This window comes from Choloepus didactylus, chromosome 4, assembly GCF_015220235.1.
Source record: "Choloepus didactylus isolate mChoDid1 chromosome 4, mChoDid1.pri, whole genome shotgun sequence".
Lineage (NCBI taxonomy): Eukaryota > Metazoa > Chordata > Mammalia > Pilosa > Megalonychidae > Choloepus > Choloepus didactylus.
In genome coordinates this window covers 115,909,988-115,974,326 of record NC_051310.1, presented here as the reverse complement: position 1 = coordinate 115,974,326, position 64,339 = coordinate 115,909,988, and the positions used below count along the sequence as shown (strand labels likewise).

General features: G+C 46.2%; 1 protein-coding gene across 1 annotated transcript; it reads right to left on the bottom strand.

Annotated features, from left to right (window-relative positions):
• Positions 1–5,963: 5,963 nt before the first annotated feature.
• CA12 (carbonic anhydrase 12) lies at positions 5,964–62,930 on the bottom strand. Its single transcript, XM_037833760.1, has 11 exons — positions 62,408–62,930; positions 57,178–57,198; positions 25,347–25,526; positions 23,825–23,967; positions 21,077–21,172; positions 20,172–20,235; positions 19,794–19,951; positions 18,302–18,428; positions 9,397–9,429; positions 8,431–8,518; positions 5,964–7,635 (listed from the first exon to the last, which is right to left on the bottom strand). The coding sequence occupies exons 1-11, from the start codon at positions 62,850–62,852 to the stop codon at positions 7,566–7,568; spliced, it is 1,425 nt and encodes a 474-aa protein (XP_037689688.1). The 5' UTR covers positions 62,853–62,930; the 3' UTR covers positions 5,964–7,565.
• Between the last annotated feature and the right edge of the window lie 1,409 nt (positions 62,931–64,339).

The window sequence follows — 64,339 nt, the reverse complement described above, 5'->3', positions numbered from 1 at the left end:
TAAGTATATGATTTGATGAGTTTTGACAACTGTGTACAACTGTGTGACTACCTCTCCAATCAAGATGTAGAACATTTCCATTCCCCCAGATGATTCCCTCATGCTCCTTTCTGGTCCAGCTCACCGACACCCCAAAAAGGGCAACCCCTGTTTTTGACTTCTAACATCATGGATTACATTTGCTTGTTCTTCAACATCATATAAATGGAATAATACAAAATGTACCCTTCTCTGTAGGGGCTTCTTTCACCTAACAATTTTCTGCAATTCACTCATGTTTTTGTGGATATCAGTAATTTGCAACTTTCTGTTGCTGAATAGTATTCCATTTTATAGATAAACCACAGTTTGTTTAGCCATTCTTTTATTGATGGACACATAGCACTCTGTAAATACCATTCTTCTGTATACTATGGTTAGTGGTTTCTGTGTCTGCCAACACCCCCCCCCCCGCCATGAGACTATGAGCTCCTCAAATGGGGGGCTCTGAATCATCATTGTATCCCCAGCACTTATGTGTGCTTAGCATACAGTAGTTGTTCACTAAATCTTTGTTTTTGAATGAAGATGTATTAGAAAGTCAGTTGGAAATTACTTTGAAGACAGAAAGGAAAGTAATCCAGATTTCACTTAGTAAAGAGGGTACTTCTTAAGCAGTGATTGTTAATGGATGCGTGGTTCTCCATCAAAAGGATATATTGTATTCAGGAAGACTTTTCAAATGGTTATGTATCGGGAGATTCAGAAAGGAAAGATGAGATGTGTGATATCTGTTGTAAGATATCTAGGTAGCCTGAGAAACTAGTTTCAGCAGATGAACTACAGGTTACGTTACCCACTTTACCAGAAAGCCTTTGCTTTTCCGGAGAAGGCCAGCTGACTCTGTCATTACTGACCCAGAGTTGCTTTAGAGGTCTGAGTCTGCCCTTGAACCCATAAACCCTAAGTTTGTTGTCTTCATTGCAAGTAATTAAAAGTTAATATTTGAAACAAGTGCACTCAAGTGGAAGTAATGGCTTTGACTTACAATGTCGAGAGGTCATACGGCCATGTGAATAGAGCTCATGCACCTTTCTGAGCTCCCACCTGCAGAGTGGCCCAATTTCTGTTTCTAGATGGGCCAAGAGGAGACTAACTCTGAATGGGCATGCCTGGACGGGACAGGCTGTGTGTGTGTGTTTCATCCTCTCCAGTTCAACCTCAGTGAAGGAGAAACCCGAATGAACGTGTCTGTGGGAATTTGGTTTGCTGAATTCAGAGATGCGAGTAACATACCAGGAGCTGAGCTGACCTATTTGCCCACTTGCAGTTGGCAATCATTGATTGGATTTTTCCTGAGCAGAGGCCAGGGTTTCATGTTACCAAACAGATTGGGGCAGGAGGTTGTCTTTCTGGAATGACTTTCCAGAAATCATTGGGACAAATCCCTTTAGTGCCTTTAGTCTATGGGGTTTTATGAGGTTGCCAAATGATTGGGATAATTCTGTTACAATTCTGTAGATTGTAATTGTATTACAAGAAGGTGTTTCCCTGTCACTGGAGCTGTGGAAGGTGGACCTAGTGCTATCACCAAAGATCCCAGGGCTGCAGGAGCTTCATGAACTTGGCTTACCCATAGCTAAGAACCCTCTTTCCCTTTTATAAGATAGGGGCAGTAATCCATCTTTTCCTGGGTTGTTGCGATAATGGAGTGAAGGTGCAATGAAATCATCTAGCATATACAAGGGCATATACGTGCACTCCTAATGATACGCTGATCCGGTTGCAGTAACTTTTTATGATGAATAAATTCAGTACAACAAAGTACTTTGGCCTTTCTCTACACCCAGTCATTTTATAGGGACCCTCCTCTGCGCGTTGTCTGGGCCCCACACCTTCTCCCGCCATCCTGCAGCAGTTGAATCCGAGCTGGAGGACCCTGTGCCCGGTCCCGGCTGTCTCCAGTTCGGATGGCGCAGGCAGCCCTCGTGGCCCGCGTGGGTGGTAACTCCGCTTCCCGCCACGAGGCCCCAGAGGTCAGGTTTCCTCTTTTAAGCCGTCTCAGGACTTCTTCCGACTTATTGAAGGAAGAAGAGGCGTTTTTAACGTGAGGCGGCGGAGGCGGAGCTAACAATTCTAGCTTCTGGGGTTTCAGATGTGGTGAGTTTGTCAGAACTTTGCCCCCTCCACGCTCGCGCTATCCGGAAAGAGAAACATCTTGCTCGGTGCCGGCACATCAAGACTCCGAGAAAGTCAGAAGGGGTGTGTGGGAGTTGGGCGAGGGGTGTGAGCACCTGGCAAGGCTCCTGCAGCGAGGTCCCTCTGCAGTTAACCAAGCGGCCGCGTGCTGCAGCCCGCGCTCCAGTCGCTGCTGAGCACTAAGGGCTCAGGGGCGTAGCCGGGCCCGGGGCGGGGAGGGCTGAGAAGCACCTGCAGGAGGGAGGGTAGGAGGTGGGAGCCAGGAACTCTGGTCTGCGGGTCTGCTCGCCTTTCTGATTTTCCCTCAGCCCTCTTTTCTCCCTCCTTCCATAGCTCCCTCCCTGGTCTCCCCCATCTCCTACCCCTATCGCCTCAAGGCTTTCTCCCAGGGTTTATTTTTGAATGAAAGTCTCTGGTTGTAATTCTCAGAAAGGGCATGTCAAAAGAGAAGATTAGTATTACACATCTGCCAGTACAGTATAGTAGCCACTGGCTGCCTGTGGTGACTGAGGACTTGAAATGTGGCTCGTGAGACTAAGAAACTCTATTTTATTTTACTAGAATTCAGTTTAAATGCTGATGCTTGATTCAGTTATTGGAAAACTTCCAAGTATGTTTGGAACAACTTGGGTATGTGAATCTACATTTTCAATGGTAAATTTCATGAAATCTAAACACATTAAGTGTTCTGGATGAAAATTTAGCATCTGAATGGAAACTTGCTGTAAGTGTAAAATACACACTGGCATTTTGAAGATTTATTTGAAAAAAAAATATCTTTTTTAAAATATTGATTACATGTTGAAATTACAGCATTTTGGGTCTGTGGGTTATACAATTTATGATTAAATTTAATGTCACTGGTTTCCACTTTTTCCAGCGTGGCTACTGGAAATTTAATATTATGTATATGGCATGTGTTATATTCAACTATATTTCTATTGGACTGTGCAGCTCTACATTGTTGAGATTATTGGATTTAGATGGTGAGGCAATGGCCAAGCCAAAGGATGACTTGAGTCTCCTCTGCCAAAGCTCTCTCCACCACACTTCCCTGTTTATCAACTCAAATGAATCTTGAGTTCAGAAAATTGTGAGAAAGCCTGTGGAAAGGGGAGATGACTTCTGTGTGCTCCAGGAAGTGTCCTCCCCCCCAGTCCCTAACCAGTACTCACTCCCCACCTGTCTTCATCACTGCAGGTGGCTCAGATACCTGGGAGGATGCCAAAGGAGGGAAAAAACAACAATGAGGAATCCTTGTGTTCCAATTAAACAGATAGTCAGAACCTAGGGGGTTTTGTAATGCTTCTCTTCCAAAGCTGGGCCAGCCACCATATTACCTACTGAAACAAAATTACCCTTGAACAATTCACCTATCTCTTCTGGGGGGAAAAAAAGTGAAAATTGGAAGTTTTTCTAAATAACTCCAATAATGACAGTGCCTATTTGTAGCCTTTACAGGGCTGCCTCTTGTTTAGCAATTAGAAAGTGAAATCTGGATTAAGACAAAAGATTATGTGGAAAGGAGAGTCTAAACTTGCATGTAATGGTGCCTAAGAGTCTCCCCCTGAGTACCTCTTTGTTGCTCAGATGTGGCCCTCTCTCCCTCTAACTGAGCCATCTTGACAGGTGAACTCGCTGCCCTCCCCGCTACGTGGGACCCGACTCCCAGGGGTGTAAATCTCCCTGGCAATGCAGAATATGACACCCGGGGATGAATGTGGACCTGGCATCGTGGGACTGAGAGTATCTTCTTGACCAAAAGGGGGATGCAAAATGGGACGAAATAGTTTCAGTGGCTGAGAGATTCCAAATGGAGTCGAGAGGTCACTCTGGTGGACATTCTTATGCACTATATAGATAACACCTCTTAGGTTTTAATGTATTGGAATAGCTAGAAGTAAATACCTGAAACTACCAAACTCCAACCCAGCAGTCTGGACTCCTGAAGACGATTATGTAATAATGTAGATTACAAGGGATGACAGTGTGATTGTGAAGACCTTGTGGATCACACCCTTTATCTAGTGTATGGATGAGTAGAAAAATGGGGGTAAAAACTAAAGGACAAATGGGGTGGGATGGGGGGATGATTTGGGTGTTCTTCTTTCACTTTTATGTTTTATTCTTCTGGTTCTTTCTGATGTAAGGAAAATGTTCAGAGATAGATTGTGGTGATGAACGCATAACTATGTTATCATACTGTGGACAGTGGATTGTATACCATGGATGATTGTATGGTGTGTGAATGTATTTCAATAAAACTGAATTTAATAAAAAAAAATATATATATATATTCTCTACAAAAAAAAAAAAAGATTATGTGGAGAGTGGTAGCAGATTTTGGTAAAAAAAGAAGGCATAATGTAACAGGCAACATATGGAGACTGTCCACCTACTAGGTGCAATACTCTTAGGAGTAGAGAGAGACATAAGACCTGCTCCTGTTTTCACATCACTTTCATTTAGAATGCCTCCCTCTTTCCCCTCCAGCTATTCAAAGCTATTCTTCAAGCCTTTCTCTGGTTATTTTAGACTTCGTAGCTCTACTAATAACAAGCTGTGTGGCCCCTGGCTGCGCACATCATAGGCCTCCATCTTCAGTAAAGAGATTGAGTACATCAATTTATTTTCCTTTGGAGCCAGATCCTGAGACCTTGATGCAAATAATATTAGCTGTTGGTTGAACTTCCTCTGCTCTGATTAGTTACCCATTACCATAGTTTCAAAGTGTTTTGCCAATAGGAAGGCTTTAACCTCATCTCCCAAAACCATTATGATGTGAAAAACATTTTATTTAGAATTTCTCATATTTACAGCATATGTCTTCATTACAATCATTCTTACAATGAATACAGAAGTGCTGTGTGAACTGTCATCACAGTGGTCTACGGTCCGAGGCACAGGGACAGAGTGGGGTGCTGACTGCAGCTCCTCATGAGGGTGGCTGGAGGCCTTCAGAGAGTTTAGTGAATGGAAGAGGAATTTGGGGTGTGAGCTTGAAATTAATAAAATTAATGCAGTGAAATCCTAGAAAGTCTGTTAAAAAAAAAAAACAGCTATAGGTTTTTACCATTTTTACCAGATGTTACTAAAGAAACAGAACAAAGAGACACAGTGTCCCCCATTAGTGAGAGGCAGTGGAAAGACTAAAGATGCCAGGACCTTCCCTGTGTCCCTCACCTCAGCCTGTGCCTTGTTTCTGTCTCTCCCCTGCCCTGTGCCTGAGCCCCCCTAGGCAGGCTGCATGCCAGCCCAGATAAGGAATGAGTGAGAAGTAATGGAGCTTCAGCACCGTGGCGCTGACTTCCTTAGTGGTGACTGGAATCAGTGGATGAATGAAAATCTGAAGAAAGGTTTCCTAAGTCTAAAGCCAGATCTTCAGGAGTCCTAAAAGGATTAGCAAAGATGTTGACAGTGTTGACAGTGTTGATTCTTGGACATGCTTTCTGCTTTCTTGGGTTTGTTTTTTCTCAGCCATGAGGGCTGTGAGCTTGTGCTGTGCCGGCTGAGGGGGAAGAAGAGGGAAGGAGAAATGCCTGGTTTTCACCGTCTGGTAAATCCCCTTCTTTTGGAACAACCTTTGTGCCAGGTACAATGATCTCTCTGTTCTCTCACAAAGTGCATGCATAAAATGTGTAGTGATCTTTTCAAAAGACATTCTCTCCACTCTAGAGTGGTTTATATTGTTTCTGAATGGCATTTTTGGGCCAAGGCCAAGAAACCATTACCTAATTTATGTTGCTCTATCATGAGGGTCGCTGCTGCCACTCGATGCATCAGGGTACTAAAGGCAGGGCTGGGAAGCCCCACCGAGCTCCAAGACTGTCCAAAGTCTCATTCACACACACGTCTGAACCCTCCATTAGATGACTTGCAATGCTGCCTAGCACATCAGGCTACAGTGGTCTTGGCATCACTATGAAGAGTTGTGACAGTGCACAGGAGAGGAAATTCTCAGCATCCATATATCAGACTTGGAGGGAGAAGTAGATGGAAAAAGATGTTATAAAGAAACCTGTGCTTCAAGAGGACATTCCATGCTGTCAAAATGAGATTATGAATCAGATAGTTCTCTTGAACTGCAAGGTGCTAGCAAATAGGGCTTGGTGGTAGAACTAACTGAACTCCATACAGCTATCACTTCTATTGGAGGAAAATGAAGGAGTTAAGTCTTCCCAGAAATTGTCTCTGTGAACAGGGGGGCAGAACATGAAGCATCTCTGTATTCCATTATGATTGGTCCTTAAATACCACAATGGTGTCAGTCCCTGCACAGATAACTTCCTGCTTTTATAGCTTGAACATGTATTTAGCTGAACCATGGATTTTCATCCTCAAAGTCAGAGAAGAAAAGTCCCAACTCCAGGTTAACAGTAGAGACATTGCAGAGGTGGCTGGAAGCGAAATTTGGGCAAAAGAGACAAAGCTTGATAATCATTTTGCTTTTGCCCATCTCCTCCAGATTCAGAGCAGTTTGTGTCATCTCAGAACTCACTTCTACTTAGGAGAGAAAGCAGCAACACATTTTAGGAGAAAAGCATAGTCATTTATAAAATCTGTAGAGTATAAAATGTAACTGCTCCACTGACAGGAGGTTGGGTCTGGGCTTAATAATCTGTCCTTCTCCCATTTATGGTGTGGCCAACTACTTAAATAAAATTACCTATTCCAAAGTGAGACTCTCCCAGTCCATACCTGTATTCTCATGCCCCTGTCTTTCCCATCCCCGCCAAGAAATGAAACTTGAAACAGCCTTTCTCTAGGGTCCATTCAATGCCTCTGACCCAAAGGACAGAACTTTGAAAACGCCCCTGATATACTACAAAGTATGTCTCTTGTTTTCTTTTTGCCTCTGACAACTTGATCCTTCTTTATATCAACTCTTTCTACAACTTGTGAGGTCAGACTAAACATTTTGTCAGAGCAGAAGGAAATCAAAGGAGGACAGCCCTCCCCTGAGAAAAGAAACTGAGTTTTAAAAGCAAAACCTAAGCACATTCTGGTCTCCAAAGGTTGGAAAATAAGCAGAATTTCCAGGACACTTGAAACTGCACTTGAGTGAATCCCTGGATGAATGTGTTTCTCCACCAATAACAGCAGGTGGCTCGGTTTGAGATCCCAGAATCCAGACCACTTAATGATCTCACACAGATGTAGCAAACAGCTCAGAATTCCTGCTTCCTGACCCCAGAACTCTTCCTAGCCACTGATCACACTGAGGATGACCGTGGCACCAGGCTGTCAGTGTGCCCAGTTAGAGGCCCCCAGAGAATCTGGGGCATTTGCATGTTGAGCGCCAGAGAACACCCTCAGGTGTTTCAAGTATCCAAGAGCCAAAGTATGTAGTGTCCAAAGCAAGGTCTTTCCTTGGAGTGCCAGGGACATCAGGCGTGGGCCTCAGTCTCCTTCTTGATGGCTGGTTTGTAAATGACTCCCTTGTTGTCACCTTTTTTGCTAATGGAACAAGAACACACAAGTCTTATTAGTCCAAGATGAGAAACAGCCATAGAGCAGCCTGACTTAGCTACAGAATGAGACAATTTTAGAAGCTAGATTCCTCTCCTTAGAACCTTTCCCCAATTCTGCTGGTCTTGGGAGGAAATCCCCCCAAATAAAGGATTCACCATAATAGACCCTGTTCATTTCTTCTTTTTTTTTTTCATATCTGATGATTCTAGACATCCAGTTTGAAGAAGACCTCATCACCCCACCCTTCAAACCTTTGATTCCATGACAGCATTCTTGGCAACTTTTTTTTTTCATGCCAGGAATAATAAATTAAACTTTAGGATAAGCCAAATGTAACAATAAAAACATGGGCATAGGGCATTGATAGCTAATGTGAGTGGGAGGTCAGGTTTTTCTTCACTTTCCTTTTTTGGATTCATAGATGAAAAACCAGACTAGAAACCAGAGTAAGAAGATGTTGTTACTGCTTGTGTTTAGGAAAATGAGACTCCCCCCACCCTGCCACCCAAATCAAGAGACTTGTCCAAGATCATACACTAATTGGCAGTGCAGCAGGGCTGATATGCATACTTCAATTCTTAACACAATGACCCTCAAACAACCAGTCCATCATGCAAAGGTAGCCTGGGGCACCAGTGTTTTGGGAATAGCACTTCCAGGATAAATGTTAGTGCAGGTGACAGGGGTACTTGTTGCAGTCTGGAAGGTCGCCTTTCCAGACAGACCAACCCTAATGACATATAAGCCACCCATTCCCATTCTGAATCAAAGCCAGCTCACCTCTTCTTTCTTCTAAAAAGCCAGAAGGACACTGCCAGGACAATGCAGATGCCAAGACCACCAGCCAGGGCCACCGAGAGGATGATGCCTGGTGAAGAGGCAGTGGATACGTACATTACCTTCCACCTTTCCCTTATCAGATGAGATATCCTACAGCACACAGGTGTGAAGTCAGGTGACAGCTGCATCATCAACCACAGAGAGGTGTTATTTACCAATCTCCATTCTCATATTCTGGTTTTGGGCTTAGCTGGACACAGCTGGAGTTCTTAAAGGGACCATTTGCAAATTGCAGTGGTTCTCCAGCAGGGGTTCTCAAACTTGCATGAGGATCTGCTGAAGAGCTTGTTTAAAATGTAGATTTTTTTTTTTACCCCAACCCTCAAAGACTTTGATTCAGTCTGTTTGAAATGAGGCCCAGGAATCTGCATTTTTGCCAAACACCTCCAGCTGATGCTGATGCAAGTAGTCCATGAACCACACTTTGAGAAACCCTGAGCTAGAACATAAGAATTTACTCTGTTTTTGTTTGCTGGACTTAAGGCCCATTAGGATGTCTCCTTATCAGCTTTGCCCCCAAGTTCCATTGCAAAGTCCTAAGCAGTCCCAAACAACCAGCAGTCCATTGCCAAGGTCACACAGCTGGACACCCAACCTCCACATGGGGCTCAGGCATGTTTTTAGGCAGTGGTCTCCCACTGCGGTCAAAACAGTCTGGGAGAGGCTCTGTGAAGATACACATGCTGTAGAGTGATTAGGTTTTTCATTAGGGGAGCATTTGATTGGCAGTTCATCTTTGAATCAGAGAGTGACTTGGGGTAAGACCCACAGCAAGGAAGGGGCCAGGAGCCAGAGTGACAGCACAGAGAAGCAGAGGGGATGGGCTGGAAAGATCAGAGGCCCAGATCACACGGAGAATCACAGCAATTGCCCAGCTGCAGCATGCATGGCTGGCCGGCCACATACCCAGACTCAGTCCTGTGTAGGTGAAGTCTTGCACTTAAAGGGAGGAGGAAAAGACTGGAAATTAACCCAGAGTTGAACTGTGCTGAATTTGACCATTGTGTTGTGTGGAGCTCTGCCTTTGGTTGGAGGGATGGGGGATATGCATAACTTCCGGTGTGTTCCCCCTTGGCTCAGGAGTAGAGAGAATTGCCTACCTAGGAAATTCATATAGTGTTCTCTCCTGATGCTCCTTTAACACAGCAGTCTCTTTGCTAGGGCAAGTCTTCAGTTTTTAACAAAATATGGCCAAAGAGGGAAGGTGAGGAAGGGTAGGAACTGGAGTCTACTTGAGTAGGCTGTTATCTATGCTGAATCCTGCCCCTCTTCTCAGTAAGGAACTTGCCAGGTCCTGGCTGGGTGGGGCTGGCAGAGCTCAGCTGGAATTGACCACAGAGTTCTCCCTCATCCCCATCCCTCCCATGTCTGGTCTTATTTTTGGCCTTACTGGACAAACTAGAGAAATTCCTCCACCATACCAGCCCCCCTTCTCTGCTATGTGGAGCCAGACCATTGAGGGTTATGGCTTCTCTCAGCAAGCTCCTGTTGGGGATGAAGGGTGTGTGTGAGTAGTGCCCAGCCACTTAAGGAGAAACCCCACAGTTGGCCAACTAAGCACCTCTTGGGGGAGGGTCATGACAACCAAGACCCTGGGAGAGCCCCGGCCAAGTATGAGATGCCAGCAGAAGGCCAGGGACCCCACCCTTGGGGTGCCTGAGGCTGCAGGGTGAGGCTTTGGTTACTCCTTCTCCCGTCCTGTGGCTATGGCTGGAGTCTGGTGGATTCTCCAGGAGCCATCAACCCTGTGTCCTTTCCCTACTCGCCTCTTCTGCAATCTCCTGTTGAGCCTACAAAGCCTCCTGTCCAAGGCTGGTCCCTGGGAGTCCCTGGTCTGGCTTTGCCAGGTGACCCCCCGGCTGTTGTGAGAATGAGCAGAGTGGGTGTGGAGAAGAGCTGTCCACTAAGGCCAGGGTAGTCTGTTCTTGCTCTCACCTGCCACCAGCAGTAGCTCTTAGACTCCCAGTGGCAGAGAGAGTGGTATCCCCGGCCAGATCCACTGCCCAGACCTCTCCACATAACCTGAGCACAAGGACCAGCCTGTGGCTTGGGGAGACCCTCAGGACATGAGCTCAGACTTGGGAGAGCTTCAAGCTTTGAACAGCACATGCTCTGCTCCCTTCACTACCTGTGGCCTCTGCACAGTATCATTTGGTATTTGGGTTTGTTTTTATTTTTTAAGGGATCCAGAGGCTTTGGTCCTCAGGACCTTTAAAAAGCAAAACAAAAACAAAAAGCTAAAAACTAGTCATGGTTTTTCTTTTCCAAGTCTTTTGATAAAATACACTTTTGTTCTTTGTTCCTAAAGCACTAGATGTTTGTGGGTGCCAATCAAACCAGTTCTTGCCACATGAGACTATTACTAGTAAGCCTAAGCACTTGGACAGTTTCTAAAGTCGGCCCTTTCATAGTCACCTCAAACATCCTGAGAGCTGAGGGTGCAGGGTGAGGCTTTGCTTGCTCTCCTTCTCCCATCCTGTGGCCCCAAACAGCTGAGCAGCCCCAACCCATGAGTGCCCTTCATGCTGTGGTTTTAGGACACTGAGCAAAGTCTGTGGAAAGTGAGGCCCTCAGCAAAGGGACTCTTTTTCAAGGGAATATGACCCATATCTGGAGAATCTGGCTTTCCTTGTTTGCTCAGTGTATTTAGTTATAATAGGCCCTATAAATAAAAGCATAATTTAATCTATTGCTCTAGTCTGGGCTCCTTCCTCCTAGATGTCCACTTGTCAAGGTCTGTTACCTCTCCTTGGAGGTAATGAAATGAGACCAGCTAGCTAGGAAGACAAGGAAAGCCTCAGAGACGGGGACAGATGCTTTTGAGCCAAGACTTTGATGCAACAAAACAAAGTAGCATCGATTGAGCAAGCAAAAAACATAGCCATTTAGGGAGAGGAATGCTGAGGAAGGTATTGCCTAGTAATTCTAAACCTCATGAAGCCCAGGGCAAGAAGATGTTGGACTGTTGTCCTTTCCAAATGGGACAGCACCAACCTTCAAAGAAGCATGTGTTCTCTGCAGAGATGGACTAAGCCTGCAGGACTTAGGTCCCGCTGCAAACAGATGTCAGACCATTCCCTAACCAAGGGGAGAGGAAGAGGGAAAGGCCTGGTCACCACAACGCAGGGAGAACTGTCCAGGGCGATTGGAGAACTATGGTCCCGGAAAGCCGAAGCCTGTATCAAAGCAGTCTTGGCTGTGGTACCATGTAGAAAGCAGACATCAGACATGCTGCAGGAAAAGGCAGAGCCAGAGAAGTTTATTTTCAGATTAAAAAAGGAGATGGTTTATTTCTGAATGGGGAGTAGGACAGGCAGTCCCCACTGAAGAACAATGGGACAGATAGGAGAAAATCAGACAGGCTGGTCCAGAGATCACCCGTGAGAGCCACTGGATGAAAACTCAATGGAAGGGGCCCCTGAGCAAGCTGATAAGAGGGTGCACACCGTGCAGACATGGGAGGACTGCCTGCTCTCCATAAAGCCCTCAGGGTGCAGGTCAGGGCGAGCAGAGACAGGGCAAAACAACACCCAGAGGGAAATCACACAGATATAGGAGAACTCAATTGTTGCAACCCTCCTTCAGGGAAGTACAAGCACCTGGAGGTGGTTGGTGAGCCTCTTGCCACCAACAGGGCATTGCTACCCGTTCCGGGCTGGCTCCAAGGCTGCAGGAACTGTCTTCCACCAGTATCTTGCTGGACCAAGGGATGCTGGTTAACTGCTTTTGAGCCTTCTGAAACCTCAAGTGTAAACACAGACAAGTCCAACAGGAGGAAAAAGCACCTCGTTTACACAGCTTGCGGTTCCTGGAACAACAGTCTAGTATTTTCAGGTCTATTTGCTGTTCTGTTTGAATGCAGAATACAATCCTTTTCCTTTCAAGGCCTTATTTTTAAGTATGGAAGTTTTGTAGGTGGCATGTTATACAGTGATAACATATTGTGTGTATATATATATATATATATATATGTGTGTGTGTGTGTGTATATATATATATATATATATATATATATATATATATATATATATATATCCAGTCTTATAAAGGAGGCTGGGAAAGTTTAGCTTTACCAGAGGTTTGATAGTTTAAATATATGAAATCTACTTTAGGATGGGAAAAATTCCTATAATTAAGGGAAAAACCCTCCTATTATTATGTTTAATAAAAAGTCTTAGAGTCAAGTAACCGAGATGCTAATTCTCTCTTTGGACAATGCTTTGGTAGGAAAAAGAAGGAAGACGCCCTCGGCCACCACAGAGCAGACTGTCCTTGGAGAACATATTTAACTGGGGGGTTTCCCCTTATCAATACTGTGTAACCTAACAAAGAGATCATTTGTATTAAGAAATCTGCCAGAGAGGTACAACCACATTCCATGAGGGAACTGGTTTTATACAACCATCCTAGGGACTGAGGGTTCACCTGCCAGATTGCAGGAATGTGGCCCACACAAAAAGCCACGCTGCTCCGAGGGCCTCAGCCCAGGTGCAGGGGGCTGGGTTGCAGTGCTTCGTGCTCCAGGCTCCCTCCAGCAGCCAAGGCCGTCTGTGCTGAAGGAATGAGAGTTGTGGGGACCGAGGCCTCTTATCCCCATCAGACCAGAGCTACAGAAGGCTTCATGGCACCCCCAGGCAGCCCTCCCAGACCTTCAAAACTTGACAGTTAAGTTCTGATCTTTAATTTTTCTTGAACAAATGGATTGATTTTTAACACTCTAGGCCTATTGATAACACAGCAAAACAAAAACTTAATAAAACTAAAATTTGACTTTATGGCCAGGCTGATGTTCAAACTGTCCTGCAAAGAAGATACTGAGGAGGAGAGGAAGGGGGGAGACGGATCTGTTACATTCTTTCAACACATCTGTAGTGAGCACTAGGCACAATGCCAGGCATAAAAAAATCCCTGTCATTGTGTGTATAATATGTACATATTTTATAATGCATGGTTATAAATAATGACTGTAGTGAGACAAATTACAGAACAGAGATGAGCAAGTTGTTCTGGTGGCAGTGAAAGGGGGTATATATAAGTCACCTTCAGGGGAATGGGGAAGACTTCAGATTGATGATTAGAGTTGGGTCTTGAAAGAATTTTCCAGGTAGAGGAAGTAGAGGGTCATCTCAGACAAAGGGAGCGGTGGTACAAAAGCGTGGAGCCTTGAAGGCACCTGCCATGGTAAGGAGAGGCCCTGTGCTTTGGAGGGGCTAGGGCCTAGAGGGTGAGCAAGATGGGAAGAGGATTCTGGAAAGATCAGCTGGAGCCAAACCACAAAGGGTAGTTCCAGCTTTCTGCCTGGCCACTTTCTTGGCCATCTTTCCTGTAGACAGTCTGCTGTGTGCCAGAGGCTCGTTTTAGTAGCAGGACAACCGTTGACAGTGGGGTTTTCCATCCCCTATAGAGCCTAACTTGCAGAGTGCTGAGGAAACCTGCGGTAGGTTGAGTTGACTTGGGTGAAGGGACCAGGACTTTGCTTCCTGGCACATTTGATGATCCCTCCTGACTCTTCAGCCCTGTGAATCCAGGTCAAGGGATTTGAATGTGGGAATGCCGCTGGTCACTCAGTTGGGCACTTTGGAAAAAATTGATGATGCTCTTCCATCTACTAGCCTTTATTTATAAATAAATAGGAACTTTTAGAAACACAATGTCAGTAACCACAAACATACATCCCAGTCTCAAAAATATCAAATAATTAGCCATCTTAGCTTTGTAAGATTTTTCTTTTCTTGCTTTCTTTTTAAGGTTTGAGAAAATTACCGAGTCACTCAGGGTCAAGCAGACTTTGTCAGGCTGCTCCATAGATTTGCAGTGGCGAGAACTCTACTCCTCTACCTTCTAGTTGCTCTAAGTGTACCTCAGCCAGTTCTGGGCTCTGTGGAGGGTGATACACTCAGAACAAGCTCACTAAAGACAGGATTACAGAAACTTTTGGCATCCTCTTGTCCTTCTTTGTTTCTCTTGCCCTGACATGTTGAAAATAGGGCCAGATAATTAATTTTATTGTTTAGGTTTGATGGGCTCTTGCTTTGTCCCTCATCACCATCTGGACCCAGCGTTGGTGTCACTGGCGACGAAGAGGTCAACTCAGAGAAACCAGGAATTGGGTCAAAGCCCTGAGCCTCGGCCCCTGCTGCCTGCACATCTGCCTCTGCCACCTTTCTCCTTTCCTCACACAGGGCATCTGCCTTCCTGTAAAATCTGAACTGGTCCCGGGATGTGTCTCCTCTCTCCAGGATTCCACCTTGAGGACATTGAGTCGTGTTTCCCCTCTTCAAGTCTTCCAGTTGTGCCACTGGGAAGAGGAACTTTTTAAGAACTGTAAAAAGTGCTTGGCATGACTTTCACCTTTCCAGAAAGAGTGGGTATTTTAACCAAAGGCAAAAAGAAACATAACATAAAAGATGGAAAAACCTGGCCCAGAAGGGAGGAGAAGAATGTTGAGGGGATTCTGAAGACGGTTGCTGCTACAGAGGCATCTGGACCATTGATAAGAGATTTGTGTATTTCTCTTAAGGGCAAAGAGTTCTCTCTCTTCCCATTTCTTTTAGTCTTGGATCCACCCAGTTATATAAAAATAGCATATACTGAAATTCTAAAGGAAGATGGGGGACAAGGTTTCCCTTGGGTTTGGTTGTTCTACCTTAGTAACTGCAGCCTTACCGATTGTTTCATGTAACCATCACCAGACTGAAAATTTCATGCTATCATAGACTAAAGACCAGGGCACATGATATAAAAGTCTAGAACCCTATGATGTAAGTGAAATAATTCAGTTCTGACCCTAGAAAAATCATTATACAGCACCTCGGGCAGTGGTTCTCAGTGGGGGGTGATTTTGCCCCTACTCCAGGAGATGTCTGACAATGTCTGGAGATATTTTTGGCTGTCATAACTGGGGGACTGTTACTGGCATTTAGTGGGCAGAGGTCAAGGATGCTGCTAAACATCCACCAATGCACAGGACAGCCCCCCACAACAAAGAATTATCCAGCCCTAGGGGTAAGTTATAGCTAGACTGTAAACCTCTTGAGGACAAAAACCAGGTCCCATATTGCTTTTGTAAGTCCCAGCACCTAGCACAGTCTCAGCACCTAGCAGGCTCAAGTTAAATGATTCTGTCTCAATTGGTCCACTTTGGTTAAACCTCTTACCCTCCTCCCAAAGTTCATGCACTTTCTCTCCTGCAGGAGTTCCTTAACATTACTTTCCTCCCAGTGAGGTTTTCTGATTCTAGTTTTTGTTAACCTCCAGAGAAAACCTTGAGTAAATCACATTCTAATTACAAACATGACTCAGTGGAAGAGTCTACCAAATAACTGAGTCCAATTTACATTGACAAACAGGTTTACACCATAAACCTGAAACTCCAAGCTGAGTGTGAGAGGGCCCCCATGAAGGAAGAGCCTCTGGGAGGATGAGGTTTGGGGTCTCACTCTCTTGGGGCTGCCTCCTCATTGCTCCTTGGGAAACTGCCCCTTTTGCTCCCTGCATCTTTGGGAAGTGAAAGGGATGGGAGAATTTTGGCCAAGTTTCTATAATCAGCCTCCAATGAACAGGTTTGCCATGGACTGCCACAGAGTCTCACTCCAGGAGAGAACTGGGCCCATCCTGGGTTCTGGGAAGGAGCAGTGCTGGGCAAGCTATGTAGGAGAGGCAGTGGCAAAGCTGCATTTGGACTCTGATCTTGATTCCCAAGCTAGTATTCTGTCTGCAGGCTTCTGCTAAGGTGCCCCCCAAGCTCACCCAGCCAGACTGGGATGTTCTAACAAAGCGCTTTTCTCCAAGCCTGACCACCTTGCCCACTCTACAAGCAGCAACTCAGACCTAAGCCGGTTTAAGAAGATAGCAAATTATTCCCAGTGCATTCCCAATGCAACAAATTCCGTTGTTACAAGTGGGGGTTATTTTTGGATGTCAGACTCAAGTTCAAGTTCCTGTACAGCTTCTTCTGATCCTCTGTAACTGCCCCCAAACACTGTCCCTGAAACGTCAAGTCAGGTTTGGCAATCTTTAGTGTCCACTTAGAGTGATAACATGTTCAGCACTGAAAAAACATTAGGTCACTTCAACCAACCCCCTCAGGTACAGCTGAGGAAACAAAGGCCAAAGAAGGGACATGATTTGTCCTGTCACACATGTAGGAGAAAACAAAGCTGGGGCTTGAACCTGTGTCTCCTGACTATAGGGAGGATATTTATGACATAGCCTTGTATAGACTTTCTCAGAAAACAGAGCTGATAATAATCCTGAATCTCAAGCCGAATGCTGCCTCATCTATGTACAAAGTCCCTTATCTCTAGGTGAGCTTTTAGGAGTTTTTATTAAAGGTTGAAGTATTTCCTTTTAACCTTTGAATTCTATGTACTCCACCCTGAAGAATGAGAAAAGAAAAAGCTATACTTAGAATAGATTACAAAGGGATAATTCCATGCCTTTGGGGCATTTCCTAGAAAAGAAGTTGGTAGTCATCATCATATACAGTCTCAGTTTTTGTTCACAGATTCAGTTTTCAGATAGAGAAACGAGGAAAAGAGGGAACGTATCTTAACTAATGTGTCTGGAGAGAAGCAAATAGACATTCTTGGGCAGTTCTTGATTAAGTAACTGGAAGGGAAGGACATAATTCTGACCATATGTTTGGGTCAATTCAGAAGGCCATGTTTCTAAAGACTTTTGGCAAGGACCTTGAAACACAATCTTCATATGCTCAAGTAGGCTTAGCAGGTGATAGTTATAATCTTACAAATAAGAAAGGAACAACAACGGCAACAAAAGTTGCACCTGATGAGAAGAGGCAGCCTGTTTCTCTGACAAGTGAGTCAACAGAGCCATCTTTAAATATGCACATCTGGCATGTTTCAGTCCACAAGTGATGAAAAGGGATAAAGTAGAACGTCCACGGGAACTGTCCTGCTTCTGGCCACCCAAGATTCCCAAGTTGGGGATGGCTAAAGAATGTACACTGAGAAAGTGAACTCTTGAGGTGTGAAGAAGAGTGTGGGCCTCAAGAATGTGCTATTACCCCTTCCCCTGATCCCGTTTCTAGCAGTATTGGTGTGAGCACTGAGCAATAAAAATGTTAAAATTTCCTTCTGGGGAGCTTATTGCTACAGATTTAAAAGGAAAAATCAAACCCTCATAACATGAGAAATAAACCAAACTATTGAGCTTCATTCAAGTTAGACAGATGTGTTTCCTTTTGTTTAATCCCCAAGGAGATTAGACACAAAGGCAGTGAATGAGGGTGCTTTCTTGCCCGAAGGGCCCTGCTCCATTAGTAACAGTCACTGCTTGTGACCAGGGACTTGGGTTATACTCCACTGTCTCCATCTAACAAAGGAGCATCCGTCGGATGTTGGGTGCTGGCCAGTGAATCACCTGGCAAGGCGTAAGAGGTGGGTAGCTGGAGAAGCAGCCCTTTGAATGCCAGAAAAACCTAGGATGAGAAGTTAGAAGTTTGATCTCATGAAAAGGATTCTATCACGTGTGATAGTAGAAAGGGTAATTCTCCAGAGCAAAGAGGTTCCCAAGAACATCCTCTCTTACCGTCTGTGGGAGACTCTCAGGCTTTATACTCCTGGAAGCCTTGGTTTGGGTTTCCCTGCAAAGGCTCGGGGAAGTGAGTGCAGTGAACGGAGACCCAAATAAGTGCACACAAAATAACCCCTGGGTCCCTTGGCAGCTGAAGTGCTCTTAACCAACTTCCTAGGAGCATCCGTGGTGAAGACAGAGGACAGAGCACCCGACTTCATACAAACTGGACGTCTTGGCACCATGCTCCACCACAAACACTGCCTCTCCTCACCTTGTTGGAAGGAGACGTACACCAGCCTTTCATCAAACTTCTGGACCTGCCGGAAGTTGTTGACCAGTTCTCTCGGGGAAGGGTCACCCACGCGTGTGCAGTACAGGTCTGTCTCCAAAGCTCGCAGCTGAGGGGAAGAGCAGAAACACACCCGGCAGGCAGTGACGCTCCCTTGCCTGCCTGCCTGCCTGTCTTCCTTCCTGGGGAAGAGAACTGCCATCTCCACAACCGGCAAAAGATTCCAGACCCCTGTGAAACTTGGGGGTAGGGGGCACATTAGAAAGCAGTGGGGAAGCCAGAGAACTGCTCCTCACCCCTCCCCTCCATGGGCATCTGGGTGCTGGGTTTTCCCACCTCCAGGACAAGGTCAGCACTGTAAGCTCCTGATTTTACCTGCCCTGGCACGGAGGGAAACCTGGGGTGGCCGAGGGGCCCCTTCAGCTCCTCAGCCTCACTCAGAAACTGCATGTCTCTCATGAGCCTGAATTGGCACTCGACTCTAAATCAGAGGGGCCCGTGGGCCGGTTTGTTCTGATGGCCACATGCAAAGGAATGAATGAAGGGAGGCAAGAGTTTCACAGGTCATTTGACTGTTAGTTCTGTGTAACTTTCATACACCTACATAGATTATATAATGTTTCCACTGCAGTTTCTGGGTTAGGATGTTGCTGCTTTCCCACACATTTCATTTCTTGATTCATCACATCCTTATTCCTTTCTGCCTACCTGCTGCCATTTATCTCGGTTACTCAGATCAGAAACTCATAGTAAAAAGGAAGGAGCAGCAGTGAGGGCTGTGCTGGGCTCACGCAGTGGGAAGGAGGCAGGAGACCATGAGCCAGCGTGCAGCGCAGCCCTGGGCCCATCTCCTTTGTGAAGTTGAGGTGTAGAGTAGTGGGATGAGCAGTGACTTGGGACTCGGAAGACCTGCCTTTAGGTTTCAGCTTTGTCACTAACCAGAGAGTTATTCTGCAAATTTCTGAAAATCTCCAACCCTCATTTTCATCCTCTATAAAATGAGGGGGTTAGAGAGGATTGATAAGGATTTTGTCCTCAGTTTTGCAGTAGACTGAGCTTGAGGGCAGGGACCCTGATCCATTCAGTCCTGTTATCCCAGCTTCCCCATTTGCTAAATGATTTAGCCTAATCCTATCAATAAGTCTGCCCATGTATAGGAACCATGCTTTCTTCTCACTGGGAAGGGAATATCATCCAACTACTGAGGGAAGTACTAGGAAATACAACTTCCAAAAAAAAAAAAAAAAAAAGGAAGACGTGTGGAGACAAGCACTCATTTTCCTAGCTTGACTTGATGGCTTCACGTCTGGAGCTCACGCTCTAATTTCTGCAAGCAGGCTGCAGTGCTCCCAGGCAACTGCAATATTTGCAGAGATTTTGAATTTCTGCCAGGGAAACTCTTAAGTGAGGAAATGAAGTCAATGGGTTATAGCTGGGACTGAGGTACAGTGTGGACTCTTAGTGCGACAGTTACCTGATCCGGGGAAATTTGTACAGGTTTCCGGAAAACCGTCCAGAGCACAGTGGGGTGGCAAGGAGGTGTGGTCAGGGACCCTTTGTAGCGGTAGTACTCCTCAGGCTTCTCAGGAAGCAGCTCTTCAATGTTGAAACCCGGAATGTGCACTTCCTGGCCTGGAGAGACATATGCAGGGAGGGGTCTTGACGGCAGAGCTGCAGCTGAACATACTGGCTGAGCCTAGAAACGTGGACTAGCCCCTTTTTGGACCTTCCAACCCAACATCCTGGTCACAACACCACTCACCAACCTGCTACCAACCTGGAGAACACAGACACATGGGGTGGCTACGTGCTTCTCCAACAGAGACTATATAAGCATCCAAGGACCACTCACCTTTGTATTTTACCTCTTGAAGGTGACTGAAGATCTTGTCATATGATGAACTGAAGGAGCCCATCTGCAACAGAGATCAGAAGGGTTGAACCGCCAGGCTGGGAAGGAAGTCTGCAGGCTGAGTCTGGATTTATCATGCTAATGAATGGCTCAGCTGGGGATATGTGGACATTGCTGTCCTCCCTGGAAGATGCACTTTACTGGGACAAACATGAGGGGCCACTGGGCTGTCAGGGAGTTAGCATAATGGTCCTGCCCCTTATATCTCAGGTTGTCCTGTTTTTGGCTCAAGGAACTGGGCTTCAGTATACACAGGGATATAGTATGCACATTTGATTATCTAGCTGTGAGCCTAAAGGCCACAGTTCATATGTTTGTTCCACCCAGAACTTAAGGGAACTCGGAGTTCATGAAAGCCAAGTAGGTAAAGCAGGTTGGGAGATGAGATACATACTGGGTATTAGGAAAAATAAAATGCAAGCAAATTGAGACATTTCCACTTTCTGGGTACAGGGTTAAAGAAAGAATTTATTCCAAAGTCCATATATAGGTTGGAGCTTGGATCCCAGCAGCTGTATCAGAGGTTCAGGCACCTGGTGAGGGCAGCAGTGAATGACTGGGGGATTCCAGGTCTTATGCATTGGAGCTACGAACTGGGGCTCATTTTTCCAGTGTCACAAAGGATATGCCCATTTTGGCTGCCCAGCCCCAGAAAGTGCTGCCCTCAGACAGAGAGAGAAGGAAATACAGTGGGGGAATACTCCCTGCTCTGGAGGCAAGATAGCAGACACGGAAGATTCTTATCAGAGCCATGCACATCCAACAGACGTGCATGGAATGAGATGCTGAATCTGATCACGTCCCTGCTTCAAATTGCACATAAAAACCTCTGAACTGTCTCTTACCTCAATAAGAACAGCTAGGACAGCGAGGCCGTCGGACTTGTTACTGGCAGTGCTGGCATCAGTGTACAGGTCTGAGTTATAATGGACAATGTGCAGCTGCAGTGGGAGAGAAGCCACCCATCAGGGGATGAGTGACTCATGGGCGGTTTTCACTTCTGTGGGAATCAAATTCAAATGGGAGGACAAATCCCCCCTTCCCCCAGGCTAGATTAGGCCTCTTAGCCCTCCCCTCCTGGCAGCCCATTTTCTCTTCTCTTTCTGTCCTCTCTGAACTGCAAATGCCACCAGGTCAGACTGTGTCTGTCTTATTCACTTGTATCCCCAGTGGCTGATACGGGGCTCAGAACACACAGGTACACAATAGGTATTGAATGAATGAATGAACGAACAAATAGATGGATGGGTGGGTGTTTTTTATTTTAGCTATGAGAAAAGTTAGGTACTTGGGAGGATTTCTCCATTCTGATTTTTCCTAGTTATTCTGGAGGATGGGGAAAAATTGTGTGCTGTGTCCAGCTCAGCCTTGTTGTCTCTCCACTTGATCCGGACACTCTGGGGTCTGCCATAGGAAACCTCCAGCTTGTAACTTAATCATATTAATTGTATCCAGCCTGCAGGACATACATTTTCCCTCAGGTGGAGGAACTCACATCATGGCTTTTGTAAAGGTTTTATCATCCATATTCTAAGAAGCCACCAAACAAGAATGTTACTACAGGAATAGAGACTTTTATTTTTACAAACTAAAAGCCTGAACTCTTCACTTTTTAGAAATTACTTGACATTATTAAAGTGAGGAAAAGCAGTTTTGGGGAAATCCTGGGTTTAATAAATATAGGTAAAAATTATGACCAGTGTTCTGAAATATTCTGGCAATGTTTAACCTGATTTTTAATTCTAAAAGGGGGTGTGTCACCTCAGTTCCAAAAATCTTTATTAATAGATAAATCGATACACACACACACACAATAAATGCATTTTTGTTGATTCTTTGCCTCTTGGGACTATGATAAATATTGAGATTTATCTCTCTTTCCTTTCTCTTCATTCATCTCTTTTTCCATCTTACATAGTTGTAAAAAGAATTAAAATGTATTTTATTGAATACAGTTTAATGTTCCCCATTTTGAACTTTTCAAGTGGCCTTTTCTAATTTTTAAAAATTATATCAAATTATTTCTTCTTTAAGTGGCCCTCTATTTCAGCTTTCTAGCCTGTCACATTGCCCCACATCATCTTTATCTGGCATTGCTTTGAGAGGCTGAGCAGAATTCTATTTGGCTAAAACCCCAAGCATCTAAGTCCTTGTTTCTTTTTATACCTGATCTTTGATCTTGTGGTCTGTGTTAGCATTTTTCTTAGTAAGCTCAGATTAAATCAAGAAGAAATGAAGACCAATATAGGCATAAGAGAATTCACTACTGAGGGGATTCAGAAAGAGTCTTCTTATATAGACTAAATCCAGAAGAACCACTGCTCTTTCAAGGATCTTCTAAAAGCTATTTTAGGATCACCTTGATGTATTTTCTCTATTGTTGGCATTTATGGTCCATCTTCACCAGGCCCCTGGTCTGATGACATGGCTTGATAGCAGAAAATGCAATAACTACGTATATTTTAAAAGGTACAAATCCTCCCAGCCTACATCCTAGCCCCATGTCTTTCATTTCCCATGGGGAAGTAGAGGCCTCCGCATTGCAATGAGCCCAAAAGAAATTGCAGTCCTTGAGGTTTAGAGAAGAGCCTGACCTGAAAAATGTGAACCTCCAAAAGAGCCATCCTATCTGGGCCAGGATTGCATCACCCTTCTCCCGCACCCTGACACACCCACACTTGTAACTACACCTATAATTAGCCTGAGACATTTAACAGTTCAGCAGTGATGAACAGAGGAGAATGGACATGTCATTATTTGCTGTGTGGGTTCCACGGGCTGATACAGATAGTTATCTCCTTGTTTTGTCCTGTAAATGCTCAGAACCATGCCCCTGAGTTCAATCCCATGGGGGATCTGAGAGGGCACATCCCCCACTCTGCCCCATTGCACACTGTAGTGCAGGAACAATGCCCTGCCCTCCTCCCATTTTCTTCTTGCATTTTGGGTTGGCACCTCAGGGTGATATGACACAGTGCTGTGCTGACACCCTAAGCTGACTCTCGGTGAGTCTCTGAGTCTCTGATTACCAGGATGCCCCATGCGTCATGATGCCCATCACCACATGACTTGTGGCCAGGGAAGAAAGTGGCCCTGGACCTGGGTTCCCCTGTTCCAAAGCCAACCCCATGCCCAGGGAAAGGAAAGGTGGGGTGAGAAAGACATGTGTAAACAACATGACATGTGAAGAAATTGTGAGAAGTTTGGAGGAGCAGTTAACCCAGTGTGAGTCAGCAGTGGGGAGTGTCAGCCAGAGAAGCTGATAGCATCTTCATCTGCACAAACAGAAAAGGGGCGTGTGTCCCCTGCTGTGCCACCCTGGGAGCACTCACTAAAAGACACAGAGTCAAAGTCAGCACATTCAGAAGAGGAAAGGGACCAGAGCAGCAGAGATGAGCTGCAGTGGACGAGAGTGGCTGTACCTTCCTCTGCCACTGTTGGGGCCAAGGCAGGGTGTGTAGAGCATGAAAGAAGGAAGCCCCCTCTGTGTTCTGATCTTCTCTGAACACTAGCCAGGTTGGGGGCCGGTGGGGGGAACAGACCACCTGCCACTGGGCAACCACAGACCCACCCAACCTGGCCACCCCACTCACCTCAGCAGCAAAGTGCTTCCCACCAACAGTGTGCTCGGAGCCATGGGGGTCCTTCTCATTGCCCCAGTGCAGGTGCAGCTGCGTGGCACGGTAGCGGGACTGGAGGCCCTGGATGTACATGTCTGGGGACAGGCTTAATGTCACTGTGGAGAGAAGAGGGACAGCCTTCAGAGCCACGGCCAGCTCAGTGCTGCCAGAGAGTTGTCAGGTGGGCAACACCTGCCCAGGTGCCAGACAGAGGGGTAGGTAGAAACTAGAGAGGTTGTTTTGGTTTGCTAATGCTGCGGAATGCAAAACGCCAGAGATGGATTGGCTTTTATAAAATGGGGGTTTATTTCACTACACAGTTACAGTCTTAAGGCCACAAAGCATCCAAGGTAACACCCCAGCAATTGGGTACCTTCACCGGAGAATGGCCAATGGCATCCGGAAAACCTCTGTTAGCTAGGAAGGCAGCTGGCTTCTGCTCCAAAGCTCCGGCCTCAAAACGGCTTTCTCCCAGGACGTTCCTTTCTAGCAAGCTTGCTTCTTTTCAAAACATCACTCCCAGCTGCACTCTCTTTCTTCCCCTCCAGTCAGCTCATTTATATAGCTCCACCGATAAGGGCCCACCCTGAATGGGCGGGGCCACGCCTCCATGAGAACATCCCATCAGAATCACTGCCCACAGCTGGGTGGGGCACATTCCAAGCAAATCCAACCATCACCAAAAACGCCTGCCCCACACAAGACCACAAAGATAATGGCATTTGGGGGACACAATACACTCAAGCCGGCACAGAGGTCCAGCCAGCATGTCTGAAACCTGGGCTTTTCCCCTGAGAATGTCCTCATTTCCCTAAATCAACTCCAGGGGCAGCAGCTCCTTCTTGATTCCCCTTCAAAAGCGATGCAGGGAGCACTAACACTAGACCAACAGATGTGTGTGGACCAGCAGATGAGATGTTTACTGACATTATCCATGTATTAGACAACTGGCTATGAAGACAGGACCTTAATGAGGAACCTGCCAAGCCTTAGAATAAATAACAGCAACAACAGCAATAATTGCCATTTACCTACCAATTTGCCATGTCCCGACATATACAATCTCTAGTCTTCACAGCAAGAGAGAGCAAAAAAGCTATCATTGTACCCATTTTCCAGATGGAAGTTCAAGGGGTTAAAATTCCTACCCAGAGTGGCTTATAAGTAGCCAAACTGGGATTCAAATTCAGGTTTGTCTGTCTGCAAAGCCTGGAAGTTCCCCTCGGAACGGCATGTCCCCTTGAGTAGTGGGCCAAGGGGTTCAGGCCTGTCCCTTCCCCTATCCCAAGAGAAGTGCTGTCCCGAGGGAAACCCCCAGGCCCAGGACCTGCAGCGCCCCTGGTGAGAGCGATCCAGCCTTCCCTCGAGTGCCCGCCCCCTGCCTCCCCTCTCAGTTCCTCAGCGGTGTCCTTCCCTGTCAGTCAGAAGAGGGCAGGGCAGGGCTCCCAGGGAAGCTCAGACGCATCCCTCCAAGCGCCTGCGCTCTCCACTGCACCTGAATGGCCATTGTTGGTCAGGACGAACTGCTCATCGGCAGATGTGTTGTAGCCTTGGAACTTGAGGGGCGCCAGGCTGGCATCATACTGAAGGATGTCGCCGTGAAGATCTATCGGAGACTGCAGCAAGCCCCCACAAGAAGGGTACTTCTTGGACCAGCTCTTCTCCCCATCGGGACCTGGAAGGACAGATTCAAACTCAAGATTTGATCAGTTTTCCACACACACACAAAAAGCTTTCCACAAAAGGTTTTTTCCTCACTCTCTAATTCTGTTTTCAACACAATTACTCCTTTCCCCCTATTTCCTAATCCCTAGAGGTAAATTCTTCAAGGCCTCCAAAGTCAGGTCCAACATCTCAAGACTGTCTGCTCTTGACGTGATCTGTGGTAAGGACTGGAACAACCATGCCTGTGACTATAGCCCACTGAGCTCTGCTTTATTTTATACATTGTTCATTTTTTTTTACAAAACACATATGCTCTCCATGCAAAGACCTGTCGACTTTCAACAATTAAGCATCTATTTATTGAGCACCTACTCCGAGCCAGGAACAGCTCTTGATCTTGGGCCTGCTGTGGTGAATACAGTAGGGCCCCTGCTCACCCAAGCTCGCATTCTAATGGAGAAGAATTTTTTGGCTCTGTTGAAGTACCAAGATTGGAAAAGTTGATATCTGAGTGACCACAGATCCAGGTAGGTCTTTGAGGCTGGTGGATTTAAAGGTATCATCTTCCTGATAAGAAATCCTTGAGGACATTGACTCTTGACCCCCATGTCTAGAGAAGGTATAGAAGCCAACCTGCTATGTCAAGTAATTATATGCTTGGCATCACAGAGCTAAGTGCAGGGTTTAAGTTGGGAAAAAGTATCACAATACTAAAAACTAATTATTACAATATAATTGACAAACTATCAGTGAGGAGGAACAGACATAAAAATATATATCCTCGAGGGTTCTGGCTTCTTACTAACTACCAGATAACATTCCCTCCTTTGGAAATGAAAATAAATAATCCTCAGGTTCAGATAAACTTTCCTACTCCCACAGGGAAAAGTCTTTAAAGAATGTAAAGCTATGCTTATAAAGATTATCTCCTATGGTAATTAAACGGATTTTCAGGCTGAGTTTTCTCCAGAAAAGCAAATAATTGGCATGTCACGGCTCATGAGGGGAGAACGACGGTGCCCTGCAGGCTCTTTCAGAGTCCGAAACTGAGTTTTGTTTTACCACGTGGGGTCCAGTCATCAGTGTTTTGGCACAAGGAAGGGGGTTCGCTAAGCAAAAGGGGAAGAAACGCCACTTTGGGGAATCCTTCCACAGGATCCCCACTTCACAAGAATGTAAACGTGACACTAGCCCCCTCCACCTTTTTCCCTGAGAGTCAGAAGAAATATTTGGTACTCTTGTTCATTTAATATGTTAAGAGGAGTTGGTCTCTGGCTGAATTCTTCTAGGCCCAGACACAGTGGAACCCTACTAATTTTTCACATTGTCAACCTCTGGACATGGCTTTGCAGAGATGTTAGTGCTTAAAGGGATTTCAGAGTCTCCATTCCAACCTTTCACAGAACACAGGTCTTCCCACTTGTGGACATCACCCTGGGTCTCCACTGTTTTTATTTCCAAGGCTTCAAGGACTCATGGCAACTCAACCATACCAAGATGGCGGCCGAGGAAAGGAAGGCTGGACGATGCCAAAGCAGTCACTGCAGGGGCAAACTGGAGTAGGACAGTTATTCAGCTGGGGGCAAAATCAAATTCTTCAGGGACAATAGAGAGCAGAGATGAAGAAGTCACGAAGTATCATGCAACCCCCAAGGGTCAGGAAGGAGCACAGCTAAAGGATGGCAAGACTTCCGGGTGAGGATGCCAACCTTTCTGTGCAGAGTGCTCATGGTACCTGCTGGGTGCACAGCCAGGGTGGCAGAAGCTGCCAGCCAGGCACAAATGGAAAAACTCAGGAAGAAAAGAGTCATCACCATGAGAAGATTTCTCCTTGCACACATGACAGAAGGGAATAGCGTTATAAGAAGGACTTTCTTTTCCCAGGGCAGCGGTGCAAAAAGGTTTCATCAGAGAGCATTTTAGTGAGAACTAAACCGAGAGCTCCTCGAAAGCAGGGACACCCATTTTCATCTTTGTGACCCCATGTTGTGAGTAGGATCACACAGCTAAATGGCAGTTAAAAAGCATTTTACCAAAGAATGGAAGACTCAAAAGAACAGAGCTTGGGAAAAGGTTATCAGGAGGATTAAAAAAAAAAAAATTTGCCCTAACCTCTATTGGAAGTTAAGGGCCAAATTAGGTATTTGGAGCAGGAAAGATGAAGGATATTAAAGACAGTAGATTTTGGTGTTGGTAAAAGCTTCCCTGGAAAGAGAAGCAGCCATCATGGGCCAAGAGAGTCCAGAGAATGAGATTCCAGCACCAGGTATCCTGCCACCACAGTCCCTCGAACACCTCACGTTCCCTGCCAGGAACAGGGTTTCTGTTGCCCAACATACAAATGGGAGGACTGGACCCTGCCTTCTGGAGGGTCCTGCCTGCCTCTCAAGCTCAGATTTATTAACATTACTAGGGCTAAAGCCTTCGCCCTCTGTAATAGGCGAGTTTGAACGCATTGGAGAGGGTTGCCCAGGCCAAGGCAACTCCTGGGCATGTGACAAGGTGCCCAGTGGGAACCAGCTGTGGAAATGGGGGCACAGGGCACTGCGGCTCTGGGGTGGGCTGGAGAGCGGGCAGCCCCCTGCATCAGAACCTGCTCCTCGGTCTTGGCTGCCACCCACAGCAGAAGCTCGCCCTTGAGTACCAGTCACAGTCCCTCAGGGAACCCATGGGACGCAGAGTCTAAAAAGCCTGTTCCCGCCTCCTCTTTCTTCCTCTTCCTCTTCTTCCTTCTTCATTACTGTTATCATTTTTTTTTTTATTAGTACTTTGGTCCTTACAACTCTGTGGGATAAGCAAGGCAAGACTCATCCCCATTTAATAGATGAAACACTTAGATTAAGTGTTTGCCCAAAGTTAGATGGGCTTAGTTACAGAGGTGCTTTGCCTGGTCACAGGACCCCCATTCCCTTCCATTTCAGCCTTTATCTAGGAGACTTTGTGCATGCCTGTTTCCCCTGGAAGGCGGGGCCCGTGTCTCACTCATCCCTGCATTTCCCAGCGCCTGGCACAGAGCAGCCTCACACGTTCACTGAGCTCGATCCTCTTGCCTATCTGTGCTTGTTCCTCTCCAGGGACACATGCACCCACGTGAATCTCCCTGTCATCTCTATGCCCCTATACATTTCTTTCCCTTCAACAGGAGGAGGAAAATGGGATCAGGTTCAAAATCCACCCTTCTAGCTTTCTAGTTTACCTGGGTGAGGATTCATCCTGTTTGGGACCACTCATTGAAAAAGATCTGGTTTCTGCCCTATAGCCTGGGAGGTGGCCTGCCAGGCACGTGGCCTCATCGGAGTTCACAGGACTGTCCTCCAGCCTGTGGGGCCTGTGTCCCCCTCCTGCACAGCTGGGGACACGTCAGAGCAGCCTTCTGTCCTTGCGGCTTGTGAGAGATAGAGTTGTCATGACAACCAATATTGGGGTGTCAGGGGCCAACTCCTTCCCGCTCCCCTGTCGTCTGGGAAACTCGTGGCTTGATGCAGCAGTGACACTGGCCTTGGCTGGCAGCTGCGGCCGGAGCTGTTTCCTCTGCTCAGTCTCAGCTTTCACACTCATGCCAAGTGCGCCACTGCCAGAAAACCTCTTTGGGATTGACTCTTCTAAGAGAAGCACTTATTTCCAGCTGCCGTGAAAATTTGACTTTTCTGAGTTTTGACTTTGCATCTTGAGTTGGTTGGATGTCCCCAACAATCATGATAAAGGAGATCAGGTGTATCTTTTACATATAAAATCAAGACATTATTTCTTTCCAGTTCATGAATTTTTCCGCTCTAAGCAAAACAGAAGTGAGCAGAATTCCTGTTTTGAAATGTAACAAGAGGAATGTGACAGTTCAAAATGCCCCTCATGATTTCTGATTAGGAGTTATTAGGCCCAGGGAACAGGACTTACATTATCTGAGGCCCAGAATTTTTCCATGGAAAATTTCAAGCATGTATAAAGGTAGAGAGAAGAGTGAAAGTTAACAATCCATGGCCAGTCCTGCTGCGTCTATAGGAGACCCACTCTCCCCCTGCCCCAGGATAATTTTGAAACAAGTCCAGATATGTTTCATCTGTGATATTTCAGTCTGTACCTCTAAAGCATAAGGACTCTTTTAAGACAAAGCAAAACCACAATACCATTATCATATCTAAAAATGTTAACAATTCCTTTATATAATCAAATCCAGTCAAAATTCAAATTTCCTCAATTATCTCATAATTTTAAAAAAAATTTTTATCATGGAAATATATTTATAATAAAATTTGCCATTTTAACCATTTTATGTTTGCAATTCAGTGTCATTAATCACATTCACAATGTTGTGCTACCATCACTACCATCTATTACCAAAACTTTTTCATCACCCCAGAAACTCTGTACCCAGTAAGCAATTACTCCCCATCTCCCCCCCCCCGCCTGGTCCCTGGTAGCCTCTAATCTACTTTCTATCTCTCTGAATTTGCTTTTTCTGGATAGTTCCTATAAGTGGACTCATACAATATTTGTCCTTTTGTGTCTGGCTTATTTCACTGAGCAGTATATTTTCAAGGTTCATCCATGTTGTGGCATGTTTCAGAACGTCATTCTTTTTACAGCTAAATAATATTCCACCGTATGTATATACCACATTTTGTTTATCCATTCTTCGGCTGGTGGATACTCGGGTTGTTTCCACCTTTTGGCTATTGCAAATAATGCTGCTAAGAACACTGTTTTACAAATATCTGTTCAAGTCCTTGTTTTCAGTTCTTTGGGGTGTAAACCTAGAAGTGGAACTGCCAGGTCATATAGTAATTCTATGTTTAACTTTTTGAGGAACTGCCAAACTGTTTTCAAGGGTGGTGGTTCACGATCTTTGAAAGAGTTTATTTGTAAAAATCAGGACCCAGATAAGGTCCACATATTGCAATTAGTTGACATATTACAGCCTAGATTTCAATGTATTGGTGCGCTGCCTCAGCAGAGACCAACTGGCCCTACATCCTCCAAGGCTCAAAATCTCAGGCCCAGGGCTAGCTCGCCCCATCCTTTGCCCTCAGTTGGTCATGGAGCCAAGTTTCATCACCACCACCAGCTCCACCCTGGGTTGGCCCTCATCACATTGCACGGCAAAGGCTCCCCACTAACGGCCCACAGCCTTTCCCTGTTACGCTGCCAGTCTTGCCTTTCTTTTGTAGCCAGATTACTCTTGTTGAAGCTCTGCTTCTGTGGGGCCACCCGTCCCTACACATCCTTTCTCTATAGCACACCCCCCCCTCACACACACACACCAACAAAACTGAGCGAGACCACAGGCAGTCTTCATGACCTCAAAATGCCTCAGGCTGTCAAAGACCTTCCAGGGTGCTCCCATCACCCATCAGCCTAGCCCTATGTTCAGACCAGCTTCCGCTATCCTCAGAATAAGCTTTGCTCACCAACCTTCACAAATGTTCTTATGCTAAAACTTTGCTTCAAATGTCTCCGTCCTTCCTCTCCACCTTTCCAAATCTTCTCCACCCTTCAAAGACCAGTTCAAGACCTGCCAGTGCTCTACCTCACGGTGCTCCCATCCTGCCCTGAAGTCCTCTGGCTTGTCTTCTCAAATTTGCACAAAGTACAGCAACTTGATCTCACCTGTGACCATTATCTCCAAACTAGAACTCTGTCTACACGTTCCAAAGACCTTTGGAAAGCTAGACTTTTTTTCTGTCACACCCCTTCCCATATCTGAACACATAGTGGTACTTAGTAAACACTTAATGAATTGATTCGGAGAGCTTCTTAAGCTCATTTCAGAAACCCAACCATAAAGGGATGAGAGAAGAGTGTGTGTGTGACAGTTACAGGAATATTAGGGTAACAAGGAGGGTTTTGTTTTGTTTTTTAATGGAGAGCCTCAAGCATACTTCCATGCAGAAGGAAAAAGGGCATAGAGAAGGAAGGCTGATACAGGAGAGAGAGGAGACCACCAAGGAGTGTGGCCCTGAGTAGACAGAGGAGAGGATCCAGCCAGCAGAGGTGGAAATTAACCCTGGGCTGAATGAGGCACTTAATAAATGTCTCCTGGATGGAGCGGACCACAGCACTGCAGTCTGCCTGGAAATGAAATCCATAAAGTGAAAAAACCCCACCAGGAATCCTGGAACTCAGCACGACTGCAAAGTTGATTAGGGAGAAGGATTAGCTGTGGAAAGACAAACAGTCTAAATTTCTCACATTCTGAGATATAGGCAGCCGAAGAACACCAGTGAGCCTAAAAAGTTGATGGGATTTTAAAAAATGAACTTACATTTAGCTATTTTCTAATATTTTGTGTCTTGTTTTTAAATTTAAAGAGAATGTCAAAGCAAGTACAGAAGTCAAGAGTATAGTATGACGGACAGCCTCCAGATGCCCGTCTCATCATGACTGCTCTAGTTACGTCTACACCCCCACCCATATCCATTCCCCCTCCCCTGGATTATTTCAAAGAAAATCGATTAACACTTTTGTATCACTAAAGATAAGGACTCTTTAAAAATAACCAAGATATCATTTTCACACCTTACAAATGTTAAACAGTAATTCCTTAATGTTATCAGATATCCAGGGAGTGTTTGTATTTCCCCATCTGCCTCAGGATACAAATAAGGAAACAAGGATACAGGAGACAAATCAGGATACAAATAAGACCCATGTTTTGTGACTAGTTGATGTGTCTCTTAAGTTTCTGTTTACCTATACGTTCTCCTTTATCTCTTTCTTCAACACAGATATATTTGCTCTATACATATATGTATATAAACTTGTACTTGCCTTGGGCAAATATTTTATGCAAGTAAAAGAAGGATAATTTTATTATATAACTGGTTTACAGACTGGTGTAGAGGTAAGTAAAAAATTTTATATGCTGAGTAATTTCTTATATTTATAAGCTTGGTATGTATGTATTATAGCACATATAATATTAAAAGCATTCAGAGCTCCTTAGAAGACAAGAAACTTGTAATTACTGGTACAGTTTGATTACTGTTTCACACTGATTTCTCTTTCTCACTGACTGTGCATCCTGTGTGCTCAAGAATAATAAAAAATTTTTTAACAAAAATAAATATTGCCTGGGACTTGGACTGGATCCAACAGTCTGGCAAAAAAACAAAACAACAACAACAAAAAGGCATTCATTGTTATCCTATTTTGAAATTGGTCTTTTTCCCCTTTGTGCTGCCCCATGATATTTCTTGGGGTCTTGCTCTCACTTAGATGGACCCACAGTGTCTGGGTGAATGCTGGGGGCAGGTGGCTGTCTGGGGAGCTGGTCCTGGGCTGGCTACCAAAACACACATCAAAACTCACTCAACAGATAGAACTGTAGTGGCGAGATTTACACATTCTAGATGTCGACATGCCTTTTTTTCAACCAATAGTCAAAACTTCAGTACAATAAAAGCTTTCAGTCAGTCCCCCAAAGTTTGTTTTGTAAAGAAATCTGACCATTGTAAAGATGTACATAGTCCTGGAACATATATTTATATGAAAATGATCACAGATTGTGTATGAAATTTGAATACACATTAATAAATATAGATTATATTTGTAATTAAAAAAATGAGTATTCAAATGCTGAATAGAGGAAAAAATTGTTCCTTCTTGGAGTGCTAATTAATTTTGAAGTTAATTCATTCATTTCTTCAACAAATGTGCTTGCTTTGTGCCAGGTACTGTACTGGTTGCTGGAGATACAATGGAGAACAAAACAGATCTGGTACCTGTCCTCGTGGAGCTTACATTCCAGTGGGAGAGGTTGATAAACAAACAAACAAGCAAGTAAACCAATGCATGAATAAAATAATTACTGTCGGCAATCAGTGCTATGAAGGAAATAAGCAAAGGCTGTGATGGAGAAAAATGGAGGGACTTCTGTGGACTGGGGATGTGTGGGCAGGCTTCCTGGAGGAGGTGCTACTAAAGTTGAGACCTGAAGGATGGAATGGAGCCATGAGATGAGCAAAGTCTGAGGAATGGCATTGCAGAGAGAGGGAACAGCCAGCTCAGAGACCTCGCTGCAGCCAGCAGAGAGGTATAGCTTAGAAGAGATATATGTGATGCATCAGCTTGAACCCAAGATTTGTCTGGTTTCCCCCTGCCCAGGACTGGGCCCTGCTCTCCAACAATGTTGAGTGGGAATCATTCAGTATGTGCTTCTCTAAACAAAGAACGTGGCTAAACCTCAGGACCCTGTTCAGAGAGGGAAGGCAGCCTTCGTGTCCTGTCTAAACACCATCTCCAAACCACACGTCTTCGGGAAGCTATTTGGATGTGGAAGCCACATTTTCAAAATACTTTATGGCTCCTGCATCATACTTCTGAAGTTGAATACAGCTTCTCGTAAAAATCCAGGGGCTCAACCACATCTGCAGTATGGAGTCCCCACAGCAAATCCCACCTTGGCTGGATTCTGATCCTCTGAGCAGAAGGCCTCTTTCTGCTGGACTCTTGCCTTATTTTCCTGCCCGTGGAGGGGAGAGGCATAGCCATAAAGCCAGGGATCCTGCCCAGAAGGAAAACTACCAGGGGTATGGGTTAATAATTGACAGATGAGATATGGTGATTTTATTATTTACAAACTGAGACCAAGGAATCAAACTGACATTGAAGGTTTTCCTTTGCCAAAATTACAAATGAATCAGAGATGGCCCTCTTTTGCCTTGAGCATCTCAGAAAGGAAAGGGAGAGTGAATAGGGGATAGAGGGTTAGGGTTAGGATCGCCCCACAAAGTATTTATAATTTATAAAGCTTAAAGCTGTACCAGTAGAGCAGGTTCATTCTTTCCTTGGATTGTATCTTAAAGGTGAATAAAAATCTATAAAGGAGGGCCCCTCCTTCTCCAGTAATGGCTCAGCCCTTGGGAGGGCGTGCCTAGGAAGGGGAGAGACAAAAAGGCTCCAGCAGTCTTTACACTCTGGCTTCAAGGTCTCTGTCACATTCCTTCTGGAGGGCAGGATTTTATGGGGGGGAGGGTGTGGTTTCCAGGCTCCCACGGTCACATAGGTGATAATCTGTTCCTTTTGCTTCCCCATCCCGCCAGCTTCTTGGGTTTTCATCTCCTGTGGCGATTGCATTCATTATGGAGAAGTTGTGCCCACCTCTCTGGACTCTTCTGGGCCTGCTCCACCTCTCCTTTTTATTCCAGTGACAGTGAGCTGCTTCACACCTCCCTGGAACACCCTCTCCCTGCCCCCCTCACTCCCTAGGGCAGAACACAGTGTTTCCTCCTCCTCTAGGCCCATAGAACCCTTTGCATTTCTCTTTCCTAGCACCCTCTGCTACACCTGGACTACAAGGTGCACACTGCACTACACCCTACACCTGGACCAGGGGCAGCAGCATCGCCTGGGAAACTGAAGGGAATGCAGATTCTCAGGCCCCACCCCAAACCTACTGAAGCAGAAACTCCAGGGGTGGGGCTGAAGTTTGAGACCCACTGCTGAGTCTAGACCAGGTAAACTACAGGGAGCTTTCCTCAACCAATGAGTGTTTACTCAGCATCTACCGTAAGTTTGGTTCTGTGATGGGTGCTATGAAAATATAGAGACCTGTACTAGCTATTCTCAAGCATCTGGGGGGTCAGATTCTTTGAAAAGCAGTTGTACATTAAAATGAGGTGAACCATGAAACAGGGTTAGAAAAGGAAGTTATGATTCTAATAGTCAACATTGAATAAAAATTACTGTAAACACTATATTTGTGTGAATTTTACACATACAATTGTACATTAAAAATATGGTATCTGTAGTCCTTTTCTATTCATAAATGGTTACTGGTTCTTTTCTGAGCCTGGAGCCCCCTATTTTTTTCTTAAACTTTTAAAAATTATTTTTTATTTTGAAATAAGTTCACATTTGTAAGGCAGTTGCAAAAATAAGACAAAACTCAGAGAACTCTAACAACACCCCCCCATACCCAGATCCACCAATTTTAACATTTTGCTACATTTGCCATATCATTCTATCCATCCATCCATCCATCCATCATCTATTTTCTAAACATCTGAGAGTAGGTTGTATACATCAAGCTTCTTGAACATATAATACCATAATACTTCCATATACATTTCCTAAGAACAAGGATATTCACTTATGTAACCACGTTAAGTGCAGTTATCAAGTTCAAGAAATTTAACATTGATATAAAGTTTACAGTCTGTATTCCAATTTTTTCATATATCCCAATAATGTCCTTTTGAGCCTTTTCTCCTCTCTTCTTAGATCCAGTTCATGATCATGTATTGCATTTAATCACATTGTCTCTTTAGTTGCTCATTTTTAATTGTAGAAATATATATACAACACAAAGTTCCCATCTCAGCTCCAAGCATACCATTCAGTGAGATTAATCATATACACAATGTTGTGCTACCCTAACCCCCATTCCTTACCAGAACTTTCCCGTCACCCAAATGGAAACACCATACCCATTATGCATTAACTCCCTGTTCCCCCTCCCCATCGAGCCCCCTAATTTTAGTATTGTTTTTAGGGAGGGTACAAGAGGATGCCTGGCAAGGGTGGTAGCTACGAAGCCCAGCTGTAGACTTAGCATTTTTACATATATCACTATTCCCTTCCGAATGAATCAGGGAAGATCAAAGAGAATGACGCACATTGAGCACTGAAGCATGACTTGGGCTTGGCTATTTTTTGTTGTAAGTATTATTCTGTTACCATGTTAGTAACTTATTATTATTGTGGCAGTCGTTTAGTTCCAGAACTATCTTGAACACCTCAACGTGCCCGGCTCTGTGGCAGGAGCCAGGGAGACATAAATGACTAGGACAAGCTGACACTCTAGTGCAGTGGATCTTAAACTTCAGCAAGCCTCGGTTTCTCCCGGAGAGCTTGTTCAATGGTGGGCCCCTTGGGTCTGGGGTGGGGCCCAAGAATCTGCATTTCTAACAAATCCCCAGGTGAGGCTGAGGCTGCTGGTCCTGGGACCACACCTGGAGGATGACTGATCTGAGCAGTCATTCTCAATCCTGGCTGCACATTGGAGTCACCAGAGAGTTTAATCAGTCTTGATGGGGTCCAGATATAGGAGGGTTTAAAAACCTGCCCAGGTGATCCAGCCAAGTTTGAGAACTGGTGTGGAGCTCTCGTCAGACTGGAGGCCACGTGGCTGACGCCAGGGTCTTTTTTCTTGGCTGGGCTGCTTTTGGTAGTAGTTTAAGCTTTGGCTCTGGTTAAATTGCTATTAATGCTCTTGTGTAAAATAGCTGCTGACTGAAATGAAACACTGATGTTTCTCCTGTTTGGGTTTTAGAACACAAGCTGTGAATGAGTGGGAGTGGGGGGAAGGTTGGCATGAAAGGAATAGGAGAAGAAACTGAGAGGCAGCCTGGTTTCCTGGAAACAAGGGGCTAGGGGTCAACAGGGCTATTGTTTGTAACAAGTCCCTGAATGAAAGGGGAAAATTTCAAATAATAATAAAGGCATATTCCACACAAGGCGATGCAACCATGTTCCTTGCCGCTAAGAGGGAATCAGTGGGAGAGCAAATACCGTGGGCAGAAGCTGTCTTTGTGACAGGCTCCTTCCCTGGCAAAGAGAGATCTGCAAATGTCATGGGTGAGTTTAATCGTGGGTACGGCTGCCTCCCCTGGCTGACAAAAAGCTGCTCTTCTCTCCCTTCCTCCCTCACTGGCTCTCCCCATCCATCCACCTTCTCAGCACTCATCTTTGTTGAAAGTGTGAGGCTGTGGGGGAGAAACTTGACTTGATTTGGTGTTTGGACAGGAGGTCTGGGAAAAACCTAGATATCTGACTTGAATGTGGCCTTGAACAAATTATTTTGCCCAGAGCATCCCTGTTTTACTTTCCTAGGCTGCTGTTCTGGTTTGCTAATGCTGCTGGGATGCAAAACACCAGAAATGGATTGGCTTTTATAAAAGGGGGTATATTTGATTACACAGTTACAGTCTTAAGGCCATAAAGCGTCCAAGGTAACACATCAACAATTGGGTACCTTCAATGAAAGATGGCCAATGGTGTCCGGAAAACCTCTGTTATCTGGGAAGGCACACGGCTGGTGTCTGCTCCAAAGTTCTGGTTTCAAAATGGCTTTCTCCCAGGACGTCCCTCTCTCAGCTCCTGTGCGTTCTTCAAAGTGTCCCTCTTGGCTGTAGCAAGCTTGCTCCTTCTGTCTGAGCTTACATAGTGCTCTAGTAAACTAATCAAGGCCTATGATGAATTGGTGAGGCCACACCTCCAAGGAAATCATCCAGAGTTGTCACCTACAGTTGCATGGGTCACATCTCCATGGAAACACTCAAAGAATTACAAGCTAATCAACACTGATACATCTGCCCACACAAGACTGCATCAAAGATAATGGTGTTTTGGGGGATATAACATTCAAACCCACACAGCTGCTCAAGCAAATACCACACAAAGGGATGGCTTAAAAAATTGGTATTTAATGGCTCACGGTTTTGAGATTAAGACAGAAGTCCAAATAAAGGCATTATCAAGGCAATGCTTTATCCTTGAAGGCTGTGGCATTCTGGTGCTGGCTGCTGGTGATCCTTGGTTCTTAGTTTGTCATATGGCAAGGCACATGGCAGCATCTCTGTCTCTACTTTCTCTTCTGGGTTCCATTGATGTTCTTGCCGTGGACTTGTAATGTCTGTCTGTCCAGACAAGTACCTTACTTTTAGCTCTTGCTCTGATTTCTCTCCTCCTCACAGTCAAGCATCTTAAAAGAATTGTCTATACTGCCCATGTTTGCATCTTCACTTTGCATTCAGATCTCACTGCTCTGTGACTCTGACTCCTACACTCACAATCCACTGAATGGAAATAGGTTTTCAGTCCTTGTTTGACTTGCAGCCCTCGATACCCAATAGGTAGCTACCCCCCTCATTTCTGAAAACCTTTCCTTCCCAAGACACTGCTTTGTCTTGTTCTCCCTGCCCCTCCTCAGGTCTCTGGCTACCTGCTCCTTAAAGTCAGCAGTCCCCATGGTTTGGTCCTTGGCTCTTTCTTCTTCTCACCCACACACTACCTGGGATAATCCTGTCCCTTCCAGTGGCTTTAATGCCATCTCTGTCCCCTGCCCAGGGTTTCCTCCAGAGCTCCAGACCTATTAGACATCCCCAGTGAATGTTCCATGGGGACCTAAAATCCATCATGTCTGGAGGGGGAGGCAAACAAATAATTTTATAAATAACCATATTTGCGATCTTTTCCTCCAACCTGCACCTTCCCCAAAACCCCTCCACCTCCTTAGAGGTTCTCTGACTCAGATGATGGTACCACCTACCACACCAAAAGCCTGGGAATCTCCTTTAGCCCCCACTTCCAGTCACAGAGACCTAACACGTCTACCCTTTTGTCTTTTTTTTTTTTTTTTTACTTTTTATTTTGAAAAAACTTTGAATGCGTAGGAAAGTCATAAGAATAACACAATAAATTCCCATATACTCCTCACCTAGAGTCACCAGTTGTTAACATTTTGCCACACTTGCTTTATCTCTGTCCATATATATATGTGTGTGTGTGTGTGTATATATATATATATATATATATACACATACATGTTATTATTGTTATTATTTCTGAACATTTGAGAGAAAATTACAGACAACATGCCCCACCATTAAATACTTTAATGTGTATCTTCTGAGATCAAGGACATTTTCTTACGTATAACTACAATGCAGTTATCAAAGTCAGGAAATGTAACAATTAATATAATACTGTTATCAAATATATGATCAATATTCAAATTTCGACTCCCTGTCTCAAAGGATTGCCCCACAGATTACTTATTATTTATAAAGGGAAAAAATTTAAAATGGAGAAAACCATCAAACATCATCTTAACCTTGTGATCAATTTATCAGCAATAATGGGACAATTGACACCATGTACTTCCTGATGTGATGCACTGAGCAGGACACAACATCACTTCTGTAATATTCTTGCCAAAATGCACAACCTTAATCTAATCATGAGAAACTTCCACACAAGCCCAAATTGATGGAAATGTCAAAAGTCATGAAAGGTCTAAAAAGACATGACAACATGCAACCGTTTATCTGGATTAACTCCTGGATCAGGAAAAAAAAAAAGTGCTAGCAATAATAGTATTAAGCTTCTTTTAAACTTGGCCTTTATTTCTTCCCACTGAAGCCCCTTGTTCAGACCCCCAGCTCCATATCTTCACCCCCTCCTTGGCCTTGTTTCTCCAGGCTCATGCCACAGCCTTCCACTCTCCACTATAATGTGCTCCAGAGCCAGCCTTTTCTTTGCTGAAAGATGTTCAGTGGCCCCTCAGGCCTTCTATAGTACAGCACTCAAGGTCCCCGTGATTCCGCTTACCTTTTCCACCTTTGCCTTCACTACCTCCTGTCAAAAACTTTGGAGGGTCTGAGATTTTACCCGACTTACAAGCTTACAAGTTATCCTGCCACAGTTTCCTGGACGCTGGCAGAAGCCACGAGATTCTTGGATAAGAGAAAAAGGAGAGTTTAATACTCACAGCAGTAGCAGTAGCTAGAGTAACATCATTTGCACTGGTTCCCAAGCACCAATTCCCACTGGGCGATGTAACGAAGGCCAGGGGACATCTGCACATGCAAACTGCTCAGCATTATGGCTGAGGAACTCCGAGCTTAGAAAACCCCAATCTTTTAAAGGAGGCTGCTAGCAAACCTGCCTAACCTTTGCCCCTGAGGGAGACATTATCTTTCTTACAGGAGACAGCAAACAGATATGCTCATTGCCATGGAGGGACACACTATCTCCATCTTCCAAGGCTGTTTGCTATATAAACAACCTTGGAAAGATATCCTGAACAAAAACTCTCAATGCCTCTGCTCACAAGACATGCAAAAATATGAGACCCCTGGAGAACTGTCTCCCAGTTCTACCCCTCAAAGACTGGGCTGCTGCCACCCTGATTCTCTGACTCTGCCACACACTCTTGTCTCATTTTTTTTCTTTTTAGAATTAGGATTTTTTTTTTTTACATTTTTTATTGTCAACTATAACATATATACAGAAAAGCGATACCTTTCAAAGTACAATTTAACAAGTTGTTATGGAACAAATTTCAAAGAAGTTTATAGGATACAGTTCCACCATTTCAATTATTTCCTTCTAGCTATTCTAATACCCTAAAAATGAAAAAAAATAAATAAATAAAAATTAAAAATAATTTATATAGCAATTCGGTATTTGTAATCCTTTGTTAAATCCTATCCTGTCTGTTGCTAGCCCTTCCTCTTGCTTGATCACTTTCTTGATCTTCAGGAATGTCTAGGCAGTGACCACCCTAACTCGTTCACATTGAGAAGGGGTGTTAAGACTATGGAAAAGGGGGCTGCATTTGGTTGATATTCTTGAAAAGGCTGTTGCTTCTGGGTTTTGGGACTTATCTGACATAGGAACACTCTGGAGGATTTAAGTTCCTGAAAAATAAACTCAATGAAATTTTCACAAAGTCTCAGCTAGGGACTAGGGTATTCTTTAGGGTTTTCAGGACTACTGTTGATTTGGGCTTGTCCTACTGTGGCCATTTGGCATATCTAGCTAAAGCTTGCATAGGAGTAACCTCCAGGACAGCCTCTCGACTCTATTTGAAATCTCTTAGCCACTGAAACCTTATTTTGTTACCTTTCTTCTTGCCTACTTTTGAGTACTTTGTTGCCTGGAATGTAATGCCATCCTCATCCCTAAAATGCACACCAGCCATACATATAACACCCACACACTGACTTTGCTTTTCTAACTCCTTTTGTCTTTCAAGAATCAGCTCCTCAGGCTGGCCTTTGCTGACAGCCACGCTCACCTCCAAATTTAGGTAAGCTGTCCCCCTTTGCATTCCATAGCACCAGTGTACGTTATCTCGGCACTTAATTCACTCCATTGCAATTGCCTGTTTACGTGTCTGCTTCCCCCTAGATTATTAGCACGTTGAAGGCAAAGGCTCTGTTGTGCTGGTCTCTCATCCCCAGTGACCAATAAAACAGACAATGGGCTGGATTTGCCCATGGCCTATAGTTTGCCGACTGCTGTTCTATATGCTGAACATGTATTAATTAATATAACTTATTATTTCACTTAATTAATTAATACATGTTCAGCATAGCACAACAACCCTATGACATAGATACTACACTCTCATTTAATAGATGAGGTAACGGAGGCACAGAGAGATTGAGTGGCAAGCCCAAAGTCACACTGCCAGCAAGTGGCAAGGCTGGGCTTTGAGCCCAGGCAGTGCACATTGTCCACTACAGCAGCCTCCCAACGTGCTTTGGGGAATTCAGAACCTGGCCAGTGGCAGCATTTGTGAGGTGATGAGAGGTGACCAGCAGATAAGCCCTGGGCAATGATCTAGATAGAACTAGAGGGGAGAAGCAGCAATGGACAGATTTGTGACTTTGTAAACATTCCCTGGGGAGTCTGGAAATGCAGGGGGAAGAGCCAATAAAAGGCATTAACTTTCAGGGTGGGGCCTGAACGAAAGTGAAGGCTGACTGGCCCCTAAACATTGGCCTGATGTTGACCCAATTCTTAACAGTTTTCAAAATGAGGAAGTCCTTTCTGATATCTGATTGATAGCACTCTTGTTGTTATTTAAAGCTTCTCCCTCAGTTTTTGATGGTTCTTCTCACATCGGATCACCTCCATCCAGGCTACATCTAACTGTCTCTTTTCCAGGAAGGTTGAGAGCTTTGGAGGGTTTTGACCAAGCTGCAAATCAGAGTTCTGCCACCTACCAGCTGTGCAAACTTCAGCACATTTCTTAGATTCTCTGAGCTCTGTTTACAAAATGGAAGTGGCGTTACCTGTCTCACAGGGCTGTTGTAAGGCATGAATGCAATATAAGAACAGTATCTAGACATGGTGGACTCTCAGAAGATAATGGTTCCCAGCAGGCCCCTCTGAGCTGAACAGTCTCAATTCTTCCTGTTTATTTTTTTTTTTTAATTTTGTAAGGGCTGTTTTCCAACCTCTTAGAGCCAATTTTCCCTTTCATTTCACTAGGAAACAATCTAGTGTTCCCTGTGTGTCTCCTTTTACTTCTAATGAGATATGCCTGGCGATTTGGCATTTCATTTCAGACTGGTTTCACTTCTGAAATTCTACCATCCCAGATCAAGTGCCACTTTCTCTCTTGTGCCTTCCCTGACTCCTGGAGCCCAAAATCACATTCACTCAACAAATATTTCCTGAGCATGTCCCCTGGGCAAGGCTGGGCACTGTATTTGGTGGCCAGGCCCCTGTGCTTCCTCCTTACAGCCCCCGTGGACAGGGTATCACTGCCCACACACTGCGAGGTAAATCCTCCATCTAGATGAACATCTCCTTGGTGTACAAATGGCCCCCTTGCACCCCACAGAGCACCTAAATACTGGCCTGCACACAGCAGGCTCTGGCCCAAACACCACCTTGAGGGAATTCCTCCAGTGGTAAATTGACAATTTAGCCTTCTCCAGAAAGCAACCATTTGGTTGTTACTCAAGAGATTACCTGTGCTTCGGGCATTAAATTCCTGCAGTTCTCCATTTTTTCCAGGGAGTAACAAGTTTCTGACCAGACATTGTCACCTTGCACAATCAGTCTTACTCAGTGATGGGGACATTTGATACTTCATCCCTGCTGATGGACAAGTTAAGCATTGCACCAAACGGATTATCATGTGCTAGGGGAGACTCCTGGGTAACTGCCAACAGGAAGTGCAGGGGAGTGGCTTTAAGACTTTACCTAGGCACAGCTCCAAGCAGTGAGGTGAAACTGCACCTGCCCCCAACTCCTGAGGGGCTTGGAGTTACTGCTATAGGAAACGGAGGTGAGCATGTGTGTGGGTATAGAAACATCTAAGAATGTAGACACACGTATGGATATAAATGTGAGCATGCACATACATCTGTGTGTGTACATGTGTCTCTCCTGAATAACAGAAAGAGCACCACGAGCAAGCATTTCTCTCAAGGTGGTCTTTACAGCCTGGGTCACACACCCCCTTTGCTGCCCATCCTCCTTGTAAGAATCTGAAGCAGGTAGATTCGGGGCTGTCCTGGAGGAGCCCCTGGCATCTCCCCCAGCCGTGGGCTCTGGTTCCATCACTTCCCCCCTCCCCCTTCCCCCTACAACCACGCTGGTCTTTGATCCATATTTCTCCAAGAGTGTGTCACAAGGAACCATATCAAATGTTTATTTATGTCAACAGGTATTAAGTCTATTGTACTATTCTTAACCACTAAGCCTTTTATCCCGATGAGGGGAAGAAAAGCAAGTTAATTTGGCATTCTTTGTTTCTGACAAATCTATACTATTTGCATTTTTAAAAAAACACTGTGTTTCTTCAATGGCTTTTACACAATATCCTGATGTGTAGTTTAGGTTTTAAAATTCCTGGCATAAAATAAGCATCTGCCAAAAGACTGGGAAAGTGCATCAGGTAGGAACCAGGAGACCCAAGTTCTCCTTGTGCTGTTTGGGCCACCTGACATCTCTGTGTTTTCCTGGGCTTGTTTGTCAAGGGGGGTGGGGGGCCCTGGCCACATCAGCATTGCCCTCTGAGGACCCACCTGAGCAGTAATGGCATTCCAGGTTCCAGTTCCGATACTTTGTACAGCCCAACAGAGACGGGGCCCTCATCTACATTCAGGCCGCCCTGGCCAATTAAAATGCCACGGGTCTGTATTTCTGGCTGAATTATATCAACAGATCATTGCGCCTCCCTTGGGTCAGAGCCCAGCCCCTTCTCCCAGATTGCTCTGGTCTCCCTTCTTCCAGCATTCACACAATCCCTGCAGCCAGGATGATCTTTCTAAAATGCTTAGCTAACCACGTCAGCTTTCCACTTAGAACTCAAAAAGAAGTTCCCTGCTGCCTCCAGAACGAGGTCCCAGCATCTCAGCTTGCTCATGAGCTCCTCGCTCTCTGGCCCTGGCCCTTCTCCCCAGCCCCTTCCCTCTTCATCGAGGTGCTTTGCCATCCCCAGAATGTAGCAGCTGTCCTTTTGCACAAATGCCCCTTCATCCCCTGCCCTTCGCCTGGCTAGTTCTTATGTGCCTTCAGTTCACAGCTTGGACATCACCTCCTCCAGGAAGACTTCTCTAATCCTTTTCCCAAAGACTGTTAGGTCTCTCTCCTCTATGCTTCATCTCTCTATATTTTAAGGCCCTATTTACTTATCCAACTCCCCCCAGATTCTAAGTCCCATAATGGAAGGTACTGTGCCATATTTGTCATATCCTTAGCTTCTAGTGCAATACTTGGCACACAGTATTCACTTAATAAATATTTGTGTAATGAATGTGAACCAGCTATCTCAAGCTAATTGAAAACTTTTGTTGGTTTTTATACTTCTTTGATTAATAACAAATGGAAAAGCAAATTAACTATTTCATTAATATATTAATTTGTTAAAACAAATCTCTTAAAGTAGGATATATCCATGGTAGCAGTGGTGGTAGGGAGAATAAAAGGGTGATTGGTGGTGACAATGTAGGGTACCACTCCTCTAAGTTCCCTTACAGAAATAAATTCCAGAAATTGTTTTGTTAGAACATTTAGATCAGGATCAAGAAGAATATCCATAATAGGCATTTAATCAAACTAGAGTCACCAATTTGCCTCTGGGCTTCCTGGTGGCCAAAGCCAGAAGGGGAAGCAGTCATTTGCATGACTGCCACAGACTTGTTACAGAACGTCTTTGTTCCACAACCTTCAGAGTCACCTTTTCTCCTTTCTCCACTCCTCATGTGGTTCCTAGAAGACGGAGCAGCCAAGATCTCCAAGGAGGGGCACACTACGAAAGCACAAGGTGCCCTTTGCCAACGTCACTGTGATCTGCTAAAGTAAATCTCACTCTGATCACAGCCAAGAAGCCTTTCCTGAGTCACATGTCCCAGAAGGAGAAAGCAGCATGAACCTCTTGCCCTGAATCTGTAAACATCCTTGTGACATTTAGATGGGTCTCATCCATTTTACTTAAAAGTCACATAACTCATCTAGTCACAAGTTCATTGCAAAATCACTTAAAAAGTTTGTGATCATTTGAAAAGGAATGAAATACTGACACATGCTACAACATGGATGAACCTTGACAACATTGTGCTAAGTGAAAGAAGCCACTCACAAGGGACTACAGATTATATGATTCTATTTATATGCAGTGTCTAGAGTTGACAAATCCATAGAGACAGAGAGTAGATTAGTGGTTGCCAAGGGAATGGGAGTGACAGCTAATGGGTAGGGGGTTTCTTTTTGGGGTGATGGAAATATTCTGAAATTAGATGGTGGTGATGTTGCACAACTCTGAGTATACTAAAAGCCACTGAATTGTATCCTTTAAAAAGGTGAATTTTATGGTATGTGAATTATACCTCAATAAAGCTGTTTAAAACAAGTTAAGATGAGCTAAATGAACTATTGTATTTAGTAATAACAGTTCTGAGTTGACCTTTATAGATTCAAGGAGGTAGCAACTAGTAACCATGGATTTGTTCCTTCCTGGTTGGCATAAATCAAATACTCATCAGGTAATTGGAAAGCTTGTTCCTTAAAGGAATACTTTCATAAACTTAAAAAAAAAAAAAGCACCTAAATTACTTTCCTTATAAACTCTTGTAAGAAGGACCCAATGGCACCAAGAAGTATATATGAACTGCAAATTGACTGGAAAGTGGGAAAAGTTATAGCTCAACATCTAATATCATTCCCCCTCATTTCTCTGTGCTATGTCGGACAGATGCATACTAGCCATTATTTTGACACTTTTTTTCTCCCCACTGTTTTCACCATTTAATTGTTGAAACTAATCATTTCAGCTCCTTTCTGCATGTTCCTAGCACCTATCGCGGTGCTTCTCAGTGAATAGTTATGGAACAACTACCATGTTTCATTGCTTCTAGATTACATCAATTTTAAGATATATCTCAATGCCAGAAATGTTAAAACGTGGGGGAAAAGTGTGTGTTTTTGAATCAATGAATTGCATCATTTTTGACAGCAGGCACTGTCTCTTTCTTTGCCACTTGGCATGGTCCCTGGAAGTGTCTAGCCCTGTGGGTTCTGCCGTGCCACAGTGGGGCCTGCACTCTTCATTACGTGGCTGCCACTGCAGAAGACAGGAACAGGCCAGAGAAATTCCCCCGGGGAGACTGTGTGCTCCTGCCTCTACATTTTCTGATCATTCTCTTCTTCCTGGAAAACCAGACTTTCCAGTCCCTGCCTGGAGCTACCTTGGTGGCCTTCACACACCTGCTTTGCATTCAGCCTTCTTGCTTTAAAGCTTTCTTGTGAGCTGGTTCACCGGAGAGTCCACAAGTTCCACTCCCCCTCTCTCGGTGCTGTGATGGGCTTCCAAGAGCTTTGAGGGGCTCCTGGAGGGGCTGTGCCCTGCCCACACCTGACTACCTGGGGCTTGAGACCAGCAGGAAGCAGAGAGAGCAAGTCTGAGCACAGCCAGAGCTTGAGGGGGCACCTGGCAGTATGTGCTGCTCGCCAGCACCAGCTCTCCCTCTGCAGTTCCAAGGCCTCGGGTGGATGAGAGTCACTGACAGGACTAGGTTTATGGATCTCAGAGCTCTAATGTCCCACGTTTCTTACCTGGCTCCGGCTTCCACAGCTTGGCTCTGACTCTCAGGTGCAAGTGAGGCACAGCCAGGATGCTGGCTTGAAGCCAAGGATGCTGCCTGCTTTCTGGGAGACTTCAGCTGCGTGGCAGAGGTGGCCAGGGTTATGGAACTAGGTGCTTGGTCCCTGAACACCAGGAGATTAGATCCCACTTCATCCTGGTTGAAAGCACAAGGCTCAGAAAGAACATTCTGGCCTGTGGGGCCTTCCAGACAAGGGCTTGGAACACTTGTGTTTTTTCACTCAACCCCTTTCGTTCTCAAAAAGGAAATACTTAATGTTTCTTCAGAATATAAGAGTAGTAGCTTCTTGCTGTAAAAATTCAGGCAACTCAGAAATGCATGATGAAGCAGATTCTTTTCCAACAATAATATGACTCATATTTGGTACTGTAGCATTTACGAGGCATTTCTCCACATATTAGCTAATTTAATCTCCACCATAACTTAGTGAAGTGATGGGAAAGAAAATGATGATTCACTTTATGGAGTGCTTTCTGGGTGGTTTTTTCCATTTATTATCTTATTGAATCCTCACCACAACTACGTGAAGCAGAGCAGTGCTTCCCAAACTTGAGCGCACATCGGAATCCCCTGGAGGCTTTGTTAAAGCCCAGATACTGGGCCATATCCCCAGTTTCTGATTCATAGGTCTGGGAAGAGGCCTCAGAATTTGCATTTCTAACAAGGTCACATGGTGCTTTTATCATTGTTAAACAACGGAGAAAGGATTTTTCCTCTTAGTCTCCTTCCCAGGTGTTTCATTTCTAATTCTTACTGCTTGGGAAGGACATGGGAAGGATGTCTTGAGCCCCAGGTGATACTGATGCTGCTGGTCTGGGGACCACACTTTGGGACCCACTGAGGTAGATAGATACTCCTCCCATTTTGTAGTTGAGGAAACAGTAGCTCAGCGAGGTTAAGTTACTTTCCTAAAGGCACCCAGCCAGAGAGTGGCCTAACAGATATTTCCACAGAGGTTTGCCTGGCTCTCAGGTCTGTATGCTTTCCACTTCCTCCTGGTTTGCTGCTTTACTCCCACACCACCACACCTGCCTTTAGGAACTAATGCTAGCTTCCTTAGCTTAAGGCAAACTCCACCCAGCTGTGAACATTAAAATGCAGGTGTTCTGGAAGTTACAGGTCAGGATCCTCCAGAACACACACAAATCCCAATTCTGCCACTCCGGGAAGATGAGAAATAATTATGATTGGACAGAACACACCATATCCAAAGATGTCATAAGTTCAATTAGAAAGTAACTGGGACTATAGCTCAGATTTAATAAATGATAGTGGGTCAGATCACTTGTCTCAAGGGACACAGGGATAGGGATTTAGTTTCCTGGTATGAAAAACATTTTCTAGGATTTTTTTACTCGCTCTCTCTTCCCCAGGGATGCTTTGTGTCTCTTCTTTATCCTCTGGTTGGCTGCTGGGAGTGGGGGAGAAGTCACCGGGTGTTTTGAATTGGCTCTGCCTCTCTACCTTTTGTAAAGACAAGAGTTCTCCTTAATTAAATCACCCTTTAAATTGTACCTGCTCCCCAGCTGCCATTTTAAATGCTCCCTTTAGCTCTAACTAAAGCCTGCTCTCACACTGCAGTTTCACTGTGAGGTCACATGGTGCTTTTATCACTGCTTAAGGATAGGAGGCAAAGGAGTTTTCCTCTTAGTCTCCTACCATGTGTTTCATTTCTAATTCCTAGCATTTGGGAAGGGCTTGGGGAGGGCGTCCAGAGCCCCAGGAAAAGCTCCTCTGTAGCTAGTTAATATTCCAGCACATGGAGGACACAGGGCAGGCAGAGGTGGAAGCCTGGAAAACCTGGAGGATGTGAGACTGAGGTCTGCCCCACTGAGGATTCCACCCTGATTCCCAAAGGAAATTCTTTAATATGGTGAATCTATTGTCTGGAGGAGGAGCCGAGGAGCCGGAAAGGAGAGCAGCATGCAGCATGCAGTGGCTGTGCCCTAGGTCAGAGTCCCGCCACAGCCCAGAGCCTTCCAGCCATGGAGAAACTGCAGCCTGTCGCCTGCACCCCCCGGCCAAGCCACCTGCTTTCCAGTGGACCCTACACCAGGATGAAGGACTGGTGGTGTGAATGCCCCATGGGGCCATGACTGGGGAGAGGTGGGACTCACCCTCAGATCGAACCCCACTCTGGTGCTGGGTGGCAATTTTGTGGCCCCCTTCCATCTTAACTCCTTTGAAGGATTGTCTTATTTCTCCCAGATCTCTAGCAAACTAGAGTATTTGTCTATTTCTGAATTAACTCTCACCAGAGGAGCAACAGACCAATGTCTGCAATCATCAGGGAAGGGGGCATCATGTGCCTTCTGGGCTCACATGATATGTTCTTGGGTCGTGGTTCCAATACAGTCATTCTTTTTGGTTGCTGCGCTGGTTTGAACACATTGAGGTTTTTTGGACTTTTTTGTTTGGTTGGTTTTTTTCCTGGCCAAAAAACTGCCAGGACAAGATGACTCTCCCAGCCAGCTGGCATTTAAAAAAAATTTTATTGGCTATAATAATGCATACAGAAAAGTGCATCCCCTCATGCCTCCTTCTAGTCACTATCATCCTCAGCCCCCAGGGCACCCACTTTTCTGACTTCTAGCAGCATAGACTGGTTTTAGCAGGTTGGAGTTTATCCTCAGCTCATGAGACAACCTGACTCGCGGTTGCCCTTCATTTCAGAGCAGGTGACGCTGACGGGGCTGGACAGGATTGGTTTGGGAACAGCTTTCAGTAGGGAGGGCCTGTGTTTCATGATCCCCATCCTCTCTCCTGCAATCAAGCTCAACAATTCTAAAGCCCTGCAGACATCCCGCTGCTGCTTCAGCTGCACACAGCGAGAGTTGGCTGCATCTTGGCCGTCTGGGGGAACCATCCCTGAGGTCAGCCTGGTGACTCAGTGCAGGGGAAGGGAGACATGAGCGGAGGGGGGCACGGATAGAATTCCCTTACATGTACTTCGAGAAGCTCTGCTATGTGCTCCAGGCAGCAGGAGGTCCTTGGAGCAGGATGACTCAGCAGTATCTTCATGCAAAGAAGCTGAGTTCTGCACCCTGGGAAAACTAGCACGTGGCATTCAGTTGCACTTGCCTCCCTTCAATACAGCCCTCACTGTTTGGAAACCGGTTCTCCCCAGCACCCCTGCTGGGCCCTCCATTTACCTATGTGACTCTGAGCACAGGCTCCAGGTGCCAGTCTAGATCTGTTTGCTCCTTAGCTGTCCCCCATCTGGCCTCCTCCACTGGTCTCCACCAAGGGCTGACTCCATATCATGTGTGCTTATTTCACTAATTAAAAACCAAATTTGCCTTTGTGCTTACCCCACGCATGTCATGCACCATTGGACTCTGCCCTGTGCTTCCTCAGCAAAGAGCTGCTCTAACTGTGTGAGCTGGGAGGGGCAGAAGGCTGGCCAGGGCCAGTGGGCAGGGAGAAATTCTGGAATGGTCGATATGGTTGGACAGTCTCAAGGACACCACATCACAATGAAGGGGCAGTAAGATTTTCCTCCTATACCTTCCTGACACAGTGCCTCTCTCCTCTCTGTGAGCATCTCATTCTACCCAGGGGACCCCTGGAGAGACTTAAATTGTGTGTCCAGTGTACCCGGGAGGCCAGCAGAAAAGACAGGCAAGTTACCTCTGACTCTGGGGCTCTAGGGTGTTAGGGAACATCTAGTTAGTGGTTCTCTAACAGTGCACGCATAAGAATCACTTGGGGAGTGAGTTAAAAAACAGGACTTTTTCAGGCTCCCATCCTCCCTCTCCCAGGCCCAGATAAAGGCCCAGAAATCTGCATTTTTGAAATGCATTCTAGGTGATTCTGATGTAGGTAACCCCAAGCCATAGTTTGAGAAAAGCTGAGCTAGACGATCAGTCCCCCCAGGTACGGATGGGGAAAGCAAGACCCAGAGGGCTCAAAAGGCTTACTCAGGATCAAAGGGAACAAAGCCCAGAACCCAAGTCCAGCAAGTCCAGTCTTCTCTCCATGGCTGCCCCAGCTCCCATCACCTCCCCAACATAGGGCCTGCCAAGGGCCCTAGTGGCCCAGGACTCTGTCCATTCTTCCTTCGAAGGTCTCTTGACCTACCTTTTTCTCTCTTACTGCCATCACCATCAGATGTTTAAGACATAGGATTGGGTTTCTACAGAGGCCAAACACCTTTCAGCCTCCCTCCCAGCCTTCCTCTTCCACCCCCTTCCACCGTGTTAACTCTTCCTAAAACACAGATTTACTTTCCACCCTGCCTCTTCATCCACAGGACAATGTGTGAAGGGACCTCCCCCACATTCCCCCTGTTTGACTCAACTTATCCTTCTGACCTTAGAACTCATTACCTAGAAACCTTTCTCCACATGCTTTCCCTCAAACACCACCTTGCTCTTTCTTGCCTCTGCTCATGTGATGCTATCACCTCCTTAGCCAACACCATTTCCTCCCCATCCCTGAATCCTCCCCATCCTCCAAGGCCCAGGCTAAAGCCCTCCTTCTCCAGGAAGCCTACCTGGACCATCCAGCCACAGAGCTCTTGTCCTCCTCTGAGTAATCAGAGCACTGAACCATTTATTTATTATGTTATTATTACCTATTATACTCTGTTTTGAATTGTGAGCCATAAGTAATTCCCAGCTGCAAACCATAGTCTACCCTTTTAATTACCCACCCATTTAACAATGTGCCTTGCACATAATAAGTGCATAATGGATGTTAGTAATGATGAAGCCATCCTGTGTGACAGCTGAGGGGACCTTGGCCTGTAGGTAGTTCCTTGGTTGGTTGAGTGACTTTTCTATGCCTCTTGGGCTAGTGGACAGCCACATGCTAACTTTTGCAAATCTAGGTCAAATCTTTCTCTGGACTCTGTTTCCACTGTAGTAATCAACTTCCCTGCTTGTCACCTTCCTACAGCTTTTGCATCCTGTGGCTTTAACACCTCTGCTTGTCCCTAACGCCTACCATGCCAATGAAGACAGTTCCACCCTCCTGCTTATCACAACACTATCTTGTGCATCTTCCATGACTCTGCCCCTAAGAAGACATTATTATCATACCCAGACTTGCCAGAGCACCCAGTCTTTTGGCTTCCCATTCCCACTCTTGCCAATGACCAAATTTCCAATTCATCGCAACATCCTAGCAGAACTGTGTGGAGAGCCGTCTCCCGGGACGGGCATAGCGCATGCGCTGTAAACCTGCTCCAAAGTCCCCCCCGCCCATCGAATGAGCCAAGATGGCGCCCATATCCTGCTTCCGCTTATGACGTGCACACTCACTATTCCTATCTGCCAATTGAGTGCATATGCGCGGCGCTAGATCATTGGTTATGAGTAGAGTACTTAAGAGTTTGCCCAAGCGAACCTCGGAGAGACAGCCCACTAGGAGCCATACCTGACGGCCACATCGAGGCTGCTCTCCCGCGAGGCACTCTGCCCCGCGTGGAAACCTGTAACAGAGAATGCTTATCTAGCTTCAGTAAAAGACTTGCTCTCGCAACCGCCGTGTGGCTCGAGTCGTGACTTCCAGCCAGGTCAGTTTGCGTGGTCTGCATCTCTCTCTCTCTCTCATCCCTTGTTTCTTCCCCTCGCCGGCCGGGGAACAGGGGTCGAGCGGGGGCGGCGCCGGACAAGTGGTGGCCCGTACGGGGAACGCTCCTCCTCCTGCCTCGCTCTCGACGGTCCCTCTGTGAGGAGAGCAGCGCTGCGCATCGAGCTTACGGCGGACTTCCCGCGCCTGATCAACGCGAGAAGGTGAGTGCGTCTTATTACATGATAGTTAGGGCCCGTGGGTTTTCAGGTGACCCCGGGGGACTCGGAAGAGCTCTCCGAGTGACTGAAGTATAGTGCCGACTGCAATCATGGGGCAGTCCGGAAGTTCATCTCTCTTAGCTCCCTTAAAGAACCTTTTGAAACAACGGGGTATCTCGGTCAGGAAAAGCTCCCTTCAGCGTTTTCTTGATGATGTTGATACTTTTGCCCCTTGGTTTGCCTGCACCGGCAGCCTTAGCCTACCCTCTTGGATGAAGCTCGGTCGCGACATAGACCGAGCGCGCCAGACGGGCGTGTGTATGGACCCGATTCTAGTACCCATATGGGAGACCGTCCGTGCGGTCCTTGAACTAGAATCGGCTGCCGGCCTAAGCCCGTCCTCTGCCTTGCAAGAAGCACGGTGCGCGCTCCAAGAAACCCAGTCAGTTTCGTCAGCGGACGGCTCCTATAAGGGCAAACCGCCGGAGTCCAGTGACTCTGACTCAGAGTCAGATAGCGATACTGGCGAGGAGGCGGAAGCATCCCCGCTACTTGAGTGGGAGGAGCCTCCCGCCACACCCGTGCGGCCTTCCGCCCCGCCAATGTCTACCGCTGCACCCCCAGGGACACCCCAGCTCCCAACTGACGCCTTGGGCGGTCCCACCAAAGGACCTCGCCGAGAGCTCCCTCTAGTGGCCATGCCCAGTAAATGTAATTATCCTTTGCTGCCAGACCCGGAAACCCCGATGGGCCGGTCAGGGGAGGGGCAACCTTTGCCGTACCCCCCGCCCGAGTACACAGGCCCTCAGGACCCTTTGCCATTAGGTAGTGGTGGGAGACATTTCTGGAGATGGAACCCTTTCACACCTTTTGGCATGCTGGGTGGCTACCAGCCACTTGAGCCGCAGCCAGTCTCAGAAATGTACCCGGTTATTATCAATCCCCAAGGTGGCAATCAGCACGAATCATATGATTACAAACTATTGAGGGAATTGAGGCAGGCCGTCCATCAGTATGGCCCCAATGCCCCTTATACCTTGAACATGATCGAGAACCTCTCTGCTCTAAATCATACACCCGCAGATATTTTTCAGCTAGCCCGTGCTTGCTTGCCGTCAGGCCGATTCATAGATTGGAAAGCATGGTTTGAGGAGTTAGCTGAAGAGCAGGCCGCAAGGAATGCGGCGGGGAGACGTGGCGGGTGGAATGCTGACATGCTGTTGGGAGAGGCGCCCATGCCCAGAACCAAACGGGTTTCCCACAAGAGGTCTACGCCCAGATCTTCCGCTGTTTTGTGGGTGCCTGGAAAAAGCTAACAGGAACCAGGACGTCAACCAGTGTGGGTTCCGGAAAGACTGGTGAGAACCGTGACATCACCTGAAGAAGCCAAGGAACAGCTGTCAGAAACGCCAACGAATATACAACCTGAACCATTAGACCAAGCCTCCGACCCTGCTGATGATGGCGACGACCGACAAGACGATAATAGTAGGACTGACCACCCCGCGGTTGCCCAAAAAGAGGATCGGTAACTCTGTTCTTTGCTCTCCTATAGCAATCCTTCTAATCTGCCTTTTTCTTTTTTTAGTGGAACTGTGGTAGCGCAGGAGAGTGGTCTTTGGGGCCTGTGGCATCATCCCCCGACCCTGGCCCCATTCTCTGCTGGGTCTCCCGCCTCTCCTGTGTTTTTCACTCGTACCCTGTCTCTAGGTCTCCACCACCTGCCTTCTGACAGAAATATTTCCTCCACAAGCTTCAACGAGTACACACTGATCCTCTCTTTTGCTAACCTCTCTGTCAAGGTTGTCAACACCACAGTTGCGGCGAATGCTACTTGTGAAACTGGTAATGGCGAGTTAAGTAAGGGAGTCTTGCTTGAATTTCTTAACGTTACAGGGAAGAGCCGCCAGTCTTGTGAAGGGATCTTGAGTAAAAATGAGACTCAAAGGTGCCTTTTCCTTCCGGGGTTTGCTCCTACAGTCTGCAACCGTTCCAAAGACCCGGATGCCTCGCCGCCCCGCTATCCTAGTGTATCGCCCAAGTTATGTCTGGCTCCCCGTCAAGGCAACCGACTGGGTTGGCCCTGTTTCTCAAGTTGTTTCACTTAACAATATCCCCTTCTCTAAGTCTAGGCGTCCAAGAGGCATACCTTACCCGAGACGTGCTACGCCACCACAATCAGATGCTGAACTTAAATTTCCAGGCCATTCAGAAACTCCTAGCGGAGATAGATGAACTTGGACTAGAAATAGATGGACTCTGGAGAGTTCTCCAGCAGACGTGTGATACCCGATGGTTATTCGGGAGGCTTTGTGTCACCCCGGTTAGGGTGAACTTGACAGAGGAGCAGCAAGATGTCGCCGAGTGGCTCAAGGACACTTATCTCCCCAACTTCACCAATCTCTCCGACCAAGTGAAATCCGACCTTCAGGGACTTGAGAACATTAGGAAATTGAAGCCTGTTAGTTTCGACCTTTCCACACTGGGCGAGACTGTAAAAAATCTGTGAGACCAAGTCACCTCTTGGTTCTCTTGGCCCAATTTGACTAATTGGATTCTCTTGATGGTGGGACTATTGGTGGGATTAGTCATTGTTAAATCTTTGCTAGAACGCCTGTTTCAAGCGCGGCAGTACCGTGTTACCATTATGATGGCTATGTCCTCCACCTTTGATACCCCCAACAGCGACCATTCTGATGGCCATACCCCATCCTGGCCGCCTCGGGCGGGGCACTCGGGAGCGAGGTTTGTAGCTAAGCGCGCAGCTGTGTCCCGGGTATAACGGGCGACGCCAGCAGTCATAATTTTTGTCTCAGGTAGATCCCTAAGGCAGAGTCATAGTTGTGGCCAGACTTGACTCTAGCCAATGCATAGGGACGCCTAGTGACACCTCCGACTCTGGTTAATGCTATCCCTGCCCCCGCCTTTGTCCCCCAGTTGCAAGGCAAAGCACTGCAGGGAGAGTCATGTTGTTTCCAGCTCACGGACTCTCCTGTCTCCATATGAGGTGAGCATTCTGGTCGGTGCTAGAGGCTCCGCCGCTAAATGGCTGAGACCTAGTCCAGACTCCCCAAAGCACCGGAACAAATTGTGAGCCATCTGGGTTCACGGGAGCACACTCATCACTGGGGACACTGGGTCGATATAAATAATAAAGGGGGAGATGTGGAGAGCCGTCTCCCGGGACGGGCATAGCGCATGCGCTGTAAACCTGCTCCAAAGTCCCCCCGCCCATCGAATGAGCCAAGATGGCGCCCATATCCTGCTTCCGCTTATGACGTGCACACTCACTATTCCTATCTGCCAATTGAGTGCATATGCGCGGCGCTAGATCATTGGTTATGAGTAGAGTACTTAAGAGTTTGCCCAAGCGAACCTCGGAGAGACAGCCCACTAGGAGCCATACCTGACGGCCACATCGAGGCTGCTCTCCCGCGAGGCACTCTGCCCCGCGTGGAAACCTGTAACAGAGAATGCTTATCTAGCTTCAGTAAAAGACTTGCTCTCGCAACCGCCGTGTGGCTCGAGTCGTGACTTCCAGCCAGGTCAGTTTGCGTGGTCTGCATCTCTCTCTCTCTCTCATCCCTTGTTTCTCCCCTCGCCGGCCGGGGAACAGGGGTCGAGCGGGGCGGCGCCGGACAGAACTGAGTTTGAGCTGTTTTCTTGCAGGCCTGGCCAAACCAGACATCATCCTCAACTCAATCCCACAGAAACCCCAGTGCAGACTTGATGTTCCTCTCTCTCCATTTAAGACAAGCATCCCTCTTTCACTAATGACTGATCATCAGCACGTAATCACTTGCTTACAAACATGGCACAACGTGTTGATTCTAGACACACTGACAGCTTAAATTCTGGGACCTGTGCTAAACATTCAAAAAGGAGCCCTTTATTCTTTGTTAATTGCAGGATAAATGTACAGGGAAGAGAGGCCCACTCCTGCCCACGGCCCTTGCAGTCTGGGGGTACCTGAGCCTCTTTACCTGGGAGGTTTGGTAGAAATCCTTGCAAGATTCTGGAAGCCTTAACACTATGACTCACAAGTTCAAGTGCACAGAGCAGGCTCAGCTTTTACTTACTGCCATCTTTTTGGAGAAAGTGCTAGGTGGAACCCGCGCCTCCTAAGAGACTGGAGATTGTGTGGAACCATTCTTTAGAGAAGTCTTCGTGACCTCTTTCAACAATACCAGAACTGTTCTTTCCCACCCTTCAAAATACCCTCCACAGACCATGATGTTTCTGAATTTCTTGATAAAGACAGCCATCTCCTCAACAAAAGGTATTTAACATCTCTACTTACCAAAATAGGTCCACTTGGATCCTGCAAAGAACAAAACAAAGCAGGTAAGTATGCTTGAACTCAAACAAGCTAGAGAAAACACTACAGATTTTATTTTGAAATAGGTGAGATTGAAGAGGTGGTAGATGCCCAGAAATTAAAACTTTTTTCTAACTCTGTGTGAGGACACCTGCTTCTGGAGTAATTGTGCTCCAGAAGGAGGCACAAGGATAGTGAGTTCAGGAAGGCACGGACGGAGTCGGGAGGGGGCTTATTGAGCAGAATTCTCCCAGGCATTTTAGAGAGGCTGAAACTTATTATCTGATGAGGTAATAACTTCACAGGGCTCAAAACCCAAAAGCTGTCAAAGGGTATACAGTGAAAACCTCACCTGCCCCGCTTCCCATTTATCAGTTTATCGTGAACCCTTTCACAGTATAATTACACACACACACAGGTATTTGTCTTCTCCACCCCCCCCTTTCTCACACAAACATTTGCCCTGTTCTACTTCTTGCTTTTTTCCATTTAACAACATATCCTGGAGAACAGGTCATAGCAGTAGGTAAAAAGGAGAAACGTCTCAAAAGGAAGGTTTTTCTTTGAGGACGCTGTCCCCCTCTTCCCAGATAGAATTCCAGGGATGGTAGGAGAATGTAGAAGATGTTCTGCCAGGAATATAATGAAAATCACCTCCCACCTTCCACTCCACACCGATTACACATAAACGTCCTTGTTCCTACGTCAAAATGTATCTTTGAAGTCATCCCAGAGCCATGCTCTTGGAACCCTGCAGGCCCACCTCCCCCTGCACCTCCAGAAGGAGACGTGCCCTTGAGTGTCTCTCTCAGAGTGCATGGCCAACGAGGGCACTGCTCAGCTCCTGAATCCCTCTCCCCTGTTTTCTCCCAGTGCCTCCATGATTCCTGAACTGTGAGGATATAGCTAGAAGAGGAAGAATCTCACATCCCCTTTCTCTCCTGGGGATCAGTTTGCAGTAAAACTGATGGACAAGCAATCTGGTCACTTATCTCAACTGGGTATTATTCCCTCCTCAAGCCAATGGTGGTTCACTTTTTTTCTTTTTAGCTGATTTAATCTCATTTTTGTTGTTGTTTCATTCCTTTGCTTCAGTGTTTTATTTAATTTTGTTTTAATTTTCAATTTAATTGATATCAAAGTTACCCCTGCTCATGGATTAGAGTCAGATGGTTCAACAAGACTTTTTATGAAAAACAGCAGTCCCCTGACAGCCAGTATTTTTCTGCTCCCTAGAGCCACCACCCTTTTAAACCCTTTAAAAATATTCTTTTGGTCTTATTTCCATATCTCTATAAAACATACTTATATTGTTCCATCTTGATTTTTTAAGTTTAGGCATTATTTATTGACATCCCAGCCTGGAAGAGAAAGATTTGGGTCTCTCATTCACCCGCACCCCATTGCCTAGTTTACAGGTGAGGAAATGAAAGCTGAACTCAGGTGATGTGACCTGCCCAAGATCAGGTGGCTGCTCAAAGTGGAGTCTCTCCACATTTATCATTATTTCTCACAAGTGCAGGGAATCTTTAGTCCCTCTGGAATCTTTATTGGAGGGAGCAGGGGAAGCCCAGACCCCTTTGAACACCAGATGAGTACTATAGACCTTTTCCTCATAAAGATGCCCTGAGCTTAGGCACACAAAACTTCATGTACAATTAATTTCAGGAGGTCCAAAGACCCCCAGAAACCTACTATGGATCCCAAAGGGGCTAAGAGTCCCAAGATAACCTCTTCTGAATTAGCAGTTGGATGAAGACATTCAGAACCATGGAGAAAAGCAAACTTTTGTGTGACTGCCCTCAAGTTTAGTACCAGCCCTTTTACTAAAACAATAGTGAAAAGGAACAAAAAAGGCATTGCTTTAGATGGAAGCTGCAGAAGTCATCAAATCTCTTTTCTTAACATTTTCCTACAGCATTTTCTTAGAGGGGTTCACTATTAAAGTATAATTGTGGCTGTCAGAAACACATGAAGCCAGATTATTGACACCAAGCCAGGCAGAGCACATGGATGCCCAGAACGTAAAATTCTCAAGTGACAGGGAAATTCATCCCTACTTCTTCCCTAGAGAGGCACATGCCACTCCAGTGATCTCAGAGGCACCAGCAACACATCTGCTGCTTCTCAGCAGTGCTGTCTTGGCCAAAAGTTTTAATTGCACCTGCCCCCAAATCAAGTCATATCCTTATCCTACATCTTCTGTATCCTCCCCAAAGCTTTCTAGGCTGAGGTGTTCCCTATTATTTTAGCTATCATCTTCAGATGAGGCATCAGCATGACACTCTGGAAAGCTCAGGGACAAATGTTAACAGAGTGGACATCTGGGACTCTAAGGCCTCAGGTGGTGACACAAAACAGAAGATTTTTTTCTGAAAAGCAGCAGCACCCAGAGCAAACTTTTCTGCCCTCTTGTCTCTGAGTAAGCCCACTTGGTCCTCCAGTTTTGGTGCTTCGGGTATAAATGGCAGCATCTGGAGGGGCTCAGTAGCTGGAGGGGTAGGGAGAAGCAACACTGTGAGATGAAGATGAGGATGGTCAGAGTCAGGAAGATTCATGGAGGAAGATCAGGGCCCAGTCTATTCATCATCAGCTTAGAACCGACCTCAGGAAGCTTTTCAAAGTGAGAGAGAGTGGGCATGTGCTTGTGATTGTGTGTGTGTGTGTGTGTGTGTGTGTGTACTTGTGTGCACATGTGTGCTGTATTTGGGAATGGCACCTCCTGGTTCCCAGCTTCTAACTTTAGAGGTAGGAATCTTAACAGGATTAAACTGACTCCACAAGGCAGGTCAGACCAATGCCCCAGCTGCAGGCCCTTCCAGGAAGGGAACCATTCCTTTCCAAAGAAGGTTATCTGTTCTATCTGGTAGACTTGGGTGGCTCAGCAGGGGTACCTGTTAAAACCTGCAGATCCAGCTCACACTGGGCAGGGAAAATTCCCTGGGTTTCTGCTGAAGAAATGATATTTACAGAGATTCAGGTCAGGGTTCAGAGTCCTGCCTACCTCTTGCTCTGAAGGCTAGAAACTTCCCTGAGTACCCTCCATCATCCAGGCAAATGAGACTGCCCAGCTTCCCACATCAGATCCAGACAGAGCAGGCTCTGCAGAAAATTCATTAAAATGCCTCCCCCAACAGCATAGAAACTACGAATTATGAGGTTTTCTCCAGAGAACACTTGCCTTCACCTTACTATGCTCCCTCCCTCACCGACCCCAGACATTTTTCTGGGCATTCGCCAGTGCCAACTACTGAAGTTTAAATACTCCAGGTAGACCACACTTTGGCACCATTACTCAGTTTAACCCCTCTCCACAACCAATCTTGAGTTAATACTGACATTCTACACCTCAGTGAATTTTGCTTTGACCTTGTCCCTTGAAGCAGTTAAAACGGGGAGAAATCTGCCTGAGAAATAACAGAATAAAATTAACAGAATAAAAACAGAATCTAGAATTAGGCAGGCTGGCTATCCAGTGTGAGGTGAAAAGTGGATTTTTTTCCTGTAAGCTTACCCCCTTCCCAACTTGGAGGATCAAGAGGGGAGGGGAGCAAAGAAGGAAGGAAATGGGGAGGAAAAGAAGGGAGAAAGGGGGAAGGCAAGGGGGAGAGAGTAGGAAGAGAGGGAGAGGGCAGGGGGGCAGGGCAGACAGAGGAGAAGAGGGAGGGGAGGGCTTCGCGAGCAGGGGATGGGGAGGAGAAAGGGATGAGGGTAAGGGAGGGCAGTGGGGGGAGGGAAATCAAGCAGGGGAAGATGGAGGAGGGAGAAAAGATTGCCTCAGAATGAGCAGAGTAACAGGCTTTCAAGAAAGGGGACCAATGAATGCTTCTCTCTTTTTGTCTTGGGGCAGCTTAAAACTAGAAAGGAGGTTTCTGGTGAAAACAGTCTCGGCACAGCTTTTCTTAAGAGGAGAACACATGCCAACATTTGTGATTTTAAAAATTAATTTCAACTTTTGTGTGACTCCTTTCTCCCACCTACCTTCTATTTCTTCATGACTAAATGAGGGCGATAGTATGAAGCAAATCAAGCCAGTCAGTGGAATAGAATTTAATCCCAAAGCTACTCACATCCTGGATCCCCCTGGCTCCCCCTGCCCTCCCCCATGGACACAGTGACCTGGAAGAGAGAAAGGAGGCTCAGAGCTTTTAGGCTGCTGAGGAGGACCAATTTCCAACCACTACCGCCAAGCCAGGGAGAATTGATTTTCAGCCATTGAAGTCACATTGGGGCCCTATATGAATGTTTCAACTTCACCTGGGTCCAGGAATCAATTTTTAAAATGCTCAAGTTTCATAGCACCCACAGTTGTCTTAGGGCAAACTCTGTCAAGGGCAGGAGCCACTATCAGTTACCAGGAAGCTTCCACAAAAGTCACTGTCTACCCCCCCCCCCCCAAAAAAGTGCTCACCCAGCTGTGGAGACACAGGCAAAAGCTTGGCATCCTTCTCTTGTTCCAGAAGGTTAACTAACCTGACCCTTGGCTGCTCACCATAACTTACAGCCCCAAACTGAGCCTACAGGACAGGTCCCCCCACACCTTCCTCCCAGCCCATCGGGGTTAAAGGCAGTAATTACAATAAGAAATAAGGTGTGTGTGTGTGTGTGTTTGCACATGGACATTCAGGATAGTAGAGCCGTACTGGAAAAAAAAAACAAAACAGTGATTTACCTCCAAGTTACCTCCGTCTAACTTGGAGGTAAAACTTAATGGTAAGAAGTCTCACCCCCAAGGAAAAGCACCCACGACAGTCTGAGGGTTCTGCTCTGGAGCAAATGCAAACCCTTCTTGGAGATCACACCCGTGGCAGAATGTCAATCAGTTCTGTGCTATCTGCACATGGATCATCAGGGGCAGAATACTTTAAATCCTGGTTCTGTTTCTCCTCTCAGCAAGTTCCCAACACCGCACCACCACCACCACCACCACTTGGGCTGGGGATGCTCAGAGAACACGCAAACGAATTTTAACCCCAAACCTGAGCCAAGCACCATTAGAAGGATAACCTGCTTCCCCCAACGGCACCAGGTCATGCATTTGAGGGGAAGATGGATGAAGCATCCTTTCTAAAAATGTACTATTGGATATTATGCATCTCCTTCCCTGCTCCGGAGTAATGATGTTAGTTTGTCATTTAAAGAGCCCCGCAGGAAAACCTTCTTCCAGGTATGACATCGCTCAGACTGCTAGGAAAGAAGGTAAAAACTTTACCGTTCACTGCGGCTGGGCTGGAAGGCTGTTCCTTTAAGATGACCAGCAGGAGGACCGCGGCCGCGGGCAGGTGGGACATCTCAGGGGGGCGCTCCGGGACCTGCCCCGGCGGCTCCCGCTCCCTCTCGCGCGGCTCTCCCAGCCCCGGGGCGCGCGCAGGGATGGTGTGCGCGCAGCCCGAGCGCCGTGGCGAGCAGGTTTGCTCTTCGGGCTCTCGGCTCCCCGAGGCTGCTTTTATAGGGAGACTCAGCCCCAAACAAATGATGTCACCGTGCGGGGGGAAGAACGCCCTGCCTACCGAAGATTGGCGCCCCAGTTCCGAGGTGAGTTGCAGCCCAGACCTCCTGCGCGCCGCGCGGGCAGCTTTAAGGCTGGGCGGCCTGGGAACCCAGTTCTGGGTGAGCAGCGTGCAGGCTGGGGTGAGATCCGCCTGCCTTGGAGCCATAGGACGGGGTGCGTCCAGGGACTCGCTGCGGTGGTCCCGGCCTTGGTCTGCTGCTGTCCCTATTCAGAAGCCCCCCCAAAACCACCCCAGCACAATGCCATTCAGGAAAGAGCTTCCTTCAGAGCCCAGATCCTGTGCCTGCCTAGACTCGGCGCAGTTTAGGGACTGGACAGGGCAGCTGGCTGCATTCAAATTCAGAATCTGTGGGATGTACAGTGCACCCTGATCAGGTTCTTATCTCCGAAATTTAGAAACAAAATAAATTAATTGAGAATAGGTAAATCTAGAATTTCATCGATAAGTAGATAGACAAGGCTTAGTCTATCTCACAGTATCAGTAGGAAACTGGGGGTAGGGGTTCTTCTCTGGGGTGGCAGTGGAAGAAAGGGACTTGCATTCATTCATTGAATCCCTATTATATGGCAGGAACAGTACTAGGCATTCAGTATCTTGGTCCAGATCAGTGTCCAAGTTCTGTTTCCAGTGCATATTTTCATCACCTGTTGCTCATTTCTGTCCATTCCCTGCCCCCCCCGCCCCTTCCCACACGTAGCTGTATCCTTTTAAACATCTAGTCATAAACACATGGTTCTGTATATATGCATGGTATTTAGTCCATGCCCAGCCTTAAGCCAAAGGTCTTTTTAACTACTGACCTCAATACTCCCTGCAGTACTCCCCCCCGCTAATGTCATTAGAGCCTCTTTCCTTCCCTGGGCTGTCTGAGTGTCTCTGTGCTGCTCACCATGCTGGGCTCTTTCCTTCCCACCCCGTGAACTTCCCTGCTCCCTACAGACATTAACTCAGACCATGTGTTCTGCTGAGAGGTGTCCACCCCCAGTACTGATCCCTGGTTTTGTGACCTGAGCCATCAGCCCTCTTCTCTAGGCCACAGAGCCAGCCCAGCCCCACCTCTCTCAGACCACCACTTACCCTCCACCTAAGTGGACTCTCAGGCTGGCCCCAGCCTGGCCGGTGAAGCTCTGCTTGGTCTAACTGAGTGCCATCAGGAAGCGGAGGCACCCGCACTTCAAGGTGTTATGTGTGTCCCTCACACACAGCTCAGCTATTATTTGGGTTAATAAAGGGCTCTGAAGTCTTCTTAAGGAAGTAGTTACAAAGACAATCTTGTTACGAGCACTTCCAGACCGCAGTAGGCTTAAAAATGACCTTTTCTGTCTGCAAAACCTGAAAAAGAGCTGAGTGAACTCCAGAGAAATGAGTGAGTAATTCAAGGTTCTTAAGACATTCGTGTCTGATTTGTCATCAAGGGCACTCCATTCAGAAGATGAAATGTACTGGAGGAGCACAAAAGCTTGGAGAGGAATCACTGCAGGTTCATAGATGCAGAAATTGAACCCAAGGAGGCAAAATCACTTGCTCCACATCTTGCCACTAGTTAAGGGTAAAACTGGACAGTGTGCTCACGTTTTGTAACTCTAACCCCAGGAGTTCCCCATTATGCCTGGCTAAACCTTAAGTTCAAT

What these genes read in the sequence shown, in the direction of transcription:
- CA12 (XM_037833760.1), bottom strand. Translation starts at nt 62,852, where the DNA reads ATGGCTCCAAGGCAGGCGGATCTCACCCCAGCCTGCACGCTGCTCACC. An exon ending in GACCAACAATGGCCATTCAG is followed by an intron (nt 23,968 to 25,346) that starts GTGCAGTGGAGA and finishes TTCTCTCCACAG; the next exon opens with TGACATTAAGCCTGTCCCCA. An exon ending in CTTTTTAGAAGAAAGAAGAG is followed by an intron (nt 7,636 to 8,430) that starts GTGAGCTGGCTT and finishes TTGTTCCATTAG; the next exon opens with CAAAAAAGGTGACAACAAGG.